At 43.1% G+C, this 60,948-nt stretch overlaps 3 protein-coding genes across 5 annotated transcripts; 2 read left to right on the forward strand and 1 right to left on the reverse strand.

Annotated features, from left to right (window-relative positions):
- Positions 1 to 6,774: 6,774 nt before the first annotated feature.
- Positions 6,775 to 24,964, reverse strand: ubald1a (UBA-like domain containing 1a). Its single transcript, XM_064322819.1, has 3 exons — positions 24,707 to 24,964; positions 24,001 to 24,060; positions 6,775 to 8,607 (listed from the first exon to the last, which is right to left on the reverse strand). Exons 1-3 carry the CDS (start codon positions 24,812 to 24,814, stop codon positions 8,311 to 8,313), a joined length of 465 nt encoding a protein of 154 aa, XP_064178889.1. The 5' UTR covers positions 24,815 to 24,964; the 3' UTR covers positions 6,775 to 8,310.
- A 1,689-nt stretch (positions 24,965 to 26,653) lies between these two features.
- mgrn1a (mahogunin, ring finger 1a) lies at positions 26,654 to 49,077 on the forward strand. 3 transcript variants are annotated; one of them, XM_064322822.1, is made up of 18 exons: positions 26,654 to 26,820; positions 27,112 to 27,215; positions 31,260 to 31,378; positions 32,087 to 32,175; positions 32,459 to 32,605; positions 33,930 to 34,047; positions 35,489 to 35,555; positions 35,745 to 35,788; positions 36,393 to 36,440; positions 37,957 to 38,025; positions 38,295 to 38,454; positions 39,991 to 40,100; positions 40,791 to 41,017; positions 42,560 to 42,671; positions 43,170 to 43,215; positions 43,552 to 43,656; positions 44,797 to 44,842; positions 45,427 to 49,077. In XM_064322822.1, the coding sequence occupies exons 2-17, from the start codon at positions 27,128 to 27,130 to the stop codon at positions 44,835 to 44,837; spliced, it is 1,590 nt and encodes a 529-aa protein (XP_064178892.1). In that variant the 5' UTR covers positions 26,654 to 26,820; positions 27,112 to 27,127; the 3' UTR covers positions 44,838 to 44,842; positions 45,427 to 49,077. The 3 variants fall into 3 exon arrangements, with proteins under 3 accessions (XP_064178892.1, XP_064178890.1, XP_064178891.1); XM_064322820.1 differs by lacking the exon at positions 44,797 to 44,842; XM_064322821.1 differs by lacking the exon at positions 44,797 to 44,842 and having other exon boundaries at positions 26,654 to 27,215.
- A 3,979-nt stretch (positions 49,078 to 53,056) lies between these two features.
- On the forward strand, positions 53,057 to 59,252 carry foxj1b (forkhead box J1b). The gene is made up of 3 exons (XM_064322823.1): positions 53,057 to 53,356; positions 53,766 to 54,389; positions 56,638 to 59,252. The coding sequence occupies exons 2-3, from the start codon at positions 53,811 to 53,813 to the stop codon at positions 57,454 to 57,456; spliced, it is 1,398 nt and encodes a 465-aa protein (XP_064178893.1). The 5' UTR covers positions 53,057 to 53,356; positions 53,766 to 53,810; the 3' UTR covers positions 57,457 to 59,252.
- Positions 59,253 to 60,948: the final 1,696 nt, after the last annotated feature.

Below are 60,948 nucleotides of genomic sequence, written 5' to 3' on the forward strand. Positions count from 1 at the left end.
CACATTCAATTTATGTGTTACAATGTGTTCCATAGCCGTTCACAACTGTAAAGCTGGTGTCTAATTGGACAGCAATTATATTGACACAAAAGATTATTGAAGTCATGTGATTTGGCTGTTTCTCAAGCACCTCCCGCTAAACAAAGAGCTAAAGAACAGTGTTCCTCAGAGTGACGGAGAACTGCATTAGAGATGCATGGGCACCCGGCAGCTCCTGCATTCTTTTGGATTAATCTTGAATAATAAAAGCCTTGGTGTGTCTGTGTGTGTGTGTGTGTGTGTGTGTATGCGAAAGAGAGACAGGAGGGGGAGGGGGCAGACAGATAGACAGACAGACAGAGAGAGAGAGAGAAGTTGGTGAGTTGGCTGTGCATATGTGTGTGTGAAAAAGAGAGAGAGAGTGTTTGTGTGTGTGTGTGTGAGAGGGAGAGTATGTGTGTGTGTGTGTGTGTGTGCATGCGTGTGTGTGCGTGTGTGTGTGCATGCGTGTGTGTCTTTTCTGAATGAAAACATGGAGAGCCACTTCCCATTTGTGCTCAGCAGCTGGAGCCTCTCTGTGAGTAGTGAGGGGGAATGAAAGGCGCTGTACACGAGAGAGAGAGCGGCCCTGCTGCAGCACTGTCTGCACGCCGTCAGCACACAGGCCCAGCGCTGTGCTCCGCCTCTTAGTCACAGACATGTTTTCCACATGTGACCTGCAGCGCTGTGATTGGACGCCACTGTGGCCTCTCGCTCGACTCAAACTCCAGCGACGTCACAGAGGAGCTTCACAAGGGCCACAGCTGGAGTTGATCTCAGCACAGGTGTGGAGTCCCCCAGATGTTTATTACAGAAGAAGGAAGCTTATCTTCGCTTTCTTTTTTGTCTAGCTTCGTCACTAATACTGTTGCCTCTATTGGTTATCATGAATAAATATAAGCATGAAAATATTTTGGAAAGAATCTCTGCTGGAATAAATAAATAAATAATGCCCTCTGTGGTTTCACACCAGAAGAATTTCTGACAACATTCAAATGAAGCAGCAATGCTCAGACAAGTCATGGCAAAGCCTTGCACTGAACTGAATAAAACTGCTCCATGGCTACACTCTAAATCCCAGTGTGAAAACCCAGACAGAGGCTAATCAGCCCATTTCTACTACAAGCCCCACTGATTGGTGGCCTAGATCACAGTCTCCCAGCGTGTCTTTTGTGAGGCAGATCTGAACTCTCCATATAAGGCAGGCAGCGTCTAAGCCCTGCTCTGTGGAGCATGCTAATTCACTGAACGCCATCTCTGCAGCCCTGGGCAGCACCAAGCTGCTCTCTGCTCCGGGATGGACCCTCACAACAGAGTGCATTGATCGCTTTAACACATTGCTCCTCAGTGGGGAGGGGGGAGAAGAAAAGATAAAGCTGTCCCTTATACCCCGGCACAGAGCTTAACGGCATGGCCATAACAAATGTTAATGAGGCCCTGGCTTCAGAGCCGCAGTCCCTATTTGTCACTTAGCGATGATGTTGCGCGGAGGCAGAGCATGGTTTGTGAGACTGAGTGAGAAAGTGTGTTTGTATGTGTGTGTGTGTGTGTCAGAGGGAGGGGGTGGGGTGGTAGTGTTTGTGGTATGAGAATGGAGCTGAATGTTGTCAGTTGCAGGGGGGTGGAGTTATCGGGTGGCATGTGACTTGTGTGTGTTTGTGGAGAGGGGGTTGGCTCATTGTTGCTGTCGTTACCCCTGCCTGACCTGTTCTGCGCAGTCTAGACACACGCTTTCACGGGTCTCCACGGACCGCCTGCCTGCAAGGTTGCTGCGAAGGGCGCAGTCTCGCTGCTTGCAGCATGAGTCCTCATTCATTTACCAGAACCTTATGGCCGTGTGGATCCAGACCCTGCAGTGCTGAGAGATCTGTCCATGATGCTGTCATGACGCAGCACAGAGGGCTGGCAGACCGACCTTTATGTAACGGCGGCAACATAATGATGGTGGAAAACGTCCCAGCCTTCATTTTCCTCTGGGAAGGAAATGTACAAGTGAAAACGTACATTCTTTTTTACCCACAAGGGAGCCACTGCATTTACCCATTGTCACAGTTTATAACGTTCAAGTAGCCTTCCGGTTCTGAAATAAAAGCAAATCAACAGCTGGAGGCTGTGAGCAGCGTGCATTTGCATAATGTTGCGCGCGTGGGCGTTTGTGTGTCTGTGCGTGCATGCTTGCTTCCATGGCTGCTCTTGACATCTGAGAGAGTACGCTGGGCCTGGGAATGCGCGTCTGTGCGCCTGCGTGGGCGTGTCAGTGCGTTTGTTTTTGTTTGGCTTTCTCTGCGGCCCCTCCCCTTTGGCAGGGCACGGCGAAGGCTCTGAGAATCAGGAGTCACGCCATCGCAGACCGGCTATGAGCGCTGCCTGTCCGCAGCGTCCGCAGTCTCCTTCTCCTTACTCATGCTCCCACATTTTATTGTCCCTGCCTTGTCCCTCCCACTTTACCTTTCACCCACTTCCTGCCTGCTCACAGCTCGCATAATTTATGCTCCTGTTATGACTGCACAAACTGACAGCTTACAGACGTATTACTCTTTACTCGGTTCAGTGCTGCCCTGGGCTCCCAGACACAGATGTACCATTCAACTATGGAGCACACCCAACATTTTAATGCTTAAACACCATAGTGCTGCATACACCACAGCCCAGCACGATTAGCTACTGAACGTGCTGTGTGGCAAGCTGAAATGGTGATGCAGTACACAAATACTGTATCACTATTCTTCACAGGCAACTGATAAGGCAAGGTATTATGTAAACAGCAATTGTTAAAATATGGCAAGCCCATTATGTTATTGTTTGGTTGGTAACCACGGAGGTAACAACTGATGTTTTGCATTTTGCCCTGACCCAAACACAATTCCTACATGGCCTGTGGTGATGTGTACTGTATGAGCCATTGCATGTATAGTGAAGATCCTGAGAGGACTGAGCAGATATGTTCTAGCTGGGCAATCCATTTATAAGTATGCCTGGTTTGCACAGGGACATATGGATGAATAATCTGAGTGTGGTGGTTTGGAAGGCTGCAGGCTTAACCGTCCTGCAGACAGAGGCGGTGGTACGGTTGCGCACTGCAGCAGTGCATCTGACTGTTTCGCACACATTGCAATCCTGCCCACCCACAGCCATTCTGAGCAGGGCGCTTGCTCTGGAATCAATGGGGAACAATGCTCATTGTGGCTCTCAGTGGGAGCGCTGGGGGTGGCCATGTCTGTCTTTTAACAGCTTTAATAGCCCTGCTCTCCTCTATGAAGGGCTGAAGCGCAGGGACTGTGTGTGTGTAAGCAATCCCCTGGAGACCAGTGCAGTGTCAGCCTCCTCACACATGATTCAACTGTGTGCTTCCTGTACAATAGTGACACAGTGATACACGCACAAACATACTGATGTCATCCACAGCATGGAATTATGCACAAATCCACCCCATGAAAGGCTCACTTAAGAGAAACTAATGAGTATTTCCTGCATTGACAAACCCTATCTGGTGCACCATTTGTGGGTTTTATTGTTTTATGTGATTTTAATTTCTGGTGACAATCCATGAAATGCTTTTAAATGTTTATAAAACAATTATTGAAAATTACAGGGTGCTTAAATTGGCCAAAGCTTATATGGACTGCAGATGGCAGGAAACATAAATTTTAACATGAGTATTATGGCCACAGAAAATGAATGACTGCCTTTGAACTGAGTGTGGTGTCTCGCCGTTCCTAGAAGTAGGAATGTATCGCAAGAACTTGTAAAGATGCACCTTCAGGCATGTTCAAAATTAAGCTCTTAAAAATACAACTTTGGAACAGAATATGTATGCCTAGTGTTTTATGAGAAATTAATGAACAATTCAGCTGAAATTTGTTGTGCTTCTAAATGTGAATAAGATGAGATTTTTGCGACGTTCTTTGCTCTCAAAAATGTCATTGCCAACCTGACCATAATTGTAAACAGGCCAATTCTGTGACAAAGACCAGGTTTGTGTATGTGTGTGTGTGTGTGTGTGTGTTTTTGTATACCACTGGAAATGCAGTTCTGCTAAATGACTAAATTGTACTTGTAAAATTGTGTGCTACTGTGCTCAGACCCATATAAGAAACATCACATGGCGGTAGTGACCTGGTTCTACATAGGACTGTGAAGGCTGGCCGGGGGGTCATGCTTGTGGAGATCCTACCTGCTGAGCTGAGTTCCGTGAGCTCCTGGAGGCTTGGCAGCACTGCCCGGCCAAGCTGAAAGCCTGGTATCCAAGTCACACCCTGAAAACACAGAAACACACACACAGGGCGACGCAAGAGGGCAGGGACAGGAGTGGGGGGAGTGGCCCTCGGGAATCAAAAGGCCTTCCCCCTCCTTCTGTTGCCAAGAAGCCATGCTATACAGAGGTGAAATGAGGACACCAAAGAAAAATATCAACATTTCTGCTGTTTGTTTGGGTGGAAATGCTGCCTGCTTCACTGTGGAAACAACTGATTGTGTTTATGCTTACTGCAGTTCAGTTCTGGTGCTAAGAGACTCTAAAGATAAGTACAGTAGCTGTCAGCCATCCAACCCCAGCTTTTTACATCCACTTCTGTTGCATTACAGAGGAGACCAAGTCTACTGTCCCAACTTGACAAGTCCACTGCAGTTTCATGCTACCAGAATAAACAGAATTACACTGCAAGCAACTGGAATGAGTTTGACAACACAGCATTTATATATTAATATTTCTAATTGCCCATGAGAATGTCACAAACACTTATGATTAATTTAAAATGAATTCATTTATATTAAAACCATTCTGGCAAGGCTGCCCAAAGGGTATACACTGAGTCTGCTGGTTTTTATTTCAGATAATTTCTCAGTCAGTCAAAGCAACTGAAAGCATGCATCACCCTACTAAATCCATGATTTATTCTTTAAACTGATTATAACTGAATACAGAATTTTGTGCATTACCATTTGCCCCTCTGGGCAGTTGGTAGTTTTAGTAATTAAGTGCGCTCACGTCCGGTATATAGGATCCCAGTGCAATCGCCTCTGTGTATCACTAAATCAATCTGAGAACTACAACCTCTTTTTAAAAACTCAGAATAAACCAGCTGCATTTGCAGTATACAATGCAGCCTTGAAGGGCAGTTTGAAGTAAATGACTAAACAGGCTGATAAATGAACAGGTTAGTACACTTAAGGAATTCCACTTTCAGTTTTACCACAAAGCGATAGCCCAGGATCAGGCATGGGCAACCCTATGTTCTAGTAAACGAGGAAATTGTCATTAGGGAGGGCTAGCACAATGCCCGGTCTCTGGGGTCACCCCTATGGGAGCTATGTTATTTAAATTGAAGCGGACTGCTGTCTTATTTCAGCATGCAACTCCATTTCGCTGATGAAGGCAACATGCCAAAATGCTTGAATCTTTTAGCCTCATCTCAACTAAAACCACTGCATGCTGATTTTTCTTGAATGTAGCACAGGTAGTCTGGCTACCATGTAGCGGTAACAAGATCTTAGTGAGATGACATGCAGAGAAAAGGTGTCTTTCTTAGCGCTTTGAGCCTTGCAAGGAGCAGGCATGTCATTGGCTGTCCAATTCAACTGTAATTACCACTGGCACTCCCTTACCTTACAGGATCAGACCTGACTGGTGCTTGCCAGATTAATCAGAAACCCAGCACAGAACTGAGACTACTACTATAGTTAACTGTCACCTTGTTAATTTCCATCAGCCTCACAGTAAATATCCTATACAAAAGTGACCTGTCAAGCCTATGATTACTGGTTGTGCAATGGCAGTTACAGTCTTCTCTCTTGCATGTAAACAGCAATTGTTAAAATATGGCAAGCCCATGCACATTCAGCTCTCTGGTGGCAGGGTTCAAACCCATAATGATTAATGTATGTTCCCATCTTACTGTGCGATAGCTTTTAAAACATTAACTGGATTGTCAGGCATAAGGCTTTGGTGAGACATTTCTCAAACAAGGATTAACTTCTCCAAAAGCACTGTTGACACAGAGTGATTTTTTTGTTTTTTGTTTTAAGTGCTACATTCCTAGGCAATGTGTTATTAAAAATTTACCTGAGACACAACATGGAAGCCTCTGACCTGTGCTGTTGACATTCTCACACGGTCACATGCTGGTCAGGCAGGGTGAAGGTCAAGCCGTGGCCGGCAGCAGGTTAGCTTAACCGCGTACTGTACCGGCTGACCTCTAGGTCACCTCAGCTGACAGGCTGCAGCAGCGACAAATGGGAAGGAGAGATACAGCAGACGCCCGTACGGAGCTGGAACACAGAAGGGCTGCCACTGAAAACACCGGCCCGTTTCCACTTTCTCCAGAGGAAGTGGCCCTGGAGCAGTTTTGACTGGACTGGCCAACCTTGTTCTTGTAGTGTGGGGATAAGCAGTATGTGATATCACTTACTCCATTAGCGCTTCAGCACAAGCTGCTGGGCTCCCTAAATTACATCATGGAGACACTAAACAGACAGTGCATTGTTTCTTTTTTTTTTAAATTAAATATGTACAATCCCTCATTGTGTTACCTGCATTGCCTTCACACTATTTCAAATATGTTCCTTATGTGCATCACAAAAGGGCATTGTCTAGCAAGGCTGTTGTGCACATTCTGCCCACTAAAATTACTGTACTAAAATCTAATGCTTGTAATAAACAGCCATGCACACCGTTTAAAATAATCAGAGCAATGATTGCATTCTGCTACCATCTAATGCCACACAGTATATTAAGGCAGGAAGGAGAAGGCACACAAATAGGACATACAATATTTATTTAGAAACACAAAAAAAAAATGATAAGTTAATTATCAGGTAGTCCACAAATATTGTGGGAATGGTATCAATACAGTCATACAGGGAGAAAAAAAAATACATGAAAAACCATTTAGGAACAGGCGATCCTAAGACAATTTGATTAGAAAACTGAAAATGGAAAAAAATAAAATTAAAGATGGGCTACTGGTTTTACCTCTCAGTGTAAAGCGATCCTTCTACTTGTCTTCGGTGGAAACATGAATTGACACTTAACACAAGTTTTTTTCAGTTTTTATTTTTTTAAATAACTGGATAGTAAAAAATGGGATGATTCCTACCCTGAATTTGCATATTTACTTTAGCCCGTGTCTCCCTCGCGCCCCCTCCCTCACATGAAGTAATTCAGGAGCAAAGGGCCCAACTGCAGAGAATCACAACATATCAGGAAACAAATATAAACTGGGGAAGGAATAAAATCCATGTAGATCTGCCCCCAAAGCAATGTCTCTTCTTTAATGTACATTTGCTACAAAAAGATGGTATACATTTGAACATATCATGCAAAGTGGCAAGTCTGCTTACAAACATGTCTAACAGTAGTCTCGTTTTGTGTAGCTCATCGGCGACTTTGATCTGCCCTCCCTCAAACACAATAAAACACCTAAACACCCCCAAATAATACAAAATAATATACCATGATTTAAAAATACCTAAGTCCGCACATCTTTGCAGAATTGTTTTTTGTTTCAGTCCATGTTCTTATCCACACCCTTTCAATCCTTAAACAAATAAAGAAAGCCTATTAAGTATTTAACTGATAGAGAAGACCAGAGGTGATGCATTTGTTGAAACCTGGTTTTGATATAAAGTGTCCTGTGTTATCAACTGTTGAAATTCCCTGATTGGCTGAAAAAAAGTCAGGTGACTGCAGAGCTGAGCAGTTTCCTATCATCCGATGGGGTGGAAAATGTCCGGGTTGCTTCAACTGGCTTGAGAGTGTAAACGCGCGTCTGATATCTACACGTTTACACTTGCGCTGTGATGAACATTTGAAATGAAAAACGGCAATGACAGATCGCCACTCTTCATGCAGTGCAAACACTGGTACCACAGGCCTCAGTTCAGCACAGACACCAGTTCCAGAGGAGAAAGAAGTAAAGAATAGAAACAGATGCTGCCATACACGTCCATGTTTCAGAGAAATGCTTGAGATAATCCTTGGGCATGACATCACAAAAGTCCTTTTTTTTAATTTCCAACTTTATGCCTATCTATTTATTGAGGAAAAAGAAACCTAATAAACATGGCTGATGCTTTCTGATTTAGTTAAATGTGTGTGCGCTTTTTTATTATTAACTGTATATTGGTTTCACCCTCCTTAATTGTCCACATTGCTTGGTTTTCTTGGTTATGGAGCCAATTCCCCTCTTCAGGCTTCCACTAGTGAAGGAGGAGACCATATCCTCCCCCCCTTCCCCTCCCCTGCCCCTGGCCCACCCCCCTCCCCGTTAGCATGGGCCCCTTCCGCCCGGGCCCTCATCTCTCGGCCTCCATGGCTACGCTGGCCTTCTGTTCGGTGGAGGCTTGCTGGGTGACGGCGGAGGGCCATCCAGGAGGGGGCGCCTGCGTGGGGGCGTGCCCCTGTGTCCACAGTCCCTGCTGGCTCGGGGCCGGGGGGGTCACGCCCCAGCTGACCTGAGGGGGCGGAGACGTGGCCATGGAGCCCATGGGGCTGCTGCTGTTGAAGCTCTCTGAGGCCTTGAGGCGGGAGAACATGGTAAGCGCGTCGGGGAAGTTGGGGGGCGTCGCGGGCGTGTTGGCTGGAGTGCACATCTGCAGCGGGGCAAACAGAGACAGGCATCAGACATGGAAAAAGTGCACACACAGTTACTGTCAGAGCCTTCCACGATCTTATCAGTTGGTGTCAGCGCTGGAGCTTCCCTGGCTATACCCAGCACACGGCCCCTCCTGTGCCATAAGAGCTGCTCAGTGCACCGGGTCCATGGGTACAGCAATGCGTGTGATGTTTTCCTCCCTGAATCTGTCAGATTTGTGCAGAATCAGATGCCAGTTCGTGAACCCGATTTCCTTCACCCTGCTGGCCTGGCCTTTCAAAGCATCTCTATAAAAGGAAGCGGAGAGGGGTCATGATGGACTCCCCTCCTCCCTTGTCCCTGAAGACCCTGCCGACATTCCTTCCCTTCCCCCAGAGTTCCTTCTGTTTATTTAGATTCATCCATTCAATGGCTCCGCTTCCTGCGGCCGAGCCGTAGCCTGGCACCCCCCCCCCCCCAACCCCCATCCCCCCCAGATCAGATCCTCGCGCTGTCCCACCACAACCCAACATGACCCCCATTGTCCTCCCATCGCTGGCCCTCCTCCTGCTGAAAATCCCTACGCTAGGAGCGCAGACAATAGCCTCGCTGAGGGCGCCCGCCGCTCTGGCCTCCCCCTGCCAAAATCAACACAGCACAGGCAGGTCTGAGCACGGCTCCCCGTGCGCCTGCTGTCTCTCTCATGCACAGCACACCGTCTGTGCTCAGAGAGCGCACGCTCGTGCACATGGGCGTCTGCATTCTGTGCAATAACCCCTTAGTTTGGGACTGCACTGTCATCAGGCTCAGGGTACTGATTCATTGTAGGCCTTTACATGGAAAACATGGCGATTTACTGTGTATGAAAATGCTATAATTTTGCCCCACCAGGATGACACAAGTCTTTAAGCAAATACCCACCTGTATGAAAAACAAGAACATGAACCAGGATGGAGACATCTATAAAATTCTATGCAAATATCCTGGATTCCATATTGATGGACTAAGGGGAAACTGAATTATAAACGGAATACCTGTATGGTTACTAGCATTTACTTCAATGGTCATCTATTGCACAGAAGAACGTACAGTTGTAAGAAAAAATGTAAATCTAAGAGTAAGTCTAAGTGTATTAGAAAAATTTTAATAAGGAGACTGTGACAACTGACCTTTTAACTTGAAAACCAAGTGGGTTCTCTAGAACAATGAGAACACTTGTGTTAAGGTTCATTAAAAACCATGCGCAGAGCTGAGCTAGAGATTGGGAGGAAGTTTAAAACATAAGTTATGTTTTCTCTGTGATCTTGACCTTTGAGCTTGTGATCTGCAAAATGGCTCATGGGGACCAGTGACAACAACATTTGAGTCATGTTTAATCAAAATCCACGTATAATTGTCTGTCTCTGCATGTGACTGGAGACCACTTCTGTGCAATCGAGAGCAGAAAGCCCCGTATTTGACGGCACACAAAAAGGAATGTTTCCATTACGGATATAAAATCACCTAAAATGCCAGACTAGTAATAGCTGCCTTTCGAGGGAAAAAGTGCTTGCTCAGAGCTTTCACTTCCCCAGGTAATAAATGCCCCACAAAATGGCACCCTGGGCTGATCTGATTTCCCAGCCACTGAGGGCTCTCACATCCCCCCTTGCCCAGGTATGTGAAACATTTGCAGATCGTCTTACCGCCGAACCCGAACGCGCCGGGCTCCCTCCCGCCCTGCAGGCTCGCCACCGGCAGAACAACCTTGACACCGGCCGCAGCTCCCATCGATCTCCGGTAAGAGTATCCCCACAAATCCGGAAACAAACCCCGGTTTTTCAAATCGATGCTGAAGCCCATACGTTGCACAGCGCCCCTTTTAATCTACGCAGCAGTTCATTCAGCTGCCACCGACCAGAAGAGGAGAGCAGGGTGAAGGCAGAGAGCGTCAATGGGACGAGCAGACTGCAGTGCTCTTCTGGAAAGGGGCTGAAGCTCTAACGTAAGGGGGTGAGGGCTACACCAGAACACGGGCAGGTCTGACAATGCTGTGTGTCACATCAATAGCATCACTGTCCATGGAAGTGGGTGCTGAGAACCTTGTGTGATGTCAAGGTTCAAAGCAAGGAATGGGTGAGCCAAAAGGGAAACTTTTACCAACAGTGTACAAAGGCCTTCAGAGCCAATTCAAGGCCAAAGCTTTATATCTCTTATATCCAATAAAATTATTTTTCTATTTTGCTATATTTTTAATAGTTTCTATGTATTTAAAAACAGAATAAGCATTAGATGCTACAATAAGATATTAAAAATGTATGTTCTGATTTTTCTTTTCAAATTGTTAAATGACATTTTTTTAAGGGCAAGGATGACACAGCTTCTCAGATAGTTTATTATTTAAAGTTCACAATCTAAATAAATAATGACTTAGATGAAGCAGCACTGTACATTGGGGTCAGCAAATAATACTTAATTCAGTGCAAACATGCCGGTATCATAGATACAAGATGTACTGCATTTGCTAATATCATCACCTTCAGCAAACAATATAATCCCTACTGTGTTACATTTCAATAACGAAGGACTAATTTAATATTGTGTTAATTGCTGATTAACCCACTGATTTCTCGTTGTTTAATGCACCCATTTGTTTACATTGTTAGACAGAATTTAGTGTCATTTATTATTATTAGAGATGACAGACTCAATATTTGTCATCAGTTCATGTTTGTAGTGTCTTGCTTATTTCTGATGAAAGAACTACAAGAATACACACCTAGAAGTAGTTATAAAACATGAGGCAATATGGGCAATACTTTTAGTCACACAAAGTTTCATGCATATTATAGTATGATATATTTCAGACTTTGTCAGCATTGCAATAAATAATTCATAAAGTAAACGGTATTAATCTTTTATGATGGGAAGCCATTTTAATGTGTATTACATTGGTTGCACACTAACTTTGCTTTTCACTACTTAGAAAAGCTATGCATTTTTTTCCCAGTTTTTTTTTTTTTTTTAAATAGATGGAACTATGGCATCATTGGCTTTTTTTTCTAACAACAGAGTTGTGTAATGACTACTCTTGAGTGTTTTGATACTCTGAACAACAACCTAGCATCAATCAGCAGTTTGTGTGAAGGAAGCACTATTTCAGCTCGCCTGCTCCTGAATCCTAAATGCCTGCCTCATGTGATAAATGCAGTCCTGTACACCTATAAAGGAACACTGACAGCCACTGTTTTTGACCAGACAGGTTTACTGACATTTCCTTGGCATCACTGCAGTAACAGGGAAACGTCGCATTCTTTTCATCAGTTTTAAAGACAGATGCGATTTTAAAAGGCTGCATGAGTAGGCCTGGGTTGATCCAGTAACCTAGCTGTTAGAGGATGTGGGGGGAAGAAGTGGTGGTTCTGAAGGGAGGAGAAGAAGGTCTCTCTCACGGTGGCCATTTGACTCAGGCTTCGGCCCAGCTGCAACGCCCTGCACCTCAGATGAGCCAGTACTGTACACACAAACACACACAGCAGACCTTGTACTCTGCTGCGCAGTTGCTATGGAAACACTTTGTTTGTGAGGAAGGACCTGGTAATGAGGAATGAAGTCTAGGGATGCTTATAAAAGGCAGCCCTTCTGCAGTTTGCTCCGTGTCTTGTTTACTTTTGTTTGTTTTATCACATTCACAGGCAAGACTCTGACCCTGGCCAATGGCTCTAAACATCGTGTGTGCCTTACCACACACGGTGGTCAACTGCACTCGTTCAACTGCACTCCTTCCCAAAAGCACTCTCTGAACAGTGTACCCAACCGGAATTTTCCAATACAAGACAAATGAGCTATTATTTATTGTGTGGCCCACTGCATTCTCTGACCAGCCCTATTTACAGCTGAAATTACATGGGATTTGGGAACATATGCCTTTGCAGTGACATCAACAGAAGATTTAAATGTCTACTGCGAATAAACTGAAGACCTATTTTTCCGTTCAAATGCCAAACACTACACATTGATGTGAGAGCGCTGTTGTAACTTCGAAGATGTTATTCTCAACTGCCTATTCTTCAAATACTTCACACATTGTCATAAAAGTGAAAGAGCATGCACAGATCTTCCTGAAGAAAATGTATCTATTAAATGCTCTATTTCTGTCTCTTGTGTGATCTCTATTGTATTATTTTACTAAAGGCTATAAATACAGCATATTATATTTTGTTGAGACAAAAGCACCAGCTTTGACTAGATCCCACCTGAGCCATCACCTGCGAGGGTGTGCTCATGAGTCAGACAGGGTGCGTCTTGGGAGAGGGCGCAGTCTGTTTCTAGGCGGAAGACAGGGGATAACGCTCAGATAGCCAAAGGCCTTGTTGCGCCTGACTGAGCTCATCAGAATGAATACATATTAGCAGATCCTGATAAAGGATGCATCTTACCAAGCGGCCTCCATCTGTTGAGTCTTAAAACACCTCAGGTGGAAAAAAAAGTCCTGAAAACAGGGCAGAACGTTTTGGACAAGTCTAACATTAGCATAACAATGGGGCGGGCACTCTGGTGTTGTCCTGGGGATAGCGTCCCGCTGATTAGCTTGGTTTTCAGCCTCACACAAGCCCCCCATTGTGCGCTTCCCTAATTCACGGCTTCGCTGTCCCCGAGTGTCTGTAGTCATGTGAGGACACGGCGCGGCTCCACGCACCGGCGCCATAGCTGTCTTTCGAAGGGTGACCTTCCCCTCTGTCTCCCCCTCGCACGCTCACTCTCCTTCAGATCAGCTCTGAGCCACCGCAGGTGCTTCAGGTAAAAATAACGGATGAAGCGGCTGCCCGCCCTAAGTCTGACTAATGAGGTGGTGTCGACAGTTTTGATTAGGATCGGTTTGAACACGTATCTAATATGCGCTTACGCCCTCCTGGAAACTCTCCGTCTATCTCCCCAACACACGCATGCATGTAAGAATATGCCAATCCCAGCTCTCTCTCACATCCTAACATACATACACATTATATGAGCAATTTCCCTACAGGCGTCCCTCTATTACATATCTGATGTCAGAGCATGTGCCTGTATGTCTCTATAGTTGTCTGTACAACATAACAATTAACTTTATCTTTTCAATCATTATATTTATCATTTCGTGCAAAGCAATAACAGTTATCGGTGAACGCCGTAAATCATAGTTGAAATAATATCTTAAGACGATACCCCTCTCAGTAGGCAAATTTATTTAAGCGTTCGCTTGATTCATCCCATAACAACAGAGGCACGAATGGCATGATAAGTCTTCCTGCTCCCTCCCAGTCACACTGTTTAAGGTTTTGAATGCCACGAAAAACTGCTTTTCAGACAGCTAGAACAGAAGCTAGCGGCGCAGGCTTATTATGACAGATGTACAGGAACTGTCCTGGGTTACTGCTGCTCACTCAGCCTTTCATTTCATGCCATACTCCCCATTAACAAATACATTTTGTGCATTTACAATATTTTAATATGACTGAAATACTGAAAATAATATATTTTGATTGCTTGGGTGAGTGTTGTGCTTTCTTGACTACTCTTTTTTTGGAGTGGCACCTTTGTAAAGCACCGTCCTCTCCTACTCCGATGCTGTGAACATACATTTGATCAGAGAAGTTTAAGTTTCAAAACACCTCTATTTAATGGCAACTGAGTTTTTGGTCAAAAAAAAGGAACCTTCTGAAACATGCACTATTTTGGTGGTCAAATGACAGCGGAGTTCGTGCTCTGAAGTCCTTTAGAAAGAAGTGCCTGCCAACAACTCCATTACTTAACAAGAATGAATTCATTTTCATATTTAATATTCTGTTACAGGGAGCCATTCAAATACTCTCTATCTTCTATTACAGAATTGTTTTCCTGATACCAAGCAGTAGCTATGTGGCTTGGTTTTCAAATTGTTGAAGTTCATCCACACTCTAAACCAATACAGTCAAAATAACTGTGACTGTTATTAAAATAAAAGGGACTTCACTATACAATTTTTATTTATTTACACAGTCTGCAACACATATGATTTGAAAAAATGTGATACAGCCTTGACATTCTGCAAGATTGTAGCTCTAGTCCAACCACTGTAGACAAATCAGTTTGATAAACTACAGTGGGGTATTTTGAAATAAAACTCCCAGGGTACATTTAACCAAAATAAATTGTGATATTAGAATGGTGTGTGCGTTCATGCATTTCAGTGGATGTAATGTAATTTCAGAACGTCTGGTTTGGCTTGCGCGCGTGTGCATGCGTACACGTGGATGTAAAGTACTGTAATTTCGAAGTGTTCGGTTTTGGCTTGGGTCTGTGGCAGTTTACACAGGGGATCTTGGCACAGTGCTCACCGGCATTCTCTCACTATATTTAGGCTCACTTTGCCCTTCACATCTCAATAAAATTCATCATAGTCTCTCAATTTCCAAATCAGTGTCTTCCTCGCCTCATTTTTAAATAGCATCTCATGTCGGCACTCGCAGGCATGCGAACTCACCCACTGGGGCATCAACAGCAAATTACACGTCTCGGTCTCCTTAATATCCCTGGGATGGGTTCATTTAAGGAAACCGGAAAACTTTCTGTATGTTTTTCTTTCTACGCTATTTAAGTATCCTACAAAGTAACACAAAATGGCAGTTGGGCTCCACAAACAACTTCTGGAAGCATGTATGGGTATTTGAAAAAGCTTTTAAGAATGCCTTGTTCCAACGCTATAGTGGAATGCATGATAGATAATAGGGGATTGTTTTCAAATACAACCTGTCAGTGATAGATTCGAGACCATCTCTTGACATATTTGTGACTCTCTACGTTTAATGTTTTAGTGAAAAGTCAGACAAAATGTATGTCTGTGTACGTATTCATGGGCAGTCCTACAGCAGAATTCCACGGGGACTCTATAATTAATACAATGATGTGGTCTGTAATAGTATAATTAATGGTCTCCTCCAGTAAAGTACTCACTGTACTTCCATAATAAAGCAGGGTGGCCAGCAAAATCACATGATCCACTGGCTAAGTCTGGAGCCCCATAGAGAGACAGACAGTGAAGGAGTGGGGGAGGAGAGAGAGAGACAGATAGGGAGAGAGAGTGAGGACAGAGAGAGAGAGGGAGAGAAAGAGAAAGAGGAGAGAGAGAGGAGAGAGAGGTGGAACAAAGTAATGAAGAGTGAGAGATGTAAAGGAACAGAAGATAAGAGGATGGTGCCGAGAGCACATGGTTAAATTCAGGAAAAAAAAATAAAAAATTCTATAATAAGACCAGCATTAAGGCTTCTAAAGGGCATAAGGATGTGCAAAACAGAGAAAACAGAGAGGAACCGCAGCATAGCACTGGGCTTTTTCCTCTAAACTCCGCACTTCTCTTTACATAAAGAGATAAATGCACATTCAATACCTACAGGCTGCAGGTAAATGATCGGCCAGTTAACAGCTTGATCATTAACCTGTCTTCGTCTGACTGTTGACACACTGCAGGGATGTTTTCCAGTGAATAGGGACGGTGGTAATTGTCCAGACTGTCAGCCTGCTTGTTTTTCAGGAAAACAAATGGAACAAATGTGCTCGCGTGGCAGAAAAACAATGAGAAAAGAATAACGTTCAGCTATATGGTGGACGTCAGGACTGGACTGGGATGTCAAGCGATAATTTCAACAGACAGAGGGCATAAATGCTTCAGAACGGCTTTGAGCAAAAGAATAATCTGCCACGGTTTTCTTGGGTACAGCTCTCCCGGAGGGAAAGTGGCTTTCATACAGAACTGACTGCCCATGTCCTGGCCTAGAGAGAGGCCCCTCTGGCTCAATCAGCTGACCCCATAATCTCTGCTACCCCGTGGAAGTCATGTTTGAGCTCAGCAGTTTATCAGCCCCTGAAGACTTCCCTGTGTCCGCAGCGCACGCAGCTGCGGGCTCTGGCTCTGGCTAGCGATCGCGGCGGCTCGTAAACACGTCCGCTCTCCGCGCTCCGGCGCCGCTCGCTCTCTCCGTCCTCCCTGCCAGCCCGCCCTCGGCCGCCAGACACTCGGCCTTCTGGGAAACCTCGTTCCTAGAAACCCGTCGGCCGAGGCCAAGCCGCTGGAGGGGCGGGGGACCGCCTGGCCCTGGGAGGGCCGGGGAGCGGCGGAGGACTGAAATGCGCACGTTACGCGTCAAGCACGTTACGCGTCGAGCACGTTACGCGTCGAGCACGTGCGTGCGATACCGCGGCCGCGTCTCTGACGCATCCCCCAGCCTGCCGCTGCAGCACAGCGCAGCCTCCTCCTCCAGCCCCCGGTGTGTCTCTCTCACCGCTACTCTGGCGCTGGTAAAAAGGAGCATTTACGAACCACTTCCCATCTCAGCAGGTTAGAAGAAACACGGCAAACAGCACAACAGCAAATCTAGCTGTTCATCCGCCGAGGGAAAACTGTTCATCTGCTGCGGGAAATTCATCTGGTGCATAAAATGAGACAGAACGCAGCAGGAACAAAACAAACAGACATAGCGAACGCTGTTAACGATAGACGGTGGGCTTCTGGACGTATATTTAAATGTGACAGATCAGATAGATGGTTCATAAGAGCTGGTGCATTTTTGCCTTATAGATGATCCTGGCATAGCGCCAAATTAACATGTTAGTCCAACATCCCCTCAAATGGAATGGATTATAAAATACAATTTCCTCTAGTCATCCATCAGAAGAATTCTACAGCCTTGACAATGTAACAAAGGCTCCTCTAACACAATAGCCCTCTCTCATCCGCCCAGATTAAATATAAGGGAGACCTCTATCCCCTTCAATGCAAAAAGGCTGTGGGGCAGACAGGGAGAAACACAATCCATTGCAGCTCCCACTGATAGACACAGAACGTTTTTAAAAATGTACCTACATTCAAGGACTTGGCAATTCTTTCAAAACAAGCTACAGAGCAGTTAAAGAAACCTGACCTGGGTCTCGAAGATTAAAAAAAAAAAAATTATTTTCATTTGCAGCACACAGTCTTAGCTCACGCAAATGACCCTTGAACCTGCGTGTCAGTACTTGAAGATGCCACGCCCAAAAACAAACCTCAGAACTCACATTTTCCAGAAACAAAAACCCCACTCATTCACGCTGCTGGGAAAAGAAGCTTTTCAACTGCTTTGATCTGAGGTTCTTTTGGGGGAAGAGGAGGGCAAAATTATTTTGATTGCTTTCACTAACTGGAAGCCAATCATGAATGGCACCGCAGTTTTCAGCTGCACACCTCTTTTCCTTTTATTATTCCAGAACTGCACAATTCCCTTTTTATGAGTGCTGTGAGGCAGTGGAAGAGCACGTTCTTATTTAGTCTATTGTTCACCAACTTCAGAACAGACTGACTCTCGTCAGTACAGGCAGCGGTCAGATTTTATTTGGAGTTGAACCGGAGCGGTGAAAGGAGAGGATTAGCAGCCTCGAATCTGGCCACACGCAGTACGTAAACATCTCACACGGCCGCACGTGAAAGCGGCGCAGCTCGATTAGCGTTACGGTAACAGCAGAGGGGGTGACAGGCAGAGCTCTCACTTCTCCATTTTTCGCTGACGGCCTTCGCCCCGGCGGCAGCACTTTGCGAGCGCTGCGGCGGAGGTGAAAGAGCATCCGCTCTCCCTTTCCGGCCGCGGGGCCTCCCGCCGGGCGGCTCCAGAGACAAGGGCCCCTCAGCGCCGGCGGCTGGAAGCCGCGAGAGCGCAGCGCGGCTCGCAGGACTGACGCCCTCTGTTCCCCGCTGCTGGAGCGCGCTCTGCTCGCACTGCGTGCCCCCGGTGAACCCGCGGTTACTGTGGTGCACGTTTCATAGTTGCCATGAAGTCACTCCCTCCAGAGCAACATTCCTTTACCAAATGTAAAATGGATACTCCGCAGGCCCAGCCCAAAAGCACACTGTTTATGTTGCGGCAACACCACCACTCGAATAAGCCATGCGACGATCTGTACACTGCCTGATCTTCACACTGCCGTTACTGATTCAAATAAAATAAACATTTCTCTTTTAATTCATTAAAAAATAAACAGTTCTTCACAAGATTTTGGATTAATGAGCAACACTTTCTTTTCATCGTATTAAAAGGGGAAAACATTCTTCTACACACTACACACTGATTAATCCACCCACGCCACTTTTCATGGTCCTCGCACAATTTCACTTCATATTGTCCTGTTTCCAATACACTGCATGCTTGATAAACAGACAAGAATACAAACAGCAACAGAAAGCCAAAACTGACTGAGGTAAGTCATGTTTTGGTCCTGAAGGAACCTGCTCTATTTTCCACACAGGTTCCCAACAAACGATGACCCGTGTCTTTATCTTTCACTGTGAGAAATCCCAAACAGACTGGCCTGAAGGGAGTTTTGACATGGCACTCTCCCTCAGAAACAGCCAGAGGTCTGGGAAGCTGGAAGGTAAGACCAGAAGCCCTCCTACCCTCAGCCTGAAAACACTCAGGCCCTTTGTCAGTCCCCCTGCCCCACTCCCAGATTTCCCTGCTCAGCCCCGTGCCGCAGAAAGGAACCATTTTCTGCGAGTACGAGTCACACTTCCTGTTGGACCCCGTAGCAGTGCCTATGTTTATGCGGGCCTACACGTGAGCATACGTGGCCAGAAGCGGGGTGGAGGCTCCTAGGGAGAGAGTATGGGGGGGGGAACATGCAATAGCATGCAGTATGAGACCGGAGTCTTCCGGAGAGAACTGAACTCTGTAATAGCTCCCACATTAGTGAGCCAGGGGTCAGCCCTTTCTGCAGTCAGCCAATGGGACTGAACTCACTGCAAGAGAGTTTCATAACAAGGTATTGCAAAGTGGTGCCATGTAACAGAAAATACTGTTACTTTCAACAGTGAGACAGACATGTTTCATGATTGCACACTCAACCGAGCAAACATAAATGAAACAGGCCTTAACAGAGAAAACTAAAGAACAACAGTCACTCTGAAGATATACATCAAGGTCTGTGTGTTTTTCAGGTTTCGTTTTCAAAGTACACTTTCACATTGTTGTTGGTAAGTGTAGCTTCGAGTAGACTTAGCCTACCCATGTGAATGGGGCAGTGTGCTTTCACTGTAACGTCCAATGTGACCACTAAAAAATAGCCCCACCCTGCTATTGGTTAAGCCTCTTATGCAACTGTGCTGGTGGAGGCTGCTCTGTATTCCTGCAGTCCCACTATGACCCTGTTTCCTCATTTCCATAAGAATCCAGTTGTGATGATCCAGATATCTAGGGACTCTTCAAAGAGCGATATAGCAGCCATTCAGCAAGCTTGCTTAGCTCCATAATGAGTCACTCTCTGGAGAAGCAGACTGCATGTTGTGAAACAATCTCGCCTGCTACAGAATCCTGTCTGTTTCAGTGCACATGGCTCTGCACTCGTCTGGCCTTGAAGCTTCTTCAGGGAAAATGAAGCAATTTGAAGTGTAAGCTACTCCCCCCATTTTACAATACAATCCAAAGCCGCAGGAACTAATCCAGTGAGACAGGCTGTGAGATGTAGGTGACGGGAGCAGCTGGCCAGACGAGAGGGTAGTTTAGGTTTGAACGCACGTGCACTCGTGCGTCCGTTTATTGAAAAGCACGAGCTATGCTGAATCCCTCTGGAGCTGCCAAACTAACAAAAACAGCACTATGCTGTACTTGGAAGCAGAGCATCACTAATGTGCTACTTCATCACCTGACTGAAGAAAACGGGCAAACTAATCTGAATATTAATGTGCACAAAGACAAGCAAAAACATAGGATAACATAATGATGAGGACAGGCCATTCAGCCCAGCAATGCTCACCATTTTCCTGACTAATAATTTTCCTGCCATTTTCCTGGCCGAATAAATAAAAGATAATGTGTACTGTGCCAGCAGTGTAACATTGAGCTGGGGTGTTCAGCAACAGAAGCACTGTCCAGACTAGGACACAATGTCTTATTTTAATTGCTTAAAGGATAACTATTTCTACATTTAAGCATTTCTCTAGTTCATATCACAAAAGTTATATATGGCAGCCAAACCCTGCATTACTTCAAAAGCATCTGTAGGCTCATGGCCACGAGTCATAATTATTGTATCAGCTGGGGCAAAGTGGATTACATTTCGCAGGCCAAGCAGCACAATTTAGCTGCAGAACAACCATGCAAAAACGGTAGAAAGTGGTTCCACTGTAAATGGATACATTCTGCAATGCTGAACAAATGGCTCCAAATTCAAAACATAAATAGTGCATCAGGATTGAACCCAGAGAAAAATCCCAAGCAACTGAAGGATCTTACAAAGCAGTGATGGACCAAGCTTAGCCCTAGTCTAGGATACTGCTGACCCTACTTACATTGTGAAACCTACAGTATTTAAGTGGCCTTCTGAATACTGTTTTGGAAACTTCTCTGCCTTGAACATTTGTCATGGATGCTGACACACAGGGTTTACAGTGACTTTAGTATTTTAAATACCAAGACAAAGTTCCTTCCAAAATTCATATCTATGTGGCATGCATATGAGAGTACTGTGAATTAATTCATAATTAATTCAGTGTTTTAAGCATATGAATTAATGCTTAAAACACTGTTCTATTGTTCATCATTTCTGAACAGTATATGCGTTTTACACTTGAACTCACAACAATCCAAATCCATAAATATTATAAACTGCATTTTATCTTCTTGATCACACCACATTAAAAAAAGTTCTAATTTTGTAAATGTTTAGCTTAATGAAATAAAATGAAAGTTGACTGCTGTTAACTGATTATATTATTGGACAAACTCTCTAGAACAGTTTGCTAGCAACCATGAATTTCACTTAATTGCATTAACAAAGTGGATAAAAATAACGTAAATTTACAACTGTTTATATAGAAACAATGTGCTGAAATCTCTATGCACACAGTGTTTTGAACATGAAGCTGCTCCCAGCAAAAGTTTAAAATGGACCGGATATATTCCACAAACTGACCACTCCAACCTGGATAATGAATGCTGCCCAACTCCTTGAAGTCAGAGAGTGCTTCTGCCCAACAAACCTTCTCCTTTTCTTTCACAGTTCACTCTCTTCAGCTCCCTCCACTAATTCTGGATCTCTCTATGCATCATTTCAATGCTGATCCTGGTAACCACTCTGCACCAACATATCTCCAAACTTCTCCAAACATGTCACCCCTCCAGTTCCTCAACCATCTGGCCCTCTTCAAAGCTGCCCCAGGGCTCCTTCAGTAATAGTTTTCATTTGATTACGGACTCGTAAGAAGACAAAACTGAAAATGTCCACTCAACGACCCACTCCTTCAACTCAAAACAACACAGTTGGCTATTACTACAGTGAGTCCATGCACAATACAATGCACAATGAAGGCCCTAGGACAATGGCTGTATTTTGGTCATACACCTTCACAATGACATTTAGAAAAGTGAAATAAATTATACAATAATTTCTGACAAAATATATACGTATTAATCCGAGAACACACACACAACCAAAATATCAGAATCACCAGATTCAGGCCGGCCTACCTTACACTATAACGCAGTGGACAAATGTGTGTGTGTGTGTGTGTGTGTGCGCGCGTATATACACTCACCGGCCACTTCATTAGGAACACTTGTTCAACTGCTCGTTAATGCAAATATCTAATCAGCCAATCATGTGGCAGCAACTCAATGCATTTAGGCATGTAGACATGGTCAAGACGATCTGCTGAAGTTCAAACCAAGCATCAGAATGGGGAAGAAAGGTGATTTAAGTGACTTTGAACTTGGCATGGTTGTTGGTGCCAGACGGGCTGGTTGGAGTATTTCAGAAACTGCTGATCTACTGGGATTTTCACGCACAACCATCTCAAACAATAGGGTTTAGAGAGAATGGTCCAAAAAAATAGAAAATATCCAGTGAGCGGCAGTTCTCTGGGCAAAAATGCCTTGTTGATGGCAGAGGTCAGAGGAGAATGGCCAGACTGGTTCGAGCTGATAGAAAGGCAACAGTAACTCAAATAACCACTCGTTACAACCGAGGTATGCAGAAGAGCATCTCTGAACACACAACACGTCGAACCTTGAAGCAGATGGGCTACAGCAGCAGAAGACCACACCTGGTGCCACTCCTGTCAGCTAAGAACAGGAAACTGAGGCTACAACTGGCACGGGCTCACCAAAATAGGACAATAGACGATTGGAAAAATGTTGCCTGGTCTGATGAGTCTCGATTTCTGCTGCAACATTCAGATGGTAGGGTCAGAATTTGGCGTAAACAACATGAAAGCATGGATCCATCCTGCCTTGTAACGGTTCAGGCTGGTGGTGGTGGTGTAATGGTGTGGGGGATATTTTATTGGCACACTTTTGGCCCCTTAGTACCAACTGAGCATCATTTAAACGCCACAGCCTACCTGAGTATTGTTGCTGACCATGTCCATCCCTTTATGACCAGTGTACCCATCTTCTAATGGCTACTTCCAGCAGGATAAAACGCCATGTCACAAAGCTCAAATCATCTCAAACTGTTTTTTTGAACATGACAATGAGTTCACTGTACTCAAATGGCCTCCACAGTCATCAGATCTCAATCCAATAGAGCACCTCTGGGATGTGGTGGAACGGGAGATTCGCATCATGGATGTGCAGCCGACAAATCTGCAGCAACTGCGTGATGCTATCAAGTCAATATGGACCAAAATCTCTGAGGAATGTTTCCAGCACCTTGTTGAATCTATGCCACGAAGAATTAAGGCAGTTCTGAAGGCAAAAGGGGGTCCAACCCGGTACTAGCAATGTGTGCCTAATAAAGTGGCCGGTAGTAAATACGTCGGTTGTGAAATTCAGATTTTTATTCAGCGTACATCTCTTATTTTAACGTCGTATACGAGTTGGATGAGCACTTACATAATAAGTGAAAATATAAAAATAAAAATAATGAATATATAACAACAAATCTGGCGATAAAATGCAGGCGCTCTAGTTTAACATGGTAAAGAGCGTCTGCCCGTGCGGCGGTTAGAAACCACGGTGTTCAAGGGTCGGATATACAAAAGCAAAAACTGCTGTTCAACGCTGTTAATTATGTGCACTGTTTTCCTGGAAACACCCTCCCCCACATTTCTGATACATATTTTCAATGCCGCAATTAAAAACAAAAAAAAGTTTTCTGCACCTCACCGACATGCTTTCCTTTCAGATTCAGATGCTACATTTTACGATGTTACCGGGAAGAACACAAACCACCCGCTATAAACGTGGCTGCCTGTGTTTATTTTTGTCAGACTCGCGTCTTCCCAACATGGCGGACATGTGGATAATAATAATAATAATAATAATAATAATAATAATAATAATAATAACAATAACAATAATAATAATAACACAACAACTTCTGATGTCAATAAAAATAATAATAAAATAATAATAACAATAAAACGGACATTCTGTTCATGTAAATGTATACTCACCATTTGATGGTGGTGACTGTATGGAATATTGGTTTCTTGAAAAAAGGCACTGAGCGCAGTCTACAACAAAAAGCAAAAATGTGGCTTAGGTTAAGTGGTTACAAGCAGAACGCCAACGTGGTTTTAAATTGCAGCAAGCCTGCACACTTAAACTAGACTGAATACAATGTATACTACAAATGGCTAACAATAACATAGATAATGTTCAAATTAACCGCGCTGTTATGTTTCCATACAAAAGCGATTTTTACAATCAATAAATAATTTCTAGCTAGTTTCTGTGTGATGCAATATTTAGTCGTCAAATAGGCTTTAACGTTAGCAAGCTATATGAATGCAACCATTGAGCGGTCATCTTTATTGCATAATAGCATTAACCTATAGTAGCAAGCGACTGCTGTAAGAGTCATGGAAAAGGCTTATAGTATTTAGTTAACGTAGCTTGCTTAGAAGCTACACTAGTATCGCATTGGATGTAGTGACCTACAGATGAATGTTGTAGCTCGATTCAATCGTAGCCAAATATGACAAATGTAGAGATTGTAAATCCAATAAAATAGCCTACAGCGGAACATACGTACATACAAATATAGCCTACATACATGGAAATAACCAAAACATGGGTGGCTGTATTCGATATGCTAGTATCACACTATCACACATAAACACTAACGTTAGCTATTTAGCACAAGTCCCAGAATGTTACCTCGAATTGCCAATGTGCCGCTTGCAAAAGCTGCTTCGCCTGGTCCGCCGCACATCCAGCTGTCAGGACAAACTGGTTTATCATCACTTGGTGCTTAAGTTCATCCATATTCGCCGGAGCTTATTGTCTAAGCGTCTGTTTTAGTGTTCAACCAGGAATTCAGTCCTTGTGAATATTTCTTGTCTCTTTCTCTTTCAGTCATCCACCATTACAGCCGGCTGAGCAAACACAAATATTTACTGTATGAGCAGTGCCAGTGTACGGAGCGCCTCCTGATTGACAAGCAATGGCAGCCAATGGGAGGGACTGAGGGAAAGTGGGACTTGTATGCTGTGAAATCCTCCTGTACATCGGGTGTGTGAAACTGATGGAGCACTTTGTTTTACCAAAGAGAACGGAACGTGAATATAATTACATGGAAAATACATTTTTGAAGAAAACTTTTTCCAAACCCCAAAGCAGCGTAAGAGGCTATTTCCAATCATGATGAATGCACCTACTGAGTTAATTATATGTGAGGGATATAATTCTACTTAACGCCATACTCTTTCGGATTTTGGCTAGTTTATGAACTACAAGTACCGACAGCACACACTTTGTTTGTATAATTCTAGAAGGGTAAAATTTGTGAATGACGGCCGCTCCTGTCCAATTCCCACGCGTTCTGTGTCACTATTTTACCAAATAAGGTAAACAAATCTTCCAGCACCAATAAAATCATTCGAAACCAGTTATTAAATAGTAGACAGTCATCGTGTATATATGGAATATAGAAAGATAATGAAACCAATCATTGTCATTCGAATGTTTTACAATTTATTGAGTAAATAGCTTCTTAAGAAGGGATATGTAAAAAAAAATTTTTAAAACCTCGACCACTGTACAGTCTGCGAAAAGCAACACCACCATACTTGTGAGGAGGACATACATAAACACCGGTATTATTACATGTGAGACACTAAGCAGACGTTCTCATCTACAGCATTTTACGTACTTTTTTATTTTTATTTTTTCCCGTGATCTGACATGTTTACTGTTCAGGATTGAGTACATCAATTATAATACATTTATCTAATACATTTTCATACATTGCCTTGTTTTTTAATTACATTTTAAAAACTGTGATTGTTCTAATTACTCTGTCTCTTGGTGCCCTTCTTTTATGTCCAATCTGTATTTATATGACAAAAATGCGATGTGAAAGATCATTTGACAGTCAACATGGTTAACAATGTCCAACCATTCGAGGTCATTTTGATATACGTTGCTCAATAATACTAATTATCATCGATGTTCACAATGTTATGTACACCAGTTATTATGATTCTTCCCTTTTTGCTCCAGTGCTCCAGTTATTGGCTTGATTTTTTAATGAATTTTGAAACTATGGTTAATGAAAATTCCAATGGTGCAAAGAATGTGCTAAAATGATCCTGTTATTGTTATATACACCTATTCGTTTTGTGTAATTGACTACACAATCCCTTGCATTCCTAACCCACCCAAACAACTACCCTTCATTCTGTAAAAGGTTCTACAGAGATTCACAAACCATTCAAGCCTATGTCCCATCTAATGAGATAGTTATTTCGTTCCATCAACCATTACAATATGTGTGTGTGTGTGTGTGTGTGTATATATATATATATATATATATATATATATATATATATATATACACACACACATACATACAGCAGCCGCATGTTTTGGGTCCAACAAATTTAGATTTAGTTGCAGAAAGCTACTAAAGTGAATGCAAAAGCTTTGTTTGCAAAAACAACTTTAGAAAGTCCACTCATAGTTTGGTTGGACTGGTTTAAGTTTTTTCATCATTTTCAAAGTGCACATAGTTTGGGTCTCTCGAGTCATTTGTAAAAGGCTGATCCCAGTATTTGTTGAAACTACATATCCCATAGTTCCCTTTTGGTTTAATTCGGGGCGGGCAAATCACGTATGTCGCGCGACACCCTGTTGCTGTTGCTGCCGGGGCAGAAAAAACAACCCAGTCTTCTGTTTGTTTTTTTATTTGTTTGTTTGTTTGTCTGACTATGTTTTATGATTGTATTTGTACATTCATAGAACAGTTCCTGTAATTACGTAGAACGTCAAAGGTAACAGTGTGTCAGAAGATATACGCTGCTTTTGAAAGTCATAAATCTCAAAATTCAGACCTAAGAAAAGGTAGAGCTAGTTAGCCAGCTAACGTTCGCTAGCTGGCTAGCTAGAGACTGATTCCGTATCTTTAAACCGACGACGTCGTTAAAACAACCATTTTAAGTATCTAGCTAGCTAGCTTGCAGGCCAGTCAGATTTTTATTGATCATACCAAAGTATGCGTTTCTTTTGAAATCGATGAAAGTTTTGTAACAATAGTATTTTTATTATTTAATTTATATTTAAAGGGTTTGCGCTTTAAAGATGGGCTCAATACTCAGCCGGAGAATTGCTGGTGTTGAGGATATTGATATCCAAGCCAATTCAGCGTACAGATACCCTCCCAAATCCGGTAAGTAGGTGTTTATCTATTTACCTGTTCGTAATCTGAATATAGTTAGTGTGGAATTTAGCTATTATTTCCAAGAGCGCGCTGTAGCTAGTCAGATGGCTAGATAAATGTAGCTAGCACTAGCTCACCAGTGTTTGTTAACTGGCCAGGCTAGCTAAAATAACAAAACAACAGCCAGTCCTAGAAGTCCAACGTTATTCTATTTAACAATAGTTTGTTGACGTTTGATTGATAATTAACAAGATTAAGTTACTAGCTATGCATGCTAGTTAATGACAGAAGCAAAAAACAAAAAAAAAAGGACAACAACATTTACTACGTGCCTTACATCTAACGTTAGCTAGCTAACGGTTATCTTCGAAGCAGAGGCGAGGTGTTGATAGACATGGGCTACTGTAGCTGTTACAGCTCATAACTAAATGATATCAAACCGCTCACTATGTTACGGTGATGTACGTGATGATTGGGGTTGCGCTTTCTATCATGTTAATGAGTGGTTACCTTTGTTACGCCTTACTATCCTAACTAATCATTTTCACATTTCAAAGCCATGTTGTCCGACTGGAAAGAAACGAGAAATTGACTGTAGTAAAATGTTGATTATTGTGTGCTGTTGAATAATGATATGCTGGTAGCAAAGCTAGCTACATCAATCATAGCTTGATACATATCCTACAATATTATTTTCATTATATTGAGTTCGAACCTGTGGGCACATTCTAGGTATTTCTATGTCATGTGCAGAGTTTATGAAGCTCGTACCCAGATATTTCGAATGCTTTGTGAACTGGGCATGACCTTGGAATTCAGTGACTGTGGCAAAAGCACGGCGACAGGCGTAGTTGGTGTCCGGGAACTGGTGATGGATGTCTCACCTGGGGGTTATTGCTGAGCAATAGTGGGGCTGAATGGAAAAATACGTTTTGTACCCGTCTTGACCGCCAAGGTTGAACTCCAAGTTGAATTATGCAATTATTATACAGAGAACAAGAACAGCTTATTACCGAAGTCAATAAGTTCTTTCTTTCTTTCATTCTTTCTTTGAAGTTGTTAGACACTGACTTTGATTGAAGCAGAGTGTGTGAGATGCAGGGCCCTGTAGGGGTATGGTTGTGTGCAGCTTTTTCCTTAGTGGTTGGAAAGTAAAGACGCCTTAAAACATTTTCCACATTGGGACATCGATTTCAACCTCAGTTATGATATGTTGGCCAGTGGAAGATTAGTGGATGTAAATTCCCATGCAGTGGAGGAGATGATGAACAGATCTGGCCCATGTCTTGGGATAATCATTGATTCCAGACAAGCCACTGACAAATCCTAGGAACTTGTCATTACTGAGGTTTTCATGATTCGGGCGTTGCCTGATTAGGTGTTTGTTTTCTCCACTGTGCACTTATAACAGTCCCAGCAGATGTTCATTATTGCTTTGTCTCTCCTTGTGTTGAAAACTTGTCTTTAAATGGAAAAAAAAGCAATCATGCAATTGCCTAAATATTGTTAGTGAATTATGATTCTGATGTACAAAATGTGTGCAGGTGGTCCATATGCAATAAGACAATGAACACAGAGGATGATGGGAGCTTGGTTCAGGATGATATACTACGCTGTCACTCCCTGACCCTTGTACCTGCTGATGCACATCATTTGGTACTGTAATACAGAGATACTTTATTCAGACTCTTGAGTTGTCTGCTCCATTTTACATAGTGGTTTATCCTCTGCAGTGTATTCTCCTGTTTACGAATTAACCAAGGGCTTTCAAAAGTAAACTTAGTTTATTTTATTGTGATGTGAACTTATTGCCTTTTTGCAATGACCCTCAGTTTCACAGATAATTAGTTGACTTGAGAAATAATATTAATATCTTCTGAAGGAAGTGGGTTTTCATAAATGTTTAGGTATAATACAGATATTTTATTAATATGACATGGTTTTACTACAGATATCATAATTATTCGGGATGCACAATGTGACAATTCTATGGCTAATATCAACAACCAGTATATTTGTCTGGCTATATGTGTTGATGTCTCCCTGTTTCACCATACAGCAAAAAATTCAAACTGCAACAGTTTCCACATTTGTGGTGGAAGTAGATTAGCAAAGATTTCAACATATGAAAGAAAATTTAAACAAATTTTATTTGTATAACAAAATATTTCAACTTTCTTGGTTTGTTATTAAGCAGTATTAGAATATGAGCCTAAAAAGCTACTGAGAGTCTCTTTAGAGCTTTGCTTGTGCATTTGGTAAAAATTACAATTAAAAAATTTATAATAAATATGAGGTTCAAATGACTATGATTAGGCTGCTTTTTTGAATATTACATTTTCACTTCATCTACAGTCTCAGTGCTGATTTGAATGTGTTTCCTCTCTGACACATGTTTATTGAGTTGTCCTATAGGTCCAGGCAGCACTTGGGCTCCTATAGATTTAGTACAAGAGATAGGCCTAACTGTTGTATTTCTCTGTAATTATGGGGTTGGAATGGACATGTCTTTTCCATTATTAGTCAATATCTTATGCAGTAATGTACTACAGCTTGGTATGCTTGAATGTGTATGTTGAAAAGATTATGACAAAAATAAACATGACATATTAAACGTAGGCACAAAAGGGTATGCTTTGCATACTGAGGATTGTACATGAGAGTGCTGAAAGGATACATGTACTGTGAAGAGATACTGAGTAAGGAGTGTGACTTCTTTCCAACTGGAGTATATCTTGGATAAGGTGACCTCTCATCTTTCTACCCACTGTGAATGTAACTAGAAAAAGCAAAAAAAGGGACATCATTGTTTGGAGAATTCGGTCCTTGTGGGCATGCCTTAGCTATGAGTTCTCACAAAAAGGCAATGCATTCCTGTGCATCGCTGTAATACTCCAAAGTGTCTTTATTGAACGACACCGAAACATTTCAACTTGGAAAGGCCCCTTTCTTTGTTTTTGTATGCAGCACCTGCAAATTCTTGTGGATTTGTGGGCTGTTTTACCTTAGATTTTCAGCTATAAAATGTCTGTCCACAGGGTGTTGTCACGGGGATGTTACAGATGAAAGAACGCAAAAGTTAGTTACACCAGCTTTATTCTGTGACTGATGTACAAGAGCTATGCTATAATTTTTTTTAACAGCTTAACTGATACTTGGTATGTGTTGAAGCTGCTTTGAAGCAGGCATCATAGGGAAAAAATTATCTCAGCATCTCTTAAAAGTGCCCTGATATACTGTGGAGTACTATAAGCCATGATGCAATTGCAGGGTTAACATATTGAGTAATGAACATTTGCAGTTGCCGTTGTTTAATAATTTTAGTTTTGAAATTTGGTTTTTGTCACGTGTTGCAATAAAACACACTTGTGGTCAGCTTCATCAGATCAGATAGCCTTGGTTCAGGCCTGAGATCAATAAACCATCTCCATTCTTTCTCTCTACATCTTGATAATAGCTGGACAGTGCATTGACTGAAGGCATAATACAATTTGTTTTTACGCGTGTCAAGAGTAAGAGTCCCTGGAGGTCAGTTAGAGCTTTCACGGTCGAGTATTTGTTTTCAGTCCTGCAGCAGTGAATGCGAAATTAAACCAGTACAGTAGCCTAACTCTTTATGGCGATGCAACCACAGTTTTGGCAGGACAAAAGCTTATACAGACCCTACTCATTCCATCTTCTGCCTTTTACAGTGTGTCCCAATGGGTTTTTTTTTTTTTTACATCTCACGGGAGTACTGAAACTGAAACTCATTCTAGGAGTATTTAGACAAACCCTATTAGGAGTTGGGTGTCAGTAAAAGCTAACATTACTGAAACAACAAAGCTGAAATTTTGAACGCATGGGATTCTTATTTGTATCAAATTTATTGTGTGGCTAACCAAGGCAACGAGGAACTCTTCCTTGTGCTTATAGTCTGGTGTATCACAGCTTTGACACATCACCAGACGCAGTCTGTTAATTGATCACAATGCTGCTAGCTCTTTCTGAAATATTTTCCTAATTTTCAGACTCCCCTGATTCTAACCAAGTCTCCTCTGATTTTTTTTCAAGGAAACTATTTTGCCAGTCACTTTTTCATGGGAGGGGAAAAGTTTGACACTCCACACCCCGAGGGGTACTTGTTTGGAGAAAACATGGACCTGAACTTCCTTGGAAACAGGCCTGTGCAGGTAAGAAGAGGAAGTGCGGCCTGGATCATTTTATCAGTAATGGGACAATGGCCGATATCCTCTCAACAGCCTTGCCCAGCAATAATTCTTTTATTTTACTCTTTGCTGGCTGAGACCTTTGAAGGAAGCTTTGAAGGAAGAAAGCAGCACGTGTCGTAAAGTTGTCTTGTGACCGTTAGAACTTTGACACCCGTTCTGTGTAGCGTGCGTGTCTGCTGGTTGGACATGCCTGGCCGTGAACTCCAGGCTCAACCCCTACAAACTGATATGGGCTTCAGCTGTGTGGGGCGCTGTTTGAAATGTAGTTTCCGGCACACGTTCCTTTCAAGGTCAGAGACGGCAGATGTTTCATCTGCCGTTTTCTTAGAAGGGCAGTGTTAGAAATCGCCGTGCTGCGATTCACAGTGCCCCTCTAAGGCTACCATTTATTCTTGAAGATTTATACACTTGACAGCACAAATGCAATGCCCATTGGGCATTCCTGAAAGTCCACTTTTTTGTTCTTCTCAAAGCAGGTCGGTATGCTTTTTATTCCTACTGACACATGAATTGTGCCTAAACCTATACAAAGGCATAAGGTTACCGCCAGTGAAACGGCTGGATAAAGTGAGCCCTGTTTCTGAAAGACAAGCCCTCAGCTGCAGGCATTCTGCATGTTCTTAGTCTCAGTAGCCTGACGGCCGTGTTTCCTCTGCCATGTCCCTTCAGTTCCCTTATGTGACGCCCGCGCCACACGAGGCTGTGAAGACCCTGAGGAGCCTGGTCAACATCAGGAAGGACTCTCTGCGCCTGGTCAGGTACTGCAGCGAAGGCTCACACACACTCAGCGGAAAGCTCAGCTGGAGGTCCTCTAATCGTATATTTCAACTGCTGATCACCTTCCGTGATGAGCCTTATTGCCACGCTGCTGAATAAACAAATCCACAGTGGACACCTGAAATCACAGTTTTTAGGGAGCAGGAATTGTATTCTCCTGGCCTTTGACTGAGCAGTCTAGCAGGAGGGAGCAAAGTGAAATGACTGTATTATACCTTTCTGGAAGAATGATTGGCATCTGTGCGCTTGGGCGCTGTCTCGCAGGTACAAGGATGACACTGACAGCCCTACAGAGGAAGGAGGGAAGCCCAGGGTGCTGTACAGCGTGGAGTTCACCTTCGACGCCGACGCCCGTGTGGCCATTACCATATACTGCCAAGCCTTTGAGGAATTCACCAATGGAATGGCACTGTAAGACTCTGAGAATTCTGCATGAAGCCATACACTATAGGGGGGCTGAGAGGGTCCTGGCACACTCACTGGCATATGTATTATGTGTGAATAATAGTAATGCAAGTTTTGTAGTATGTGTCGCCACATAATGTTTATCTATGGTTATTTATGCCTGCACGCTTGGACAGATAGAGAGGTGTACATATATGAATGCATTTGGCGAGCAATAGGCGTGGATGACATATTCAGACAACCGCATCACAAAGAAACGAACAAAATTTAATTATGCAATATTTTACAGCAAACATTCATGCAAAAAATAAATAAAGTAGGAACAAAAAGACTCATCCCATGGCTCTTCCTGGTGGCATTATTTGAAGCCTGGATACGCTACGCTCAGACACACCGACTGGCAGGGCCCTTAGCAACTGTTAATCTCCATGGATACCTTCTGTGGAGGAGCAGCGCACAATCAGTTGTGAGATTTTGGTGGAGATACAGGTACTTGTGTAAGAGCTTTGTTCCATTTGCCTGTTTCCTGCTAATGTAATTCAGAAAGGCTTTTGCCGTGAGCAACATTGTCAGTATGTGCATTTAATCATCAACAGACATGCTGTAAACAAGGATTGGAACCTTTACCTGTGGGTCAGATTTGTCCGTGTACCTATAGTCTTCATTTTTCTGAAATGTGTTGCGCTTTGCAGCAGTATACTTTACCTCAGTGGCTTATGTAGTTTACATTTTTTTGTCATTCCATTCGGCTAAATTGATAGTTCAGGTACAATCAGCAGTGATTCAGTTCTGTAACACATTCTACCACGATGTCTCAGCTGTCATCGCATCTGTAGCTCACTGTATTGTGCGACAACATTATTGTGTGTTGTCTTTAGTTTAAAGGGTTATGTTGTAACTGAAATATGTATTCACATTCATTATATTACGGTGTACCTGAAAATAATTTATATGATACATTTGGGATTTAATTAAAATGACAATCAAATTGTTTTTCTATTGCGTTTATTTGCGGATTTATTTGTATTGTTTTCATTTATATATACAGACTTTTGTGAATTTTTTTGCTTCAGCTTGCATTTGAGTGGTTTTGTGGGATAATGTGGACCGATCTGTCTTGTTGAAAGAATTTTCAGTGACAGTTCTGCCAATTAAATTATTTGTCATATCTCAAGAAATTGGTTCAGTTCTATTACAGTCAGTCATGCCTGACCATTTTCAAATACGGCAACAATGGCCCGTGGATATGCCCAGTGCCCAACGCTCTCGTTGTTGGTATACTGCTCTTTTGTGAATACTGTGTGTGGAAAGTGATTTTCCTCTCTTGTAGGTACAACCCCAAGAATCCCATGATGGTATCAGAAACGGTGCACTACAAGAGAGGAGTAAGCCAGCAGTTCTCGCTGCCTTCCTTCAAAATCGATTTCTCGGAGTGGAAGGAGGAGGAGGTGAGCGATGCTTTGAGGTTTTTAGGGCTGCAGATAAGATGTTCGGTACTACTATTTTCCCTTCTACCTCAGAAGCACATTCTCTTTCTCTAGCTTTCTGTGTCATGTTTGTCTTGGATCCCTCTCTGTGATCGCCTATGCGTCTGCCATAGAAACCTGTACTGTAGAAGGACACAAACAGAGGTACACTATATGACCAAAAGTATATGGACACCCCTTGGTCTGGGGCTGTTATTCATGGTTTTGGCTAGGACCCTTAGGTCCAGTGAAGGCTAACTTTAATGCTACAGCATTCAATCACATTCTACTCGATTCTCTGCTTCCCCAACAGTTTGGGGAAGGCCCTTACCTGTTTCAACATGACAATCCCCCCAGGCAAACAGCAAGGTCCATATAGAAATGGTTTTGTCGAGAACAGTGTGGAAGAACTTGACTGGCCTGGTCAAGGCCCTGACCTCAACCCCATCCAACACCTTTGGGATCCGTGGGAAAACCAATTGTGAGCCAGGCCTAATCGCCCAATCAGTGCCCAACCTCTCAAATGCTCTTCTGGCTGAATCCCTGCAGCAATGCTCCAAACATTTAGTATCAAGCTTTCCCAGAAGAGTGGAGGTTATTATAGCAGCAAAGAGTGGACCAGCTCCATATTAATGGCTGTTGAGATGTTGGATGTCAGATGTCCGCATACTTTTGGCCATCTAGTGCACATTTCCTACCAGACAGCTGTGAGGAAAGTCAGGGTACAGCAGACCCAAAGCTGGCCTGGAGTACTCAAGTCCAGATTGGGAAATGCCAGACTCCTCTGTGGTTTCAGTGTTGTGCAACATTGTGGGGAAAAATGAATCAGCGGATCTCCTTTTTCCTTGCCTTTCCCTATGAATGGAACATGATCCCATGAGACCCTTCCCTGGATCAGATGTAAGGCAGTGCACTGCAGTATTGATTTTAATGGAGGGATGATTGCTTTCAAAGTTTATGGATAATAGACCACGTCTGTCTGAATTACCCTACATTTTATTGCATTGTAAATTACACCTGTTTTAGCCTGTCTTTTGTCATGATATGTGTAAATATGTCATGGGTATCAAGCCACAAGCTAAAAAAGGTGTTTGCTGAAGGAGCTGTGGTTGTTTTCCCCCTGGTGTCTTCTTTAAGTACCTGCAAGATGGTGATTTGACCAAATTCACCAGCCTGAAGCCAAATGACTCAAGCATGCAGTCGACAGAAATCATGAGAAGCTGATAATTAAGTTTTGGTAACAGGTCTATTTTAAACGTTTACTAAACGGGTCCTTAAAAGTGTCCTGAACATAGTTTAATTAACTGAGGGGACGATCCTACTCACCATTCAGATGAGGAATGCATGCTAGTACATCACATGCAGATATGTGAACGCTGAACTGTGTTTTACTGTTTTTGTGTGTGTGTTTGTTTTTCCACAGCTCAACTTTGATTTGGACAGAGGAGTCTTCCCCATGGTGATCCAGGCAGTAGTGGATGAAGGGGATGGTAGGCCTTTCTCAGAACTCTCATACTCGCTCTGTAATTACTGTAGCTCCCTGAATGAATCCAGAACTTTAAAACGTGCTCCGCACCACGGGCAGACACATTTCTCCCGTGTTCTTGCACAACACATCCGGTGACCCACTTCAGTGTACAATTAGCCTTTTTCATTAACAAAACTGCCTCCTCTTACAGAAGTCACGGGGCATGCACATGTACTGCTGGCCGCCTTTGAAAGAGTAAGTATAGCTCTCCGTGCCTCGTCTAAATCGGGACCCATTTTTGTGCATAAATTAGTCTCTGTTGGTGTTAGAAATGGCTGTAATGCATCATGCCTTTTCTCTGTGACCAGCAACCTCAAATATGTTATGCAGACATCCAGTATTACCACTTGTGCTCTACTAGTTGTGTTTTAATTGTTTCTAAATGTATGATTAAATGTAAATGAGGTGTACACTAGCTGTACTCTGCTGTAAAGTACCTACAGCTTATTGTGAGGGTGAGTTGGGCTGAAATGCAGAATGTGTGCTGCTGCAGACAGGCTGCACAGCCCAGTGATTTTGTTTTATAGGCTCCGCAGGGCCGTTGAGGCCTGAGGTCATCGCGAGTTTCCTCCCACCGTGAAAGCCATTAGCTCCTGTGAAAGAGGCGCTGTGGCCTTTAATCAGCTCAGAGGAACCCTCATCCCTTTTCTCTTATTTGACATTGCATGTCAAAGAGATCCTGAGGCTGGCTTGGTGGCTCTCTGGCCACAGGGAAACAGGAAACCGAGTATAAGAGAGCCCTCAGATGTCATTTCTAATTGTGGGAAACTAAATACAGTCCTCGTTCTTATTTTTGCAGCATGTTGATGGCAGTTTCTCGGTAAAGCCTTTAAAGCAGAAGCAAATAGTAAGTAAATGAATGTGTTTGCGTGTGTCCTTCGATTACAGTGTCTTGTTTGAATGCTGTTTTAAAAAATCGGTTCGCTTGCATGTAACGTAGCCGTTGGGATCATAATGAGACAGCCAAGTTTTCCATGAAGTGTTTGCTGTGCTAGCCTCCAGCTCTCAGTATAACCTCAGTTAAACATTCACCCCGATTTGCTCTGGTTTATGCCCTAAAGATAGGAAAGAAATGGTTGAGTGGAAAGGCTTAAGAGATCTTGCCAAAGAGACATAATAAATAAATACTGACTCAGAAGACATTCCGTGTGATGTGATGTCATTCTCACAATGACTCCATTATCTTTATGCTGAGAATATACTGTCTTTGCTCTCACTAATGAATAAAATATCCAGTCCATAGTCCCTGTCTGAAAATAGAAGCCTTTCATCAGTGGGTTGTGTGTTTTCGCTCATTATCATACCAAACTTAGAGGTGGTCTGAAAAAAAACCAGCTGTTGCACAAAGATCATTATAGGCTCTGAAAACACACAGAAACGCAGGCCCTGCTCACATCAGCTAGGAGACTGGCGACTGAGTGAGTCAGAAGCACAGTCTGCACGTAAACTTGCCATGAATGGAAGCATCAGCTAGGAAATCTTAAATCGTCACAATCACGGTGTGATTACTGGGTCATTACTGCAGTGATTCCGACACAGCTAGCTGCCATTTCCCTTATTTTAGCGCTTGTGGCTTGTTTGAGCTTTGGATTTAAAAAAACGTACTAAATGCCATTGACAAGCAACAGGATCATTTGAGCCATTTTTAAAAACTGCTTTATTCAAAGAATAGCTGAGCTACAAATTATACTAATGATAAAACAAGACTGCAGAAATGTATTGCCTGTAATGTAAAGCACTTGGTACATTAATACACTGGAATTATCTAACCAAACATGAAAAATATTTTCTGACCATATGGCGTGAAATTGATCAGTGCTATGTGCTATTCATATTAGCATCAAAGTGTAGCTGTCAGCCATCTGTTTCATGTCAACACCTGCGCTGGCATAGCATCCCTTTTTTTAGCACGATCTTACAAGCGCACGCCACTGTCTTTCCTGGAGCTCAGGCTAACCTGGCCTCACGCAGTACTGATTCACATGGGCTTTCTTCTGATTGGGCCTCTCTGTGAAACCGGGGTCTGCTGGTGTCTAGAATTGGTGAAATGGTGCTTGGTGCTGACATTTCTTTGGATGAGAATGTAATTGTGTTTTCTCAATAAAGTCAAGGAAAAACAAAGGCAGGTTTTTTGACACCATCCTACAAAACAAAGTGGCAGCTGTTGCCTTCTAAGGTTTCGGTGGAAAGAATGTCCAGTCTTGAGTTATAAACGTGAACCAGATGGTCGTGAAGCATTTGTCACCAGCTAGAACAGTTTTCTCACCTCACCAGTGGCTGAGGCGGTTAAGCGACCTGCTTGTGAACAAGTTTCTCTGTTGCTGTGCAGTCCTCTGCCTCACCTCCATTGCTCTGTTGCTCAGGTGGACCGTGTGAGCTACCTGCTGCAGGAGATCTATGGGATTGAAAACAAGAACAACCAAGAAACAAAGGTAGAGCTTAGCTTGAGTAGTTTGCAACAGCTTAATCTCCTTGCCTCACATTTATTATACTTTTTATTTTCCAATGACTTTACTTGCCCTACACAATGACATGAAATGGATGCACTATATCTATATCACTATAGGATCCGTGTTCTCTATGGATTTATTTGGGCCACAGTTGAATTTGTTTGACGGAGTCGTGCTTTTAGGATTATATGTGGATGTGAGGTATTTTGAGTTAAAGACTGACTGTTCATGTGCGCATGTTTGATTTGCAGCCATCAGACGATGAGAACAGCGACAACAGCAACGAGTGCGTGGTGTGCCTGTCGGACCTGCGCGACACCCTCATCCTGCCCTGCAGACACCTGTGCCTGTGCAACTCCTGCGCAGACACACTGCGCTACCAGGCCAACAACTGCCCCATCTGCAGACTGCGTGAGTACTGCCCCATGTGCAGACTGCGTGAGCACTGCCCCATGTGCAGACTGCGTGAGCACTGCCCCATGTGCAGACTGCGTGAGCACTGCCCCATCTGCAGACTGCGTGAGCACTGCCCCATCTGCAGACTGCGTGAGTACTGCCCCATCTGCAGACTGCGTGAGTACTGCCCCAGCTGCAGACTGCGTGAGTACTGCCCCATCTGCAGACTGCGTGAGCACTGCTCCATCTGCAGACTGCGTGAGTACTGCCCCATCTGCAGACTGCGTGAGTACTGCCCCATCTGCAGACTGCGTGAGCACTGCCCCATCTGCAGACTGCGTGAGCACTGCCCCATCTGCAGACTGCGTGAGTACTGCCCCAGCTGCAGACTGCATGAGTACTGCCCCAGCTGCAGACTGCATGAGTACTGCCCCATCTGCAGACTGTGTGAGCACTGCCCCATCTACAGACTGCATGAGTACTGCCCTGGCTCAGCAGGGCCTGGGAAGGGTTTTGTGGGTGTGTGGAACTTTCACTCTCCACCTGCCTTTTATTCTTTATGCATCCTTATGCTGAGGCCTGGGGGTTTATCTCTATGGAATATATTTCATATAATATAATCTTGAGTTATTATTTTACAAACTGGCCGAGCTATCTGATTGGAAAAGGCACTTGCCACAAGCTGTGCCCTATGTTGGCCGGGCTCTGTGGAGATGAGAGCCAGTTGGCTTTGTCCTGCCTGAGCAGGGTGCGGTTCATTTGGCCTGCGTTCCTCTGATTACTTCTGAAGAAGCACCCTCTAGCTATTGGTCATATAAACTATTCATACTCATAATGTTAAATATTCATTTGCTTGTTTGATTGTAATGTCTTCTGGTCCTCTGAATGTTTTAAGTATTATTGATGCATTTGGCTTCAGTTATTTAATTATTACTTAATAATTCAACTGAAACAAATGGGCCAGGTCATGGTATGGCTTGACTTCACTGTTGGTATACATTTCTTACCCATCTGAGCTGTGCAGAATGGAGACCCCTGGTGGAAAGTGTGTGTCTTTGTAACCATAGCAGCACTGAGATGGTTGCTGTGCTTTGTTCCTGTTCGGTTCTCTAATGCAAACTGGCAGCGTCTGCGTTACTTCTATATTGTTCCCTATCAGTTGGGGGCAAGAGGTTGTTTGTTTTTCGTAAGCGTCCATGCATTGTAGTATTTTGCTAGATTGATTGGAATTTCCCCAGAGGAAATGTGATTGAGAACTAAGAATAAACACAAATTGTCGCCGATTTTAATAGCCCATTGTCTATAAATACCATGCCGCCAAGCTTCGTCGGTGATATGGTGTTAACCCTGCATTGCAGTCGTAACAGCTGTGCAGATACTTGCACAACTACCCCTTTGTGAAGCAAAAAATTAAACCTAAGGATCAAGAAACGAGAAGGGGAAAAAAGCGTAGGTTCGATTAAGGGCGTTTCATGCGCTACGAGGGCCCTGCTGCCTGTGCGGTTTAGCGGTGCGCTCAGTCTCTCTCTCTCCCCCCCTCTCTCTCCCCAGCCTTCCGAGCCCTGCTCCAAATCCGCGCGGTGAGGAAGAAGCCCGGGGCGCTCTCCCCCGTGTCCTTCAGCCCCGTCCTGGCGCAGACCATGGAGCACGACGACCACTCGGTACGCCCTCCGCCTGCGGGGAGTCTGTGCCACCGGCCTTATTTCCGCTAAGAAAAAAGAAATGTATTCACAGTATCTTAGTCAAGCACGCCCTTCCCCGCCTTTCCGCAATAAGCACTATAGTTGCATCACACAGCCGTGTGATATTTCTAATGCATGGGGCATGGTGGCTCGTCAGTGCTGTCAATACATTTTACAAAAATGTGGTACAAAAGGGTCGGACAGAAGTGAGGTGAAATCAGCAGACATGGGCTCCTGCTGACCCGTGTCCCCCAGCCTGGTCCTGTCAGGGGAGGCAGCGAGAGGGCCGGTTGATGCACCTCTCACATGCAATGCGGTTCAGGGTGGGAGTGCAGGGTGAACTTTGCTCTCTCTTTCTTAAACAGCCCTTTCCCCTTGGCACTGAAATGATGGCGGTTGGTAAACAGAAACCTTGGGGGTTTCCAGGCCTGGCCTGGGACTGTAAATAAGCAGGCCGTCTTTTAAAAGACATGGCTAACGTCCTGCTGATATTTCTCTGACCATTAACTCGCCTTGTGTTTGTTTCTGGAGGGGGGAGAAAGATTGTATTATTCATGTGGGACTAAATTAAGTGGTATCAGAGTAAACAAGCAGCAAATGGATCTTCTGGTTGATTGAGCGATCTTGTGCGAGTGTGTCTGTGAGCAGTGTGTCTGTCTCTTACTCCAGACCTCAGACAACATCCCCCCGGGCTTTGAGCCCATCTCCCTGCTGGAGGCCCTGAACGGGCTGCGCTCCGTGTCCCCCTCCATCCCCTCGGCCCCCCTTTACGACGAAATCAACTTCTCGGGGGGCATGGGAGAGCCCCTGCCTCTGTCCGGCCGGCCGCTGGGCTCGGTGGAGCGCTCCGCGGACGCTGGGCTGCAGAAGGGGAAGGTTAGCAAGTCACCTGACAGGTAGGCTCATCAGCAACAGGATGTGGCACCGTGCTGCTGATGCTACTGCTAGCATTTATATGTATACTCCACTTTAATGTCACTTGCTGGTAACTGAGTAATTCCTTGATTTGCTCAGTTACCAGATTTGCTTCCATTCAGCCAGAAGAGCATCAGTGAGGTCAGGCATTGATTGGGCGATCAGGCCTGGCTCACAGTTGGCTTTCCGATTGATCCAAAAGGTGTTGCATGGGGCTGAGGCCGGGGCTTTGTGCAGGCCAGCCAAGTTAATTCCGTACAGTTCATGACAAAACCATTTCTATATGGACCTCGCTGTCTTTCAGGGGCATTGTCATGCTGAAACAGGAAAGGGCGTTTCCCAAACTGTAGCCACAAATTTGGAAGCACAGAATCATCTAGAATGTCATTGTTTTAGGATTTGCCTTCACTGGAACTAAGGGGAACTAGTCCAAACCATGAGAAATGACCCCAGACCAAGGGGTGTCCAGATACTTTTGGTCATATAGTGTATTTTATATAATCCATCTGTATTTTTTGTAGTTGGAATTTCAGACTGTAATGACTGTAAACCAGTTGTCTGATTTAACATGGGTAGTTGGTTACCTAGTCAGCTAACTTTAGAATACATTATTTAGCTTGCAACATCACCTAATACAGGTTTTGAGTCTAAAATATATAACAAAAAACTACACAGGAAGCAAAAATGTATGCAAAACATTGAGATATATACTGTTCTGTACGAGGCTAAAAATTAAAATAACTATGAAAATAACCCACAGATTGGTGACATGCATTTGTATTTGAGCTGATGGATGAGACCACCCAACCCAGAAGGGCAGATGTGTTCACAAAGAGTTATAAACTGAACGTGCGAATGATTGTGAACGTTATCAGCACTCCCGGTGTTCAGCCTGTGTATTTCTGCCATGGCTCTGTTGCCTTGTGATGGCCTTGAGGTGTTATAGCTGCAACCGGGCCCCACCTGTCCCTGGCCCCACCTGTCCCTGGCCCCACCTGTCCCTGGCCCCACCTGTCCCTGGCCCTTATGCAGAGAGACAGAGAGGAGCTGCGTGTGTGCGTCAGGCTGTGAGTCACTGACAGAGTGTCCGTGTCCAGCCCCATACCCGAGCGTCATGTCAGGTTGTCCTTGGCAACGGATGCGACTGGCATTGCTGACTCACAGCACCCTGGGGAAAGCTGATTTACGAGGACGTGGTGTGAAGTCTGCCTTGTGACCACAGTGTGGTGCTTTGCACAAAATGTGAGAATTTAGCAGTTAGGGTTCAGCGTTTGAAGTATAAAAAGGTTTATCACTTGCGCTGAAAAAGTCTGCCACAGAATTTATCAAACTCAAAAACTTGCAGCAGGCTTTAAAAAATTCTATTTCTCCGACAGACCAGTGTGTCCCCTCAGAAAAGTACTTCAAAGTAATGTCCATTTCCTGTCAGCGGAGCACAGCGGATACAGCTGCTCAGAGATAAAGCGTGCATGGCTAAGTAGTAAGCAGTTGAAACAGGCTGACGGTGTGTCCGCCTCCTGCAGCACCCTGAGGTCCCCATCGTCCCCCATCCAGGAGGAGGATGAGGAAAAGCTCTCAGAGGTCTCTGACGCACAGCCTCACGCTCTGCTGTCCAGCAGCCTCGCTTCAACTGAGGTGAGTCCCTTTCACTCATCGCTGTATCTATATACGTCAGTCTCCTATCTGCACACTCACCGCTGTATCTAAATACGTCAGTCTCCTATCTGCACACTCACTGCTGTATCATATAAATCAGTCTCCTATCAGCACACTCACCGCTGTATCATATACATCAGTCTCCTATCAGCACACTCATCGCTGTATCTATATAAATCAGTCTCCTATCAGCACACTCACCGCTGTATCATATACATCAGTCTCCTATCAGCACACTCACCGCTGTATCTATATAAATCAGTCTCCTATCAGCACACTCACCGCTGTATCTATATAAATCAGTCTCATATCAGCACACTCACCGCTGTATCTATATAAATCAGTCTCCTATCAGCACACTCACCGCTGTATACACTTGTCTCCTGCCAGCACATACACTCCACTCTACTGCACTCTGTCCTCTGCTCAGTGGCCGCCCTTTATTCAGACAGCTAAGGTGCTCCCATCTCTCTGCAGGCCACAGCAGCTGAAGAAGCTCCAGAGTCGGTCACCCCTGATGAAGGTGAGGCTGAGGGCAGGCGATTGGGATCTGGGATGGATTTCCACTCAAAATACTACCCTAACGCGTCTTACATAGTGAACGCTGGCTCGAGTTGCAGAGTTAGGAATCTAAGTCTTTAGTGCTTTATTGTACCTGTGGTAAGAGTGTGAGGTCAGCCATGACTTCATTTGACTAATAAATAAGAATGAAGTCTGGTCCATTCTGAGTCAGTCATCGACGATGATGGCTGCAGCACTCTGTGGATACAGTTGCTGGTGTCTTTTCCACGGGCTCATGAATATTTGAGCGCGGCGGTGCGTAGCTCCATTCTGACTGATGTCACCCCCCCCCGCGCAGAGGACCGGCCGCGCTCTGTGACCGAGATCCTTCAGGACTGCAGCAGCGAGCACAGCTGCCTGACCAAGACCGACAGCGACCCCCCCTTGGAGCTGTCTCTGCCAGGTGAGCCGTCCTGCAGGTCTCTGTCTTGTCCACAACTCACCTGACCGTATCACAGCCAAGCCAGAGTCCTCTGTCAGTTAGTGCCCAGTGGTATTATTGAATGTGATATTCATGTTCAAACAGATTAGATGGTACATTGTTTATGAAATGTGGGGGTTGGATCAGAAGTATTGAATGTAGTTGCTGACAGTCAGAAGATGGACACCACACCTCTGTTAACTGTCCTTTAGCTGCACTATGCTCCCCGTCCTCCTGTTAGCCCTTTAGCCGATCTCCCTCCAGAGGCAGACATGCACCCAAACACCCACCGCTTCGACAATCTGTGTAATTAAAGAACATGAACCGTGGCTGCCACCCATCCGTTAGCTGCTGCTGCTCACCAATTCAAACCTATATCTTTTTTAAGGGTGCCAGAGCAGTAGAGCAGCATTTTAACTCATTCAGCTAGCTTGGTGATGTTAGCCTGGGGTAAGAGCAGTGCAGGTTGTAATGCCTGTGATTGGAAAGCTGAGATGGCCTGTGGCAGTGCGGGATGTGTTTCAGCATAGAACTCACACAGCAGAGCAGTGAACTATAACAGAGACGCTAACCTGAATGACTGATAAGCTAATATTTGCAACGTCCTGCCTCTTTACTATTTTTCTTATGTATTTTGTGTGTAATATCTTACTGACCCAGACTTGGTCTGTGAAAAAATTGACTGCTGTTGGCTAATTAGGGGTTTGTTTTAATAGTATTTTTTTCAGAACTGATGATTGCAGATTGGACTTCATATGTGTAGACTAGGGACTATATCCAGTATCTGTGAAATATCTCTAGAAGGGAAAAGACCCAAGGATCCATTCTTCCCTCCATTAACAAACTTCCTTCATGCTTTAGGGGCACTCAAACTCTGACTGCCTCACGTGTGCTGTGCTTTACTAAACGCATGTAATCGATGTGAACTAATACACAAGCTGACCAGGCGCCTGTGCAGGTGCCATTCTTCCTGTTTCTAACTTGCTCTCAGTCCCTGATTCTCAGCCCGAGCGTTTGAGCTGTTCTCTGCTCTCGTCCTCTAACCTCGCTCGCCCTCCCCTGCCTGCCCTCTCCCTCTCCCTCTGCCTCTGCCTCTGCCTCGGCCCGGCCCCGCCCCGGCAGCCCTAGGCCCCGACTCCTGCTCTATCGGTATTGAGGAGTAACTCCGGTAGGTCTGCTTTCCTCTTTTCCCCCTCCTGTCCCTGTGTTACTGTCGCCTGAGCCCTTTCAGCTGCTGCTGGGCCGGCTTGTGCTAGTACCATCAGTTCTTTCAGTTGCGTAGTTTTCTTTTTTGTGATTTAATATAACATATTGCGTGTTCATAAAATGCTATGGATTTTATGTATCAGTTACTGAATTACAGGATAATGTTTTATGTTTCACAGTCTTAATATATCTGCAATCTGTGCCTTTTCTCATGGATGTGTCTTTCATTTTTATACATCAGAATGAAGTTTTGTGCATGAGTTATGTAGCTGCCTGTTCAGCCTCAGTCTTTTCCCATTTGCATAAATGCTCTGTTGGAGACCCAGTTACTGCAGTATCTCCGAGAAGGTGTGATCAAGCCAAAAGTGTGGAAGACAGACTTGAGATAGCACGTTTAACATGGCGCCCTTGTGATTGGAGCAGGCATTTAGACTCTGACTGCTTTTCGGAGCCAGAGCCTCTGCCTGTCCCGTTTTCAGAGGGGTGTCTGCTGGGGCTCCAGACCCAGGGACCCCTCTCACTGTCTGTCTGTCTGTCTGTCTGCAGGGTCATCAGAGTCCACAGAGAGTCTGAAGAGCCAGAGCACCAACAGCTCCAGCCAGCCCCTCCTGTGTCCCCCCAGCAGCCTGCACATCGAGGACGAGCAGCTCACCCCATAGCAACCCCCATAGCAACCCCCCCCACACATCCCACAGCCCCCTACTCCACCCCGGCCTTGTAAGGAGCAGCGCGGGACACAGCAGCGGCGTTTGCGGTCATCGTGGCCCTGACAGCCATCGCAGACCCCCTGCTTCTGGTCCCAGCAGCTCAAATGAAAGGCTAACTTGTCTGCTTCCTCTTTGGAAGCAGGGGTTAGTCTCCCATGATGCCTAGCTAACCTCCTGATAGGCTAAGGTACCAGCGATTTCCCATCTCTGCCCTACCATTGGTCAGCTTCTTCTTCGAGGCAGTGCTCGCCTTTGAGTCCAAACTGTGCCCTGAAGTATTGTCCCAACTCTCCGTGAGAACCAGCACAAAACGCACGACTGATGAGTCTGGCTGCATCTCCAGCTGAAAGCACAACAAGTGCACATGCTGTCAATTCAGAGCAAGCAGGATTATCTGTCACCTGGATAACAATGCTAACCAAGTCACTCGTGTTGTTATTGTTGTTAAACTGTTGTTTGGATATGATATAATGTGCTTGCAAAACCCTGGATGAAGTTGTCTGTGATATTTTAATCTGGGTGGTGACCCCATTACAAACACATGTGCTATAGTCCTTTGAAGTAATTATGCAAATATAATATTGCTTGAATTTAACCATGAACTGACTTAGGATGCTTAAATTCAGTCAAGGATTGTTTTCTCACTGTCTGTGGTGCCTGGAGAATTGCTGACCCACACCATTGATTTGCATTAAACCAGATTCACAGAGTGATTTTGCTACTTAAATATTTGGTTTGAAGAAACATTTAATAATATTAGATTACTGAAAATGGCCATCCCTCTGGTGATTGTGCCTGTATGTTTTGTCAGTTTGGCTTTTTCCCTCTTTTGATTATGAATTATGTAGCAGTCACTACACTACTTAACAATGTTTCCAACCAAGTACTAGCTTTTCATCATGGCAAAATCTCGATTTTGGAGAAGACGGTATGACATTTTGGTCTGGATTCATGTCACTGTAGGACTTCTATTTTCCTGAATATGCTTCTGAACTTTCAGAAAAGAGACTTGCGTCTATGCATTGTTCAAGCTGGCTGGCTGGTTTAAATGTATTTTTTAATGAACTGGAGTGACATTGAGTCGAGACCCATTTTACTTGTCACTTTACTCAGCTCTGCTTGAGCCACAAACGGCTCTATTTCCCACTCACACCAGCAGTGGCAGTGGGTCCAGCACTGCTCCAGCTACGAATTACAGACAATAAAATCTCAATGCTTACAGTGTACCTGTCCTAAAATATAACATGACTAGGATGCCGCACAACATTTTTTTAAAAGCTGTGATTTTCCCAGTTAACCAGTTTTACGGTTTGTGGTGACCTAGGCAATGTTTCAGAAGAAGTTTGGACAAGCTTACCCCGTTTAAAATGAGCGTACGTTAAGCCCCCTGATGAGTTTTGTCAGAATGAGTGGGTGCTTTTCAGATTCACAGATGCTCCCATTTAAGATGTACGAAAACTGAACATGTTTAAAAGCGTGTGGGTGGTTGAGGAACCTGGGGGTTTGCCTTGCACACCCGCTCCTTAAAACTGTCCCTGGACCATTCCCAGCCCAGTGATGATGTGCACTGTAAAATACACTAGCTATGCTGCCATTGTCACTGTCCGCTACACAAGCCTTGACTGTTGCAGCTTCGGTCATCCTTGATCCTGTTAACGTAGCATTGTGTGAATAGGTGTATCCGTGCCTTTAAATTTAAGCGGAATTGGCTGATGGTTGTTTCGTGCTTCTCTGCTTCTGTTGAAAAATATGACATGTCCAAAAGATGTTAAGCTGCCTGAGCTGTAGCCTTTTGTGAAGGGCTCTTGTCTGAGCTTTATTTCGCCTAGTCCAGTAATATCTCAGATGCATTATACTGGTTTATATTGAGGCTGCCTTCTGTTATTCTTCTGTGTAAAAATCTATCTATGAATACATTGTATCGGAGAACTATATAGTCCAACATAAGTAATGGTCACAAAAATGTGTTCTGTTCTTTATTGTTCCGCGATAGTTCATAGCCTTGATAGTTACTCAGACCGAACAGAACAGTAGTCCGTAGTACTGAGCATTCTCTTCTTTCTGTCTGCCTTGTGTTGGCACTTCTGGACCATTAATGTCGAAAAGGAAAACTTGGTGTAAATAGATAAGTGAACTTTTTTAACCAAAACAGTGGAGGTGCAAAGCAAGTGTGGCTGCTGTGGAGAAGGTGGTGATGGGTAATGAAGGAGCTCTCCCAAATGAACGGACAGACTGGAGGGTGACACCTCACCTCTCCAGCTTTATACAAGCTTGTCATTTGAAAGCGAATTGAAGAACCAGTAATCTGTGCATATTTTACTATCTTTAATAATGTTTGTTTCTTCTTCCTTGGTAATAAATTTGAGAGACAGTTTTATCACTGCATGTGAACGTTTGGAGGTGCATATTGCTCCTTTTCTTTTACACTTGGTATTTTTCCCATTTTCCCCTGGTTGCATCATTTCAATGTAGTAGCACAGGAGTGCCTTTTTATGTTAAACAGTAGAAAGCTGTGTTGAATCAGTCATGGTTCATGTGCGCACATAAAATGGCGGCACGTGGAAAAATACATGACAGATTCTGCCTTTTTTTAGTGAAGATATCCTTTTTATTTTCAATTCAGTATTGTTTTTAATTGAAAGTTGGCTTGTTAATGTAACAGAACCAGTCTTGCTTATTTTCAGTCTAAGCACTTGATGCAGTCCTTTTTTCACAGATGTCCACCTACATTTGAAGTTCAGCTACAAAGATGATGTGCTGGTGTCAGAATAAAAGCAAAAAAATTTCAGTTCCCCAGCAGCTGTGAGGTCATTTGTAATGGGTTTAGTGGTTTTACTTGGTGAGAGTTTGCGGAGTAGCAGTTAAAATGACCAATGTTTGTTACTTGGAAGAAGAAAAAAAGAATTGAGGGTGTTTCCTTTGTCATTTGTAATATTGTACATATATCCAGTACACTTAAACTGGAAAAAAATTGATTTTTGAAAAATAGAGGGGAGAAAACTTTTAGGTACAGTCTTGTATGTGCACATTGTGATTTGGATTACATCTATCTATGCTTTCTTTGTTTAAAAAAAAAAAGAAAAAAAAACTGACGTCCTTATAATAAGCATCATTTTGCTCTTACGGCTTCTCAATTCTTCATGGAAATTACCCTCTCTGGAGTTTCAGATTTTCAGGCATAATGTTTGGTTATCCTTTCCTTGAAGAAAGATGTAGACATTGCATTTCAGTAGCTTGTAAAACCAAAAAGATGAACTGTTTAAGTAATAGTGGCAGCTGTGACACACAAAAATATTGATCAAATTTTATTTCTGCATTAAAGGTTGAGTATGCATCACATTTTGGATGTAAAATAAATATTCTGGAATAATGGAAAATATGGATAATCAATATGAATACCTTAAATCTGTTCAGCTCCAACATTAACTGTTTTCTAAACATTTGTTTTGTTCAGTTTCTAAAATTATAATAAAGAAATATACGCAAGTTATTTGACTGCTTGTTACTTTTAACTGTATTGGGGTTGGGGGAGGAGGAATTACCATAAAAGTCTTAAAAATGCTTTCATAATCTGAGTTGTTCTGTAACCTCAAATGGTCAAATATAGCTGGATCTACTGCGTTTGCAAAATATGACCACTAGATGGCAATATATTCTCGTTTTTTGCCAAATAGTGGCCTTAGTCATAGCTTTAAAATTGATGAGAAGCAACTTGAATTCTGGCATCTTCAAGACACAAGATACTGGTTACAAACAGCAAAATACTGACCAGTCATGTTTCAGTTACTCAAACCGAGTTCTTGTGAGTAATTACGCAATTTCATTTCACATTCTGTGTTGAAATGCATTTAACTTGGAACCACTGAAAATCACTTCTGTACATCTTGAAAAGCTGAGGAGATGAAGACCTAGACATTGAAGCAGTTGAAGAGAGCCTGCCTGTGATTGCTGCAACCTGCTCTTGAGTTTATTACATAAGCATATTCATTCTCCTGTAACTAAAGCATCATCCATTTCTGTCCTCACAAGAAATGACAATGTTTTGGATTTGGTTTCATCAGCATGTACTGTGTGTAAAATGCGCTTGTTTGTCAAAATATGAGAGATCACATATTAATTTATTATAAATAGTTAAATGCAAACAAAGACAGGAAGTAGGAAAGTGACATTTTAGGTATGACTGGGTTAACATGATAAAGGAGGTTCTCAGATTAAATGAAAAAATCTGTCAGGCTTTATATGTTTGTGTTGACATTCTAGATAGTATGTTTCCCTTTTATTTACTATATTCTGTTGTTGTAAAACTTTTGAGGGTCAGTTATGCACATGTTTCATGATGAGTTGGAGTTGGTAGCTGTTCCTCATGAAGAAGAGATCCATAAAAAGAAACCATTACTCATTACTTTCTTTTTCTGCATTACTCAAAACTGCAGAATATTTTAATACACATTTGCCTTTGGAGAGATGTAGATTATTGAATAACTAAACTTAAACTAGGTAGTACCTCACCAGTAGTTATGTATAATGTGGTCTATAGCTGTTTAGATACACTATTCTGCTTATAAGCCCAGTATTGTCTCAGTAAATCCATCTGTATGCTCCATAAAGTTTGAGACAAGTACATTTTTTTCTCGATTTGGCTCTGTACTCCACCACTTTACATTTACAATCAAGCTGTTCATGTGTGGTTAAAAGTACAGATTCTCAGCTTTTATTTAAGGGTATTTCTATACACTTTCACCTTCTACAAACTGCTGCACTTCTTATACATACCCCCTATTTCAGAGCACCATAATGTTAGGGATATATTAATGTTATCCCAAACATTCTGAAAGTAGTCATGTTAAGTACTTTGTTGCATATCCTTTGTATGCAATGGCTGCTTGAAGTCTGTGACCCATAAACATCGCTGAGTAGCTTCTCTGGTGATGCTCTTCCAGGCCTGTACGGCAGCTGTACTGTATCTTCAGCTCCTGCTTGTTTTGGGGGCTAGCTTCCATAAGTTTTCTCTTGAATGAGGATGAAACAGCATCTGGTGATTTTGGAGACATTTGTTTGAATTTGAGCCGATAAAGATGCTTCTGTACACTTCAGAATTAGGGTATGTTGGATCTTGGGCAGTTCTTTTTGGCACCACACTTTGCACTTCATTTTGATACAAGGCAATCTTGGTCTCATCTGTTCACATGGCCTTTTTCCAGAACTCTGCTAGCTTTTTTACGTACTTCTTACTGTAACCTGGCAATCCTGTTTTTTGCAGCTAATTAGCCATTTACATCTTGCAGTGTAGACACAGTAGTTGTCTTGGGGTCTTCTGCAGACAGTAGTCACTTACACATCCAAACCTTCTTCCTGAAGAGTGTTTCTAATCTATTGAACAGCTGTTTGGGGGGTTATCTTAATTATGGTGAGATTTCTTCACTCACCAACTGTAGAGGTCTTCCTTGGCCTACCAGGCCCTTTTGCGATTACTGAGCTCACCAGTGCTCTCTTCTTAGTGAAGTTCCAAACTGTTGATTTAGTAAAGCCTAAGGTTTGACCTTTGTTTCTTATTTCTTACCCTCATAATGGCTTCCTTGACTTTCACTGGCACTCTACTTCTCACGTTGACAAATGGCAATAACAGACTCAAAAGGCATCCAAAAGCCTAGAATCAAGTCTAGATACTGAAAGCTCCTATAGCTGCACTAAGGAAGCTAGTGTGAACAGACCTGATTAATCAGAAACACCTGCAAAGCACTAGTCCCAAACATTATGCTGCCCTGAAATGGGGGAACTAGCTTATGTATAAAAACTGCTGTAATTTCGGCATGAAGCTAACATGTATAAAAAATACCCTTTAATAAAAGCTGAGAATCTACATGTGAATTGTTTGATTACAAATCTAAAATTGTGGAGTACAGATCCAAAGTCAAGAAAAAACACATTTGTCCCAAACGTTATGGTGCTCATTATACATATTTGCCTGAGATATTGAGACAGTTTCATCTTAACCTGCTAAATTTATTTCACATAACGTTTATTGTTGCCTCACTTTTGTAACATAATTCAATCTTCAATCTTATGAAACGAGAACTACGAAGAAAAAACTAAGTCAAGAGAATGGCGTTGGCTACGTGCTGGATACCGGTTGCCCAATTCGCTTGAGTGATTGCTGACAACTTTTTATTAGCTACTCGGTGGTGTCTCTCCTACAGAGTTCACAATGGGTATGGAATGTTGAGGACAAAGTGCACCACAAGCGGGGCTTGTGGCGCCAGTTTTTAGCGCTGTTGCACCCGTCGTTGCCGGCTACAGTTTTGGCAGCATTATTAGTGCCACATCACTCACCTTTCAATCTTGACACAAGGAATCATGCCTTCACGTGAAGCCTTGCGTCTGCCATTATCTGCACAGATCAGTGTCAAAAGAGGAAAGCCCACGCGCCATGCAGCCTAATGCGCACGTTCGTGTTCCCCTCCTCCTCCTTTAATTAGGGTTTTATTCTTAGAACAAAGTAGCCTACAATACCAGCCTGAAGCAGCTCAAAATGCAAGGGCGAAAGAAATTGAGAGGCAAGCCACCCTACAAGTTTTTAAAGTAGCCTATAGTAATGTTGATTTTTTTTTTTTTTTTTCCATATAACAGTAGGCTCAAACGATGTTAGAATTTTAATTTGTAACTATCTGATCACATTGTAGATATTCAGGGCAATATGCCAAAAAAAGATCAAACTTAGTTTATAAATTCATTGATGAATACATAACTTTATAATTAAACAGATGTTATATGTTTTGGACATACCATATGGGCACAGAAAGCAAGACCACACTGAGCGACAAACGAATTCGTTTGAGGAAGTTAGACGAAACGCAGATTTCTGCTCAAAATATGCGAAATCTTCGCCTATTTAGCCTATAAAAGCTTGTTGTTGATAATGCTAGAGTTGAATCGCGAATTAAATCACGTTTCAAATTTTCTGTTATTTTTGCCATATCCATGAAATAATACCTCGAATGTCAACATATTCCCAGGCATAACCAGTAATATTTGAGGAATATGAATGTAATAGTCTATTCCTGATTGAAATTATTAATCACACATCACAAGCCCATAATAAATGCAATAAAGCAGACAGCCATTTAGATTTTATGGGTTATTGTAGGCCTTCAGAATATTTTAATATAACAACACGACTCGAAGGCTAAAGCAGCTGTTGTTTTCTCTACATTTGTTGAACATACAAGCTCTAAGCTATTTTTTCGGAACACAAGTGTTGCGTAACATTATATAATGAAAATCTTTTGAACCAGGTGTATTTGGAAGAAACATATTGGCTACGTGTCTTCGTTATTGGCTTAGACACTTCATTGTCGACACTCCCTGGAGGTTGGGGGGCATCTTCCATTCAAGTAGTAGAGATAAAGAAAGGTGAAACTTAGATACCAAGGAACCAATCACCGGCCTGCAATTTGTTTAAAGGGCCATTAAAACCAGTAGCGGTGATAAAGAGAGGCAGCGAGGCACGCATTCGCATTTAAGTCCTTTACTACAAGCCATTTAATTTGCAATGGATTTTCTTTAGACGACGCATAACTGGACACTATTTATTTTTATTTTTGGGGAAGAACAGGACTGAATCAGTCTCTCATGTTGCATCACATAATTTCCTGACGTTTAAACGCACTTTTTGAGACCTCCCCCCCTAATTCACTTGTTGCTGTTGAGAACCACATTCCCGGCGCAGCTCTGAAACGAGGGAACATCGAAGCGCTCCGCTACTGCAACAGGTTGGGATACAAGTGCATCGGTTTCCTATTTTCTGTTGACCGATGTGAATGATATGTCGAAGCGTTAAATATATAGAAGAAATGTATGCATATAGGCTTATTTATTTTAATAAGTGTTACTCATATTTAAATCGCTATATTTATTTGTATGGCTCTTAATTCCAGACAATTCGTCTGACGCCTGTGCCATTGCTATGCATTTTTAAAATGATATTATTTTAGTAATAGTAGGCTACTGGTGCTAAACTACGATGCTCAATTAATAGCCTACTTTTTCCTTGCAACTGTTGGGGTATAAACTCATGTAGCCTACGGTATCAGTGACAAAGATAATAGGCTTTTGTTTGTGAGTGATGCATTTATCATATATGGCTATCCCAGTCATTTAAAGCTAATCTGTGTTTTTCAGGTAGTACAACAGACGTTAACAAACATTATTAGCGATTTGCCAATAATGCCTGTACTAACGTGTCCTGAAATCGCCGCCAAGTTTAAGGAGAAGTGGCTGATGCTCCATCCCGAAGACCAGGACAATATCAACGGCTCAATGAATCTGGATGATAGCCTAACCAGCCTCCAGTGGCTCCAGGACTTCTCCATCCTTAGCGCTAACCTTGAAAGACCTCCCAGTTCCAGTTACCTCCCGCACCACTTTTATCACAAACATTTGCACCCGCGAGGCACCGACTCGCCCGCTAGCCCGCCCGCTGGGGACACGGCGGCTACAGGTATGCCACAGTGCCTGGGAAACCCCATTACTTCCAGTAGCACCTCTGCCAACGCAGGTGGTACCAGTTACCTGCACCCGCAAGCAGTAAACTACGTGCACCACCGGCAGATTGCAGCGCCCAGTCATCCGCCTGAGGAGATTGACTATAAAACGAACCATCATGTGAAACCGCCGTATTCTTACGCAACGCTTATCTGTATGGCCATGCAAGCCAGCAAGCAAACCAAGATCACCCTGTCCGCCATCTATAACTGGATCACAGAGAACTTCTGTTACTACAGGCACGCTGAGCCCAGTTGGCAGGTACGTGACTCAGCTCGCTTGATTATTGATGAGGGAGAAGAAAGCGATATAGGGTGGAGTACCACATCACCTCCTATCTGCACGAAGTTTTTGCATTGACTGCATTGACTACATGGTAGTTATGGTTGACATGTTGAGATGATTTTTGTGCAATTCTAAAAACACGAGTTGATTTCCATTTTGCGTAGGTGTGTATATATTTCACAGGTTCTGTGGATTAGATAACTAACGGCGCTGAGTAGAAGCCATGTTTATTAAAAATGTATGAGCTGATCCTGCCAGCCGTGGTGCGCGTGTAACAGATGTAGGCTACGCCAAATTACACAACAGCCACTTCGACTGGTACCCAGGAGATTCGTAGAGCACCTTCTTAAAGGTACACGGTCTCCGCGACCAGAAGTCGCGCTAAGACCTGTTCAGTGTTTCTGTTCTTAAGAAGCATGCACAATAAACTAAGTAATTTGCCGTTTATTCATGTATTATTGTATCGTAGGTATACAAACAAATAGGCCTACTGATACTACGGTATCGCCTGTTGATACAGATTAGTTTCATTTACCGTTGCGGGTTTTAACCTCGTTCGATATAAGTGCTCGAACCGCTGTGGAGTAGGCTATTTACTTTAGAATTGCAACTACCACCAAAGTTTCAGAGTGTATAAACGGAATATGAATCCTCATTCACCTTGGTAATGGATCCTGAATGGAAAGCGTTACAGTTGATTTTGAGGACAGGCTACAGTAGAAACTTTTTTTGTTTTGTTGATATTATACATAGGTTAAATGCACAGTACCTCAACTGACATATATTTTGCTTGCTTAACAGTGAATAATCCGTAAGTTGGACTATTTGTTTGTATATATTAGAGGAGGCGAATCTGTGAAAGTCACATGTATTTTTACAAGCAGTGCTAGCCTTTTCAGGGGGACTGAAAAAAGTATGCTACATTTGTATATTGAGGGCGATCAAATCCATTATTCTATGCAAAGTGTTGGAAAACTATATTTCAGTTTCAGCTGAGACAATTTGCTTTTTAGTTTTTAGTTTTTGCTGTTTTATAATACCTTTACGATTCTCTCGTAAACACATAAATAGTAAGAATATAGGATACAAAGGAGAGGGATTAAAAGCTGTAGCTATACATCTGTCCACTTATAGGACCCTCTCACAAAGGATCCATTTGTGTCAGAACCCATGTATGTCTGTGCTCTACTGCTTTTCCAGTGGGAGACGGTTAATGAGAACCCCTTCAGGGACTTCCCTGTCAGCAAAGCAGAATGGATAACATTTGAAATTCACAGAGCACCATTACTAGGAAGCCTAATTAGGAGTATTTTCTTTGGAGTTATTTCACACATGCAGGATACATGCTTATGCTGGGCAGCCACGGAGTGCTTAATTTTTTATTTATTTTATTTTTATTGTTTGTGGCATATGTCAAAACCACATCATGCCATTCCTGTATGTGACAGAAAGAGCTCAATGAAATTCAAAATGATCTGTCCAGTTTATTTTGTTCTGGCATTAAGCCCATATGAGGTGGAATACAATCATATTTGGAATAAAACAATCTGTTTCTGCTCAAGTTGCCTGATTAGAAAATGTCCTCTGGTATGTGGATTTCTCTCTGCAAAACCCTCTAAGTGACAGCAGAAAGCTATGTGCCCCAGAACAGTGCTATGGCGATGACATCAGAGGGCATGTGCCTGTGAAGGGATAATCTGGGTGTCAGTGATAGAACACGGTCGTGTTGATGGATTTGCACAATAAGTAGGGCCATTAAGGCTGGCAGACACCCCTGCAGATATGGCACTGTGCTGTTTACATATAGCTATCAGAGAAAAATATCTCGTCTCTTTCCCTCTTTCTGGCACTGTCAGCTCCTTATCATTTATTTATGCTGAACACACAAAAGTGATGTGTGCTTTTTGGGTGGGAATTAAAGTCCTAACTCCTCATAAAGCAAGAGGGGCTGTGGAGCAAGTGGGAGCATTATAACGCTCCACAGTGGGGATTTATAAGCAGTTTAAGGTCCCAGCTGAGTTTTCAAACATGAGAGATTCTTTGCTTTCATGAACTTATTATGATCTTGTTTATTTTTCCTGCCCATGTATACATACTTAAGCTATGTGCTATAGGGCTTCCATTGGGATAAAAGCTTCATTGTTTCTTTTTAAATAAAATGTTAGTGTGTCTTTAGCAGAATGGAAATCCATTGCTGAGTATTTCGCTTGCCCTATGTCCACAGAACTCCATCCGCCACAACCTGTCTCTCAACAAGTGCTTCATGAAGGTGCCCAGACAGAAGGATGAACCAGGCAAAGGAGGCTTCTGGCAGATTGATCCCCAGTATGCTGACATGTTTGTCAATGGTGTCTTCAAGCGTAGGCGAATGCCAGCTACTCACTTCAACACCCAGAGGCAGAGCAAGATGTCCCCCATCCCGGAATCCTCCCACAGTTCTACTGCCCAGGGGTACCAAAATGGCCCCCAGCAAGGCACAGGGCACTTCCAGACTCCCATGGGACCTCATCAGAGGGCAGGTTTGAGCAACAAACGTAAACAGCCCATGCCCAAGCGGAGTGCTAAGTTGGCAAGGGGCTCCAAATCCCCACTGCTAGCCGCTGAGGTGAAAAGTGAGACTGAGGCGCTGAAGGGAGATTTTGACTGGGCTTCAGTGTTCGACGATGTGTTCAATGGCAGCGGCAGCAACTTTGAGGACCTGGACATCAACGCGGCCCTGAGCTCGCTAGGCTGCGAGCTGGACATGTCTTTTCAGGGCCGCCACCCTGTGGGGATGGGGAAGTGGTGCGGCAGCGGGGTAGAGCAGGCCTGTAGCTACATGGAAATGGGCGGTTCCATGGGGGACCCTCAGCTGCAGCAGCCACTGCCACACCCACAGCACTTTGAAGAGCTGGCCCTGTTCTCCGAGCATCAGCGGCACCCCTGGGAGGAGCTGAAGGAGGAAGCCCAGGCCATCCCTATCACCATGGACCATGGCTTCAGCTTCTGTGAAGGCTTCTTTGCCGAGATGCAGCCATGGGAGAGGGTGGAGTCTTACCTGTGACCACCCCCTCCTCCCCCCACTTTCCCTAGCCCTGCCCCTTCCCTGCTGCAGGACCCTCAAGACATGCACTCCCTCTGCTGGTTGGAAGACCCTCAGACTTCTGTTTTGCTACATTAGCATCATACATTTTTACAACATAATGAACATTTTGTTTCTTTTTTTTTTGGTTTGTTGTATTTACACAGAATCCATTTTTATATGTTATTGATTGTTCTTTGTTTTGGGCTGAAGGTATGAATGTAATTAAAAAGCTATAGTTATTGTGTATGGACAATAGTGAATGGGTAGATGTAGAGTAGTGCATTTCATTGATATATATATATATATATATACTGTACATTCATATATATATATAAAAGATGTATACATTGGAGTCATTTATAAATTAGTGGATAGATGCCACGTATTGGTAGCCCAAATTATATATATGTAGAAAAATCATTAGAGGAGGAAAAAAACAAAATGCCTTGCAGGTACTTAGTCTGTTTTTAAAATGGAATTCCCACGCACATGCACTTTGAAAGACTACAGTTGTGTTTGTGGATGGGGGAGACTTCTCATCACCCCACAGCTTGCATAGAAATAGGACCAGGTGAATGGAAGGCATAGCATCTTTTAGTGTATTTCCTTTGAGTTATTCTCCTGTTATTTGAAGATGCAACGAAGTGGGATCACTGAAGATACCTGCAATGCAATATACTTCAGATACTGACTGTTATAAAGCTCTCTTTCTTCGTAATGAACAATTCCAAATGCTACTTTAACATACTTGAATTAAAATCACCATCCATCTCTATATGTGAATGAATATTGTTGAAGAATCTCTAAATATTTTTGGGAGGGTCCAATTCAGCATCTGCCAAACATGTGGTGGAGAGAGACCTATCATTGTGTGAGCCATTTGAACACGATGCAAAGCTGTGTTTGCCCAGAAAACAGGACCACTTTTATGTGTGTATCTGCATTTGTGCATCCTTATAGCATCCTGAATGGTGTATGGTCTTTGTCATTCTAATGGATGGAAACATTCTCTGTGGTAATTGGTCCATAGTCCTCTTTTCTTGGATGGGTGAACAATGGAAGCTTCATCTGCTACCCTCTGAGTCATTCAGAAAGTGCTTTATTCCCAACTCACCCATCAGCCAAACCATAAACTGTGAAGACTAGTAAATTATCAGACACCATTCAGTGGGTACTTTGGGAAGGTTATGGTAGAATTGTATGGGATTTTTAATGCATCAACGATTGTATCTTGTAGGAATACATTTAACTGATGCAGAGCCAACCATCTTTGTCTGCATACTGCTATTGTCTCACCATGAAATGAAAACGGGAACATGGTTTTGGGGTCTGGTAATCATCCCAAGGTGCCTGGAAGGGTGATTCCTGCTTGTTTGCCATCACAATGCTTCCATTTACAAAATGATTAAAGGAAAACTGAAAAGGTGTTGAGGACACCGGAATTCCATTACTGGAAAACAGACTTTCCCTGGAATGTTGACCTGTGGCTCACTTCAATGAGACTTTCAGCCATCTCTCATAATAATGGGATTAAAAAAGAACAAAAAAAACAGGACATATCATTTTCCTATAATGGGCAGACAAAAGAAAACTGTCTGAATGGAGAAAATGAAAAAATAAATCCAATAAGTATGTAACTCTGAGAATCAGTTTCCTTGAGTCACTGTGAAGTATGAACTGAGTAAGCTTGGTGGCAGCCTGTGCAATCGGTTTTTTATGTGTTTTCACAAGCTGTAATGCCTCAATGCAATAAATATTGTGGGTTTTAAAATGTATCTCTGCCTGTTCATTAATTACAATATAATTAATTTTGGTATCCGTAGATTTATTGTAATGTGAGATACTTGCATTATATCAGTGCTGTTAGTAACTTATGACAGGAACCAAGACTTAAGCTAATTTCATTTTCCTTTTTCAAATTTCCATCTCCATTCTACAGTACAATGCATTCATCAAAAATACTTGTAATTTTATTGATCAATACTGAAAGAGATAAAGAGTGATGAGTGAGTGAGATGTTTCATTCTTAATATTAACAGTGTTTGGAGAAGAACAAAAGTATTAAATAGGACATTGAAATAAAATATCTCCCAAATTAAAAATGAAACGTGCCAAATCTTTTTAAAAATAGAAACTTCAGACAATAAATGATTTAGTGTTATAATTGTCTATCCTTTAGTGTACAGTGTCTTCCTGTTCTAGGCAATTTCTTACCCTCTTGCTTACAAACATTCTATATTTCAATCCATCCTTGGTTCTAAAGACCAAAATATAAACAGTATACGTAAGAAAGAAATATTTAAGTTGCAATCTTCAAAAATCAAGATAAGGTTTCAGGATGAAGGAGAATATAACATGCTGGATCTCAGAGTAGATTGGAGGCAGTGTGAAATCCCCAAAGAGTGAAGTGTTGCACCACCTTGCATAGGTACTGTAAGACATACAGTTGTGGTAAAGCCACTTCAGACTATGTTAGCTTGCCTATGTCAGCAGGTAATGGATCCAGCGTCCTTTGCTTTCCCAGTCAATCATGGTGGTAAATGCTAACCTCAGATTGGAAGAAGATGATAAACAGCCATTTGGGACATTCAATGACTCCTCCTCCCACCTCACAGATCCTAAGGAAACACACTCCCTTGCTGCTTCCCACTATGCTCCACTGGGCTTCCCAGTGGAAGGTTGGGTAGGCAGAGCAAAGGTCAGAGATGTGGCCTGAGAAACTAGCACAATTATTTATGCTATCCCTCTGTTAGCCCACCAACTCCAGGATGCAGTCCTGCTTTTATCATCCATCTTTTACATCTGTTCCCTATGTATTCGAAAGCAGGAAAGTAATCCCCAGTTTGTAGAAAAATCCAAACGGAGGCCAAAATGAATGGAGGCCAGAATAAAATGATTTCTTTCCTGTGGCTAACTGTTCTGAGAGGAATCTTTGCATTCATACAAAAATATGTCTTATTTGCAAAGACATTGGACAGTTCATTCTCCAATGCCCCTTTCCTTTTTACAATGTCACACCAAATATCTTTGATGTCACTGAGATGAATTACTTTCAGAAATACATATGCAAAATAATTGTAGAGATCTGGAAAATGTTCACAGTCTTATATATCAAAGACTGCTCCCTTTCATTTGCAAGTGAGACACCAGTCCACTGTGACCCATAAATAATGGACCTTTTATGCATTTTCTTTGTCAAGTTTGGAATATGCTCACTTACAAGTGAACATGTTAAGTTATTTACACAAGGGAGAAAAAGTGAAGGTCTTTCCTGAATAAAATAAAATTCCTGGATATGGTCCATGAATCAGTATAGTACATTCTGAAAATGAGGTGTTTCACTATTATTGTTCAAACCGGTATTTCTTTAATTCTTACAGTTTTACACCCTCTGCAATTGTGAGGATGAAAGTTTGCTATTTAACAAAGGAAAGACAAATACGCCTTGGTCAAGTCTGAGCTTGTCTGGCT

Source organism: Anguilla rostrata, chromosome 2, assembly GCF_018555375.3.
Source record: "Anguilla rostrata isolate EN2019 chromosome 2, ASM1855537v3, whole genome shotgun sequence".
Taxonomy (NCBI): Eukaryota; Metazoa; Chordata; class Actinopteri; order Anguilliformes; family Anguillidae; genus Anguilla; species Anguilla rostrata.

Coding starts and splice junctions, on each gene's coding strand:
- ubald1a (XM_064322819.1), bottom strand. CDS start 24,814: ATGGATGAACTTAAGCACCAAGTGATGATAAACCAGTTTGTCCTGACA. Junction 24,061..24,706: donor CGGCACATTGGCAATTCGAG/GTAACATTCTGG, acceptor TTTTTGTTGTAG/ACTGCGCTCAGTGCCTTTTT. Junction 8,608..24,000: donor ACAGTCACCACCATCAAATG/GTGAGTATACAT, acceptor GCCCCGCTGCAG/ATGTGCACTCCAGCCAACAC.
- mgrn1a (XM_064322821.1), top strand. CDS start 27,128: ATGGGCTCAATACTCAGCCGGAGAATTGCTGGTGTTGAGGATATTGAT. Junction 35,789..36,392: donor TGCTGGCCGCCTTTGAAAGA/GTAAGTATAGCT, acceptor TTATTTTTGCAG/CATGTTGATGGCAGTTTCTC. Junction 38,026..38,294: donor AGAACAACCAAGAAACAAAG/GTAGAGCTTAGC, acceptor TTTGATTTGCAG/CCATCAGACGATGAGAACAG.
- foxj1b (XM_064322823.1), top strand. CDS start 53,811: ATGCCTGTACTAACGTGTCCTGAAATCGCCGCCAAGTTTAAGGAGAAG. Junction 54,390..56,637: donor ACGCTGAGCCCAGTTGGCAG/GTACGTGACTCA, acceptor CTATGTCCACAG/AACTCCATCCGCCACAACCT.